This window comes from Salvia splendens, chromosome 21, assembly GCF_004379255.2.
Source record: "Salvia splendens isolate huo1 chromosome 21, SspV2, whole genome shotgun sequence".
Classification (NCBI taxonomy): domain Eukaryota; kingdom Viridiplantae; phylum Streptophyta; class Magnoliopsida; order Lamiales; family Lamiaceae; genus Salvia; species Salvia splendens.
Window position 1 is genome coordinate 21146261 of NC_056052.1, and position 72089 is coordinate 21218349.

At 34.4% G+C, this 72089-nt stretch overlaps 3 protein-coding genes across 6 annotated transcripts in view; 1 reads left to right on the forward strand and 2 right to left on the reverse strand.

Moving 5' to 3' along the window:
• Nucleotides 1–30428: 30428 nt before the first annotated feature.
• LOC121783429 (potassium channel SKOR-like) lies at nucleotides 30429–37085 on the reverse strand. 3 transcript variants are annotated; one of them, XM_042181499.1, is made up of 11 exons: nucleotides 36923–37085; nucleotides 33974–34195; nucleotides 33809–33872; nucleotides 33339–33678; nucleotides 32964–33259; nucleotides 32759–32839; nucleotides 32433–32504; nucleotides 31963–32172; nucleotides 31669–31845; nucleotides 31098–31176; nucleotides 30429–31020 (listed from the first exon to the last, which is right to left on the reverse strand). In XM_042181499.1, exons 1-11 carry the CDS (start codon nucleotides 36997–36999, stop codon nucleotides 30656–30658), a joined length of 1983 nt encoding a protein of 660 aa, XP_042037433.1. In that variant the 5' UTR covers nucleotides 37000–37085; the 3' UTR covers nucleotides 30429–30655. The 3 variants fall into 3 exon arrangements, with proteins under 3 accessions (XP_042037433.1, XP_042037432.1, XP_042037434.1); XM_042181498.1 differs by having other exon boundaries at nucleotides 32406–32504; XM_042181500.1 differs by having other exon boundaries at nucleotides 32406–32504; nucleotides 33974–34112; nucleotides 36921–37085.
• Nucleotides 37086–56216: 19131 nt separating this feature from the next.
• On the reverse strand, nucleotides 56217–57735 carry LOC121784031 (U-box domain-containing protein 21-like). Its single transcript, XM_042182215.1, has one exon. It carries the CDS (start codon nucleotides 57665–57667, stop codon nucleotides 56378–56380), a length of 1290 nt encoding a protein of 429 aa, XP_042038149.1. The 5' UTR covers nucleotides 57668–57735; the 3' UTR covers nucleotides 56217–56377.
• Nucleotides 57736–69251: 11516 nt separating this feature from the next.
• The window catches only part of LOC121783402 (ethylene-responsive transcription factor 1B-like), a 3312-nt gene continuing 474 nt past the window's right edge, over nucleotides 69252–72089 (forward strand). Inside the window, exons 1-2 of one of the 2 annotated variants that reach the window (XM_042181457.1) lie at nucleotides 69252–69492; nucleotides 70860–72089. The exon at nucleotides 70860–72089 is cut by the window's right edge and continues 474 nt beyond it. In XM_042181457.1, coding sequence (XP_042037391.1) covers nucleotides 70895–71305 — 411 coding nt within the window. In that variant the 5' untranslated portion in view covers nucleotides 69252–69492; nucleotides 70860–70894 and the 3' untranslated portion in view covers nucleotides 71306–72089. The other variant, XM_042181455.1, reaches the window with a different exon arrangement.

The following is a 72089-nucleotide window of genomic DNA, read 5'->3' on the forward strand; positions in this document are numbered from 1 at the left end:
TCCCTACTGGCTAGAATGCTTAACCTGCACACTTTAAACAACTGTTTTGCAAATATAATCAATTAAGCACATCATACTGACCCGTAACCAAGGCCTAGAATACGACTTATCAATCGTCACGAAGACAGGTATGTTTCACGCCTTGAGAAAGCTATGAAGATGAGTGTGAATCCTGGTCGTAAATGTGCCAATTGTGGCAAGGTTGGTAGTCATGATTCAAGGAATTGTGACAAGATAAAGGAGAAGCAGAAAAAAAGTAATTCAAGATCAGTTATGCCATTACGTCTCGATGTGATTTCCCCGTTGTTGAACTGATTTATTTTTTTACGTAGTTGAATTTAATTGTAATTGTGATGAACGATTTTAGATACAGAATGAAGTATTTATGCAATCCAGTATGGCTGTTTTATTAAAATTTCATTCTCTGGATTGACATTGAAAGAGGAATTTTATAAAAATTGTTGTACTTCATTTTTTTGTATTTGTTTGATGTGTACTGTATCGGCATTATATTATGAATTTTTTTTCAATATGTGATGAAGTTTCTGCATGTTCTTGGTGAACCTAATATTTTAAATAATGAACTAAAAGGTGTCACTCAATATAGTTATCATAAAAATAAATTTGAATGGCTATGAATGTGTTTATTGTTGCAGTTGTACTTAATGATAAAATATGTCCTTTTTTATTTTTATACAATTTTTAGTCCTTTAAAAATTACTATAATATATGAAACAAACTCGTGCTCCAATGATGTAAATCTGTGTCCTTGATGAAGTATTTCAAATATGTATTGACAATGTGATTGAATGTGACTCAAATAAATTTTGCTAGAGCAATACTTAACAAAACCAATCTTTAACTGGGTAAAATATCTGTACACAAATTATGAACATAAGTAAAATCCGCGGCAATGTAGCGTCACTCTCAAGAGTACGGTCGTATCTCAAATCCAAAACATTAACGAAGTATTACATTACTTCTTCTTTAGGGAATCCGCTATCATCTTTTCAACCTCAAGATCATTGTATTTGTTTGCCGGTTCGTAGTATCTTGTTGTGATGCGCTTGTTGTTGAGGCATTCATGACTGTTTTCTGAATCAACAATGAAAAATCCAATATACATAACTTCATCCAACGAAATAAATTATTCATCTTCCTCCGAAATCACTTCAATTTATTCAGCAATCAAAATACATTTCATACTTAAGATGAAAAAAATTTATACACCCAGATAAAAACAGTACTGACGACAAATACAAAATGTCCAGATAAAACATACCAAATTACATCATCTATGTATAACTTTGTTCATCATAGCACTTAATAAGTTCTTTGCAATAAGAAAAGATTTTATGTTCAATTGAATCTACTTTGTCAAAACCAATATACATAACTTCATCCAACGTAATGATTCATTCATCTTGTCCTGAAATCACTACAACTTGTACATCAATGTAATCACATTAGAAATTATGATGAAGCAAATTTACACACTCAAAGTTTAAAAAAAAATTGCTAAACACACAAAAATACAAATTTTATAAATGTAGCTGTAAAAATTTGAACCAACACCCACTTCATGACATCATAAAAACTTACTTCATTACATAATATACACAGTTCATACTATGATGATTTAGGTTCAACTGAATCTACAATGAAAAATCCAATATACATAATAACTCAGCCAATGAAAAACTTTATTCATTTTGTCCCGAAATCACTTCAATTTATTCAGCAATCAAAATGCATTTCAAACTTAGGATGAAACAAATTTATACACCCAAATAAAATCAGTACTCACGACAAATACAAAATGTCCAGATAGAGCATACCAAATTACATAATCTAATATATAACTTTAATCATCATAACACTTAACAAGTTCATTGCAATAAGGAAAGATTTTATATTCAACTGAATTTGCTTTGACCAAACCAATATACATAACTTCATCCAAAGTAAATTCATTTATCTTGTCCTGAAATCACTACAGTTTTACAGCAATGTAATCACATTAGAAACTTATGATGTTTACCAGACTTTATCTTATAGTTATATAAATTCAGTTACATCAGTCCAAAATAATTCTTCCAATAAATTCAACCAATATTGTACTTTCTTGAACTCATAAAATTTCATCTTCTTACGAAACCACTTCGAATCATACATAATTTAGAACAACATACAGTCCAAGTTTGAATAAAAAACAAAACAAAAATCATCTCAATTAAATGAAAAATAGTGAACAAAAAATAAATGCCAGGATTGTGGTCAGCTCACCCGAAAGGTCTGGTTCGATCGGCTTCGGGGTAGACCTCGTTCTGGTTTTAGGAGGACGTCCCAGTATAGTTTTTCCAATTGAATGATGGGGAACCAAGTTGAAGAAAAACGTGAATGAAAATGCATAGAAGCTGAACTAAATTAACATATGCAGTGGACTAATTGGAAAAAACGTGCTTTCTAAAACAATTTCGATGGTTTAAATTAACATATGCACTGAACTCACCAGCACAGATGCAGTTCAAGAAAGCAACATCCCGCTTATCTACAACTAAAATTTAAAAGATTAATATCGTTAAACTCGTAGATTGTTAAAGTCAGAGAACACAACAAATCCTGTTCAACTTGGCCCGCCTTGTGCCCACCATGGTGAGAATAGACAGATAGCTAGGGTTGAGAAGGAAGACGGAAGAATCGATTCTTGAAGATGATTGGAGTACAGTGCAGCATTGTGGGAGAAGAAAGTGGGGGTTTTTTGTTTTACCCTAATTCATACTCCCATGAATTACGCATAATAACTTTTACAAGGTTTGACTCATATACATAATGACCATATTGTCCCTTGGCTGAACTAATTAATTGACTGGATGAATAACGTATTTAAGATGTAGTAGCTTTAATCTTAGCCATCAAAATTTAAATCTAATGATTAAAATTTAGTCTCTAGTTCTACACTAAGGGGGTGTTGTGCATATAAGTTCTACACTAAGGGGGAGTAGTGATCTATGGCAAATGCCCCTTAACCAAATAACTAGAGAACAAATCATAGCCACAAGATCAAGAAAATCAAGAGCTAGTATTAATTTTTGAATTTAAGGAGAAATTAGTTCCCTCAATCATAAATTTACTCCATAATAACAAGGCGGGGGTATAATGGTCATTGCATAGCCAAAAATAGGTTACGTCAGCAAATTGAATTCATCTCCTCTTTTCCATCTTCATTGCCGCCTTGTACCCGCCGTCGTCGCAGCGGCGGCAGGAGATTCAACCTCGTCGCGCGATTCAACCTTCTCTTCTCTCTTCTGCAAAATTTGTGCGATTCAACCTTCTCGTCGATGTTGGCGTCGCCATCGCTGTCACGTTCTGCAGGAATCGGACGCTGAATTGGAGGAAAAAGGCGTCGCTGATGGTGGAATTGAATGCTAGAGATGAGCGAATCCAGGTTTTGGAAAGGATTGTGGAGAAATTAGAATCGGAAGATTTGGCGGAGGAGGAAATGCAGAGGTGCTTTGATGAGAAGGAGATGGTGATTAGGGAGATCGGCGGTGATTAGGGAGTATATGTTGATAAATCCTTAGACTCTTCGATAGCGGCAACAATGTATTCATATTTTGGTGGAAGACTTCGAAGGACTTTCTGAACAATTTTCTTTTCTTCAATTATTTCTCCAAGACTTCTAATTTGATTCATGATCTCTGCAACTCGAGTAAGATAGATTTGCATGGTTTCACCATCTTTCTTTGATAAATTATCAAACTCTCTCCAAAGAGATTGTAGTTTGATAGAAGTTACTTTGTCATTGCCGTGAAATCCTTCCTTCAATATATACCAAGCCTCTTTGGATCGTTTGACACCATGGATCCTTGGATATATAGATTTGCTTAGCCCTTGTTGAATGAATCTCAAGACACTTGCATCTTTCTTCACATTTTTCTTAAAGTCATTTTGTTGATTTTGACTCCATGCTTCTGTATCAGTTTGTTGCTGTGGTGGTTCTGAAAATCCATCTTCCACAACATCCCATAGATCTTGAGATAAAAATATAGTCTCCATTTGATTACTCCAGTAGTTGAAGTGCTCTCCTTCGAATATCGGAACTTGATTTGGGGTATAAGAAAACATGGAAATGCTTGATGCCATGTTTAATAATAAGGCTCTAGATACCACTTTGTTGGATATGTGAATAAATAATAGTGGTGCGACACTTTTATATTTGGACATAATATGAATATAGATATATTTCACTAAATAGTGAATATGATATTTTTATTGGATGATTTAAAATGGTAGAGATTACAATGATATTTATAGATACATATATGACTCTTCATGAAGGTACATGACTCTTCATCAAGGTATATGATTCTTCATGAAGGTATATGACTCTTCATCAAGATTCATAACTGCAAATTACTTTTTCAACAGGAGTTGAATATAGTTTCCAAAAATGCCCTTGTTAATTACTTTTTATTTAAAACATGTAAAAATAGCTAAGCCATAGGATTAATTTGGAGTATTAAGATGTGTGGCTGAGATTTGTTCTCTAGTTATACACTTAATATTAGTTATACTTTGATCATCTCCCCATATATATATATATAGGGGTGCATTATAATGATAACCCCAATTTCCGTAATAACCCTATAACTAAATCTGGACCACACATTTTTAAAATCACGCGGTCTAGATTCAAACTTAGATTTACTTCATAAAAAAAAGCGCGGGGGTAAATATGTCATTCGCTCATGATAAAATTTACGTATCCAAATTTTGCTCATTTAATTTCTGAATTTCGCTCATTTTATCATTTTATCAGTCAGTCAAAAATATCATTTTATCAACTCAGAGTATCATTCTATCCGGCAAAACTATCATTCTACGCAATAAACCTAACATATATCATTTTACCATTTTATCATTTTATCAGTCAGTCAAAAGTATCATTTTATCAACTCAGAGTATCATTCTATCCGGCAAAACTATCATTCTATGAATTAAACCTATCATTTTATCACAAAGCAGTAAACGTATCATTTAATCAACTCAGAGTATCATTTTTATAAGGTTACTGTCATTTTATCCGCTTAGATTATCATTTTATAAGGTAAAAGTATCATTTTATTAAACAAAAATGTCATTTTATACCCCAAAAATACCTATCATTCTATCGGCTGAAAGTATCATTCTACCCGGCAAAACTATCATTCTATCGGCTGAAAGTATCATTCTATCCGGCAAAACTATCATTTTATCAGTTTTATGTCATTTTGTCACGTTAAAGTATCATTTTATCAGCTTATATAAATTTTCTTCGGCTAAAATATCATTTTTATAAGCTAACTGTCATTTTATCCGCTTAGATTATCATTTTATCAGGTAAAAGTATCATTTTATTAAACAAAAATGTCATTTTATACACAAAAAATACCTATCATTCTATCGGCTGAAAGTATCATTCTACCTGGCAAAAGTATCATTCTATCGGCTGAAAGTATCATTCTATCCGGCAAAAATATCATTTTATCAGTTTTATGTCATTTTGTCACGTTAAAGTATCATTTTATCAGCTTATATGCAATTTCTTCAGCTAAACTATCATTTTTATAAGGTTACTGTCATTGTATCCGCTTAGATTATCATTTTATCAGGTAAAAGTATCATTTTATTAAACAAAAATGTCATTTTATACAACAAAAATTCCTATCATTCTATCGGCTGAAAGTATCATTCTACCCGGCAAAAATATCATTCCATCGGCTGAAAGTATCATTCTATCCGGCAAAACTATCATTTTATCAGTTTTATGTCATTTTGTCACGTTAAAGTATCATTTTATCAGCTTATATGATATTTCTTCAGCTAAACTATCATTTTTATGAGCTTACTGTCATTTTATCCGCTTAGATTATCATTTTATCAGGCAAAAGTATCATTTTACTCTGCATACTTTCTGTGACACTCTGCATACCTTCCTCTCTGATTCATCACCTTCATCGTTCTCTTCATGTTGTTGCTTTTTATATCGGTCATACTTATGACCGAGACCAAACTCTGAAGCACCCATTACTGCTCTTTGCCTTTCTTTCAGCAGTTCGGCAGTCCAACCCTTAACTGTTGGATAGCATCTCGGCACCATTTTTTACTGTCGACGTAACAGGCCTGCATTAACAAAAACTAAATATTAGTTTTTATGTAAATAGATTCATAGACAATGGAAAAAAAATATATTCTTACCACTACAAAGATGACTGGTCCGGTAAATATCTTTCTTTTGTTATTTTTCCATCGCTTTTGTGTTTCAAGCAATTTGGATATGACATAGTCACACCAATTGTATTCTTTGATCTTCTTCACATCAGCTATGTAATCAAAAACTTGTGGGCTCAGATTTCCATCAGCAGGGGTGTTGATCAAGGCATACTCAACCAGAATCATAAAATTCAATTTGAACCAGTCACCACCTTCTTCGTCTTTCATCATCTGTCCTACAACATAATCTGGAACCATTTTTTTTCTCCACCTTTACAGAATCTAGCAATTTCACTTTTAATGTTGATATTTTTCTGAAATTTGTTCCTACTCATAAGTAAAGGTCCAATAGGGAACCCAAGAGTAATATGAACATCTTCATCATCTAAAAAAGCGCGGGGGTAAATATGTCATTTCGCTCATGATAAAATTTACGTATCCAAATTTTGCTCATTTAATTTCTGAATTTCGCTCATTTTATCATTTTATCAGTCAGTCAAAAGTATCATTTTATCAACTCAGAGTATCATTCTATCCGGCAAAACTATCATTCTATGCAATAAACCTAACATATATCATTTTACCATTTTATCATTTTATCAGTCAGTCAAAAGTATCATTTTATCAACTCAGAGTATCATTCCATCCGGCAAAACTATCATTCTACGAAATAAACCTAACATATATCATTTTACCATTTTATCATTTTATCAGTCAGTCAAAAGTATCATTTTATCAACTCAGAGTATCATTCTATCCGGCAAAACTATCATTCTATGAATTAAACCTATCATTTTATCACAAAGCAGTAAACGTATCATTTAATCAACTCAGAGTATCATTTTTATAAGGTTACTGTCATTTTATCCGCTTAGATTATCATTTTATAAGGTAAAAGTATCATTTTATTAAACAAAAATGTCATTTTATGCACCAAAAATACCTATCATTCTATCGGCTGAAAGTATCATTCTACCCGGCAAAACTATCATTCTATCGGCTGAAAGTATCATTCTATCCGGCAAAACTATCATTTTATCAGTTTTATGTCATTTTGTCACGTTAAAGTATCATTTTATCAGCTTATATAAATTTTCTTCAGCTAAAATATCATTTTTATAAGCTAACTGTCATTTTATCCGCTTAGATTATCATTTTATCAGGTAAAAGTATCATTTTGTTAAACAAAAATGTCATTTTATACACAAAAAATACCTATCATTCTATCGGCTGAAAGTATCATTCTACCCGGCAAAAGTATCATTCTATCGGCTGAAAGTATCATTCTATCCGGCAAAAATATCATTTTATCAGTTTTATGTCATTTTGTCACGTTAAAGTATCATTTTATCAGCTTATATGCAATTTCTTCAGCTAAACTATCATTTTTATAAGGTTACTGTCATTGTATCCGCTTAGATTATCATTTTATCAGGTAAAAGTATCATTTTATTAAACAAAAATGTCATTTTATACAACAAAAATTCCTATCATTCTATCGGCTGAAAGTATCATTCTACCCGGCAAAAATATCATTCCATCGGCTGAAAGTATCATTCTATCCGGCGAAACTATCATTTTATCAGTTTTATGTCATTTTGTCACGTTAAAGTATCATTTTATCAGCTTATATGATATTTCTTCAGCTAAACTATCATTTTTATGAGCTTACTGTCATTTTATCCGCTTAGATTATCATTTTATCAGGCAAAAGTATCATTTTACTCTGCATACTTTCTGTGACACTCTGCATACCTTCCTCTCTGATTCATCACCTTCATCGTTCTCTTCATGTTGTTGCTTTTTATATCGGTCATACTTATGACCGAGACCAAACTCTGAAGCACCCATTACTGCTCTTTGCCTTTCTTTCAGCAGTTCGGCAGTCCAACCCTTAACTGTTGGATAGCATCTCGGCACCATTTTTTACTGTCGACGTAACAGGCCTGCATTAACAAAAACTAAATATTAGTTTTTATGTAAATAGATTCATAGACAATGGAAAAAAAATATATTCTTACCACTACAAAGATGACTGGTCCGGTAAATATCTTTCTTTTGTTATTTTTCCATCGCTTTTGTGTTTCAAGCAATTTGGATATGACATAGTCACACCAATTGTATTCTTTGATCTTCTTCACATCAGCTATGTAATCAAAAACTTGTGGGCTCAGATTTCCATCAGCAGGGGTGTTGATCAAGGCATACTCAACCAGAATCATAAAATTCAATTTGAACCAGTCACCACCTTCTTCGTCTTTCATCATCTGTCCTACAACATAATCTGGAACCATTTTTTTTCTCCACCTTTACAGAATCTAGCAATTTCACTTTTAATGTTGATATTTTTCTGAAATTTGTTCCTACTCATAAGTAAAGGTCCAATAGGGAACCCAAGAGTAATATGAACATCTTCATCATCTAAAAAAGCGCGGGGGTAAATATGTCATTTCGCTCATGATAAAATTTACGTATCCAAATTTTGCTCATTTAATTTCTGAATTTCGCTCATTTTATCATTTTATCAGTCAGTCAAAAGTATCATTTTATCAACTCAGAGTATCATTCTATCCGGCAAAACTATCATTCTATGCAATAAACCTAACATATATCATTTTACCATTTTATCATTTTATCAGTCAGTCAAAAGTATCATTTTATCAACTCAGAGTATCATTCTATCCGGCAAAACTATCATTCTACGTAATAAACCTAACATATATCATTTTACCATTTTATCATTTTATCAGTCAGTCAAAAGTATCATTTTATCAACTCAGAGTATCATTCTATCCGGCAAAACTATCATTCTATGAATTAAACCTATCATTTTATCACAAAGCAGTAAACGTATCATTTAATCAACTCAGAGTATCATTTTTATAAGGTTACTGTCATTTTATCCGCTTAGATTATCATTTTATAAGGTAAAAGTATCATTTTATTAAACAAAAATGTCATTTTATGCACCAAAAATACCTATCATTCTATCGGCTGAAAGTATCACTCTACCCGGCAAAACTATCATTCTATCGGCTGAAAGTATCATTCTATCCGGCAAAACTATCATTTTATCAGTTTTATGTCATTTTGTCACGTTAAAGTATCATTTTATCAGCTTATATAAATTTTCTTCAGCTAAAATATCATTTTTATAAGCTAACTGTCATTTTATCCGCTTAGATTATCATTTTATCAGGTAAAAGTATCATTTTATTAAACAAAAATGTCATTTTATACACAAAAAATACCTATCATTCTATCGGCTGAAAGTATCATTCTACCCGGTAAAAGTATCATTCTATCGGCTGAAAGTATCATTCTATCCGGCAAAAATATCATTTTATCAGTTTTATGTCATTTTGTCACGTTAAAGTATCATTTTATCAGCTTATATGCAATTTCTTCAGCTAAACTATCATTTTTATAAGGTTACTGTCATTGTATCCGCTTAGATTATCATTTTATCAGGTAAAAGTATCATTTTATTAAACAAAAATGTCATTTTATACAACAAAAATTCCTATCATTCTATCGGCTGAAAGTATCATTCTACCCGGCAAAAATATCATTCTATCGGCTGAAAGTATCATTCTATCCGGCAAAACTATCATTTTATCAGTTTTATGTCATTTTGTCACGTTAAAGTATCATTTTATCAGCTTATATGATATTTCTTCAGCTAAACTATCATTTTTATGAGCTTACTGTCATTTTATCCGCTTAGATTATCATTTTATCAGGCAAAAGTATCATTTTACTCTGCATACTTTCTGTGACACTCTGCATACCTTCCTCTCTGATTCATCACCTTCATCGTTCTCTTCATGTTGTTGCTTTTTATATCGGTCATACTTATGACCGAGACCAAACTCTGAAGCACCCATTACTGCTCTTTGCCTTTCTTTCAGCAGTTCGGCAGTCCAACCCTTAACTGTTGGATAGCATCTCGGCACCATTTTTTACTGTCGACGTAACAGGCCTGCATTAACAAAAACTAAATATTAGTTTTTATGTAAATAGATTCATAGACAATGGAAAAAAAATATATTCTTACCACTACAAAGATGACTGGTCCGGTAAATATCTTTCTTTTGTTATTTTTCCATCGCTTTTGTGTTTCAAGCAATTTGGATATGACATAGTCACACCAATTGTATTCTTTGATCTTCTTCACATCAGCTATGTAATCAAAAACTTGTGGGCTCAGATTTCCATCAGCAGGGGTGTTGATCAAGGCATACTCAACCAGAATCATAAAATTCAATTTGAACCAGTCACCACCTTCTTCGTCTTTCATCATCTGTCCTACAACATAATCTGGAACCATTTTTTTTCTCCACCTTTACAGAATCTAGCAATTTCACTTTTAATGTTGATATTTTTCTGAAATTTGTTCCTACTCATAAGTAAAGGTCCAATAGGGAACCCAAGAGTAATATGAACATCTTCATCATCTAAAAAAGCGCGGGGGTAAATATGTCATTTCGCTCATGATAAAATTTACGTATCCAAATTTTGCTCATTTAATTTCTGAATTTCGCTCATTTTATCATTTTATCAGTCAGTCAAAAGTATCATTTTATCAACTCAGAGTATCATTCTATCCGGCAAAACTATCATTCTATGCAATAAACCTAACATATATCATTTTACCATTTTATCATTTTATCAGTCAGTCAAAAGTATCATTTTATCAACTCAGAGTATCATTCTATCCGGCAAAACTATCATTCTACGTAATAAACCTAACATATATCATTTTACCATTTTATCATTTTATCAGTCAGTCAAAAGTATCATTTTATCAACTCAGAGTATCATTCTATCCGGCAAAACTATCATTCTATGAATTAAACCTATCATTTTATCACAAAGCAGTAAACGTATCATTTAATCAACTCAGAGTATCATTTTTATAAGGTTACTGTCATTTTATCCGCTTAGATTATCATTTTATAAGGTAAAAGTATCATTTTATTAAACAAAAATGTCATTTTATGCACCAAAAATACCTATCATTCTATCGGCTGAAAGTATCACTCTACCCGGCAAAACTATCATTCTATCGGCTGAAAGTATCATTCTATCCGGCAAAACTATCATTTTATCAGTTTTATGTCATTTTGTCACGTTAAAGTATCATTTTATCAGCTTATATAAATTTTCTTCATCTAAAATATCATTTTTATAAGCTAACTGTCATTTTATCCGCTTAGATTATCATTTTATCAGGTAAAAGTATCATTTTATTAAACAAAAATGTCATTTTATACACAAAAAATACCTATCATTCTATCGGCTGAAAGTATCATTCTACCCGGTAAAAGTATCATTCTATCGGCTGAAAGTATCATTCTATCCGGCAAAAATATCATTTTATCAGTTTTATGTCATTTTGTCACGTTAAAGTATCATTTTATCAGCTTATATGCAATTTCTTCAGCTAAACTATCATTTTTATAAGGTTACTGTCATTGTATCCGCTTAGATTATCATTTTATCAGGTAAAAGTATCATTTTATTAAACAAAAATGTCATTTTATACAACAAAAATTCCTATCATTCTATCGGCTGAAAGTATCATTCTACCCGGCAAAAATATCATTCTATCGGCTGAAAGTATCATTCTATCCGGCAAAACTATCATTTTATCAGTTTTATGTCATTTTGTCACGTTAAAGTATCATTTTATCAGCTTATATGATATTTCTTCAGCTAAACTATCATTTTTATGAGCTTACTGTCATTTTATCCGCTTAGATTATCATTTTATCAGGCAAAAGTATCATTTTACTCTGCATACTTTCTGTGACACTCTGCATACCTTCCTCTCTGATTCATCACCTTCATCGTTCTCTTCATGTTGTTGCTTTTTATATCGGTCATACTTATGACCGAGACCAAACTCTGAAGCACCCATTACTGCTCTTTGCCTTTCTTTCAGCAGTTCGGCAGTCCAACCCTTAACTGTTGGATAGCATCTCGGCACCATTTTTTACTGTCGACGTAACAGGCCTGCATTAACAAAAACTAAATATTAGTTTTTATGTAAATAGATTCATAGACAATGGAAAAAAAATATATTCTTACCACTACAAAGATGACTGGTCCGGTAAATATCTTTCTTTTGTTATTTTTCCATCGCTTTTGTGTTTCAAGCAATTTGGATATGACATAGTCACACCAATTGTATTCTTTGATCTTCTTCACATCAGCTATGTAATCAAAAACTTGTGGGCTCAGATTTCCATCAGCAGGGGTGTTGATCAAGGCATACTCAACCAGAATCATAAAATTCAATTTGAACCAGTCACCACCTTCTTCGTCTTTCATCATCTGTCCTACAACATAATCTGGAACCATTTTTTTTCTCCACCTTTACAGAATCTAGCAATTTCACTTTTAATGTTGATATTTTTCTGAAATTTGTTCCTACTCATAAGTAAAGGTCCAATAGGGAACCCAAGAGTAATATGAACATCTTCATCATCTAAAAAAGCGCGGGGGTAAATATGTCATTTCGCTCATGATAAAATTTACGTATCCAAATTTTGCTCATTTAATTTCTGAATTTCGCTCATTTTATCATTTTATCAGTCAGTCAAAAGTATCATTTTATCAACTCAGAGTATCATTCTATCCGGCAAAACTATCATTCTATGCAATAAACCTAACATATATCATTTTACCATTTTATCATTTTATCAGTCAGTCAAAAGTATCATTTTATCAACTCAGAGTATCATTCTATCCGGCAAAACTATCATTCTACGAAATAAACCTAACATATATCATTTTACCATTTTATCATTTTATCAGTCAGTCAAAAGTATCATTTTATCAACTCAGAGTATCATTCTATCCGGCAAAACTATCATTCTATGAATTAAACCTATCATTTTATCACAAAGCAGTAAACGTATCATTTAATCAACTCAGAGTATCATTTTTATAAGGTTACTGTCATTTTATCCGCTTAGATTATCATTTTATAAGGTAAAAGTATCATTTTATTAAACAAAAATGTCATTTTATGCACCAAAAATACCTATCATTCTATCGGCTGAAAGTATCATTCTACCCGGCAAAACTATCATTCTATCGGCTGAAAGTATCATTCTATCCGGCAAAACTATCATTTTATCAGTTTTATGTCATTTTGTCACGTTAAAGTATCATTTTATCAGCTTATATAAATTTTCTTCAGCTAAAATATCATTTTTATAAGCTAACTGTCATTTTATCCGCTTAGATTATCATTTTATCAGGTAAAAGTATCATTTTGTTAAACAAAAATGTCATTTTATACACAAAAAATACCTATCATTATATCGGCTGAAAGTATCATTCTACCCGGCAAAAGTATCATTCTATCGGCTGAAAGTATCATTCTATCCGGCAAAAATATCATTTTATCAGTTTTATGTCATTTTGTCACGTTAAAGTATCATTTTATCAGCTTATATGCAATTTCTTCAGCTAAACTATCATTTTTATAAGGTTACTGTCATTGTATCCGCTTAGATTATCATTTTATCAGGTAAAAGTATCGTTTTATTAAACAAAAATGTCATTTTATACAACAAAAATTCCTATCATTCTATCGGCTGAAAGTATCATTCTACCCGGCAAAAATATCATTCCATCGGCTGAAAGTATCATTCTATCCGGCAAAACTATCATTTTATCAGTTTTATGTCATTTTGTCACGTTAAAGTATCATTTTATCAGCTTATATGATATTTCTTCAGCTAAACTATCATTTTTATGAGCTTACTGTCATTTTATCCGCTTAGATTATCATTTTATCAGGCAAAAGTATCATTTTACTCTGCATACTTTCTGTGACACTCTGCATACCTTCCTCTCTGATTCATCACCTTCATCGTTCTCTTCATGTTGTTGCTTTTTATATCGGTCATACTTATGACCGAGACCAAACTCTGAAGCACCCATTACTGCTCTTTGCCTTTCTTTCAGCAGTTCGGCAGTCCAACCCTTAACTGTTGGATAGCATCTCGGCACCATTTTTTACTGTCGACGTAACAGGCCTGCATTAACAAAAACTAAATATTAGTTTTTATGTAAATAGATTCATAGACAATGGAAAAAAAATATATTCTTACCACTACAAAGATGACTGGTCCGGTAAATATCTTTCTTTTGTTATTTTTCCATCGCTTTTGTGTTTCAAGCAATTTGGATATGACATAGTCACACCAATTGTATTCTTTGATCTTCTTCACATCAGCTATGTAATCAAAAACTTGTGGGCTCAGATTTCCATCAGCAGGGGTGTTGATCAAGGCATACTCAACCAGAATCATAAAATTCAATTTGAACCAGTCACCACCTTCTTCGTCTTTCATCATCTGTCCTACAACATAATCTGGAACCATTTTTTTTCTCCACCTTTACAGAATCTAGCAATTTCACTTTTAATGTTGATATTTTTCTGAAATTTGTTCCTACTCATAAGTAAAGGTCCAATAGGGAACCCAAGAGTAATATGAACATCTTCATCATCTAAAAAAGCGCGGGGGTAAATATGTCATTTCGCTCATGATAAAATTTACGTATCCAAATTTTGCTCATTTAATTTCTGAATTTCGCTCATTTTATCATTTTATCAGTCAGTCAAAAGTATCATTTTATCAACTCAGAGTATCATTCTATCCGGCAAAACTATCATTCTATGCAATAAACCTAACATATATCATTTTACCATTTTATCATTTTATCAGTCAGTCAAAAGTATCATTTTATCAACTCAGAGTATCATTCTATCCGGCAAAACTATCATTCTACGAAATAAACCTAACATATATCATTTTACCATTTTATCATTTTATCAGTCAGTCAAAAGTATCATTTTATCAACTCAGAGTATCATTCTATCCGGCAAAACTATCATTCTATGAATTAAACCTATCATTTTATCACAAAGCAGTAAACGTATCATTTAATCAACTCAGAGTATCATTTTTATAAGGTTACTGTCATTTTATCCGCTTAGATTATCATTTTATAAGGTAAAAGTATCATTTTATTAAACAAAAATGTCATTTTATGCACCAAAAATACCTATCATTCTATCGGCTGAAAGTATCATTCTACCCGGCAAAACTATCATTCTATCGGCTGAAAGTATCATTCTATCCGGCAAAACTATCATTTTATCAGTTTTATGTCATTTTGTCACGTTAAAGTATCATTTTATCAGCTTATATAAATTTTCTTCAGCTAAATATCATTTTTATAAGCTAACTGTCATTTTATCCGCTTAGATTATCATTTTATCAGGTAAAAGTATCATTTTGTTAAACAAAAATGTCATTTTATACACAAAAAATACCTATCATTATATCGGCTGAAAGTATCATTCTACCCGGCAAAAGTATCATTCTATCGGCTGAAAGTATCATTCTATCCGGCAAAAATATCATTTTATCAGTTTTATGTCATTTTGTCACGTTAAAGTATCATTTTATCAGCTTATATGCAATTTCTTCAGCTAAACTATCATTTTTATAAGGTTACTGTCATTGTATCCGCTTAGATTATCATTTTATCAGGTAAAAGTATCGTTTTATTAAACAAAAATGTCATTTTATACAACAAAAATTCCTATCATTCTATCGGCTGAAAGTATCATTCTACCCGGCAAAAATATCATTCCATCGGCTGAAAGTATCATTCTATCCGGCAAAACTATCATTTTATCAGTTTTATGTCATTTTGTCACGTTAAAGTATCATTTTATCAGCTTATATGATATTTCTTCAGCTAAACTATCATTTTTATGAGCTTACTGTCATTTTATCCGCTTAGATTATCATTTTATCAGGCAAAAGTATCATTTTACTCTGCATACTTTCTGTGACACTCTGCATACCTTCCTCTCTGATTCATCACCTTCATCGTTCTCTTCATGTTGTTGCTTTTTATATCGGTCATACTTATGACCGAGACCAAACTCTGAAGCACCCATTACTGCTCTTTGCCTTTCTTTCAGCAGTTCGGCAGTCCAACCCTTAACTGTTGGATAGCATCTCGGCACCATTTTTTACTGTCGACGTAACAGGCCTGCATTAACAAAAACTAAATATTAGTTTTTATGTAAATAGATTCATAGACAATGGAAAAAAAATATATTCTTACCACTACAAAGATGACTGGTCCGGTAAATATCTTTCTTTTGTTATTTTTCCATCGCTTTTGTGTTTCAAGCAATTTGGATATGACATAGTCACACCAATTGTATTCTTTGATCTTCTTCACATCAGCTATGTAATCAAAAACTTGTGGGCTCAGATTTCCATCAGCAGGGGTGTTGATCAAGGCATACTCAACCAGAATCATAAAATTCAATTTGAACCAGTCACCACCTTCTTCGTCTTTCATCATCTGTCCTACAACATAATCTGGAACCATTTTTTTTCTCCACCTTTACAGAATCTAGCAATTTCACTTTTAATGTTGATATTTTTCTGAAATTTGTTCCTACTCATAAGTAAAGGTCCAATAGGGAACCCAAGAGTAATATGAACATCTTCATCATCTAAAAAAGCGCGGGGGTAAATATGTCATTTCGCTCATGATAAAATTTACGTATCCAAATTTTGCTCATTTAATTTCTGAATTTCGCTTATTTTATCATTTTATCAGTCAGTCAAAAGTATCATTTTATCAACTCAGAGTATCATTCTATCCGGCAAAACTATCATTCTATGCAATAAACCTAACATATATCATTTTACCATTTTATCATTTTATCAGTCAGTCAAAAGTATCATTTTATCAACTCAGAGTATCATTCTATCCGGCAAAACTATCATTCTACGCAATAAACCTAACATATATCATTTTACCATTTTATCATTTTATCAGTCAGTCAAAAGTATCATTTTATCAACTCAGAGTATCATTCTATCCGGCAAAACTATCATTCTATGAATTAAACCTATCATTTTATCACAAAGCAGTAAACGTATCATTTAATCAACTCAGAGTATCATTTTTATAAGGTTACTGTCATTTTATCCGCTTAGATTATCATTTTATAAGGTAAAAGTATCATTTTATTAAACAAAAATGTCATTTTATGCACCAAAAATACCTATCATTCTATCGGCTGAAAGTATCATTCTACCCGGCAAAACTATCATTCTATCGGCTGAAAGTATCATTCTATCCGGCAAAACTATCATTTTATCAGTTTTATGTCATTTTGTCACGTTAAAGTATCATTTTATCAGCTTATATAAATTTTCTTCAGCTAAAATATCATTTTTATAAGCTAACTGTCATTTTATCCGCTTAGATTATCATTTTATCAGGTAAAAGTATCATTTTATTAAACAAAAATGTCATTTTATACACAAAAAATACCTATCATTCTATCGGCTGAAAGTATCATTCTACCCGGCAAAAGTATCATTCTATCGGCTGAAAGTATCATTCTATCCGGCAAAAATATCATTTTATCAGTTTTATATCATTTTGTCACGTTAAAGTATCATTTTATCAGCTTATATGCAATTTCTTCAGCTAAACTATCATTTTTATAAGGTTACTGTCATTGTATCCGCTTAGATTATCATTTTATCAGGTAAAAGTATCATTTTATTAAACAAAAATGTCATTTTATACAACAAAGTCTCCTATCATTCTATCGGCTGAAAGTATCATTCTACCCGGCAAAAATATCATTCTATCGGCTGAAAGTATCATTCTATCCGGCAAAACTATCATTTTATCAGTTTTATGTCATTTTGTCACGTTAAAGTATCATTTTATCAGCTTATATGATATTTCTTCAGCTAAACTATCATTTTTATGAGCTTACTGTCATTTTATCCGCTTAGATTATCATTTTATCAGGCAAAAGTATCATTTTACTCTGCATACTTTCTGTGACACTCTGCATACCTTCCTCTCTGATTCATCACCATCATCGTTCTCTTCATGTTGTTGCTTTTTATATCGGTCATACTTATGACCGAGACCAAACTCTGAAGCACCCATTACTGCTCTTTGCCTTTCTTTCAGCAGTTCGGCAGTCCAACCCTTAACTGTTGGATAGCATCTCGGCACCATTTTTTACTGTCGACGTAACAGGCTTGCATTAACAAAAACTAAATATTAGTTTTTATGTAAATAGATTCATAGACAATGGAAAAAAAATATATTCTTACCACTACAAAGATGACTGGTCCGGTAAATATCTTTCTTTTGTTATTTTTCCATCGCTTTTGTGTTTCAAGCAATTTGGATATGACATAGTCACACCAATTGTATTCTTTGATCTTCTTCACATCAGCTATGTAATCAAAAACTTGTGGGCTCAGATTTCCATCAGCAGGGGTATTGATCAAGGCATACTCAACCAGAATCATAAAATTCAATTTGAACCAGTCACCACCTTCTTCGTCTTTCATCATCCGTCCTACAACATAATCTGGAACCATTTTTTTTCTCCACCTTTACAGAATCTAGCAATTTCACTTTTAATGTTGATATTTTTCTGAAATTTGTTCCTACTCATAAGTAAAGGTCCAATAGGGAACCCAAGAGTAATATGAACATCTTCATCATCTAAAAAAGCGCGGGGGTAAATATGTCATTTCGCTCATGATAAAATTTACGTATCCAAATTTTGCTCATTTAATTTCTGAATTTCGCTCATTTTATCATTTTATCAGTCAGTCAAAAGTATCATTTTATCAACTCAGAGTATCATTCTATCCGGCAAAACTATCATTCTATGCAATAAACCTAACATATATCATTTTACCATTTTATCATTTTATCAGTCAGTCAAAAGTATCATTTTATCAACTCAGAGTATCATTCTCTCCGGCAAAACTATCATTCTATGAATTAAACCTATCATTTTATCACAAAGCAGTAAACGTATCATTTAATCAACTCAGAGTATCATTTTTATAAGGTTACTGTCATTTTATCTGCTTAGATTATCATTTTATAAGGTAAAAGTATCATTTTATTAAACAAAAATGTCATTTTATGCACCAAAAATACCTATCATTCTATCGGCTGAAAGTATCATTCTACCCGGCAAAACTATCATTCTATCGGCTGAAAGTATCATTCTATCCGGCAAAACTATCATTTTATCAGTTTTATGTCATTTTGTCACGTTAAAGTATCATTTTATCAGCTTATATACAATTTCTTCAGCTAAAATATCATTTTTATAAGCTAACTGCCATTTTATCTGCTTAGATTATCATTTTATCAGGTAAAAGTATCATTTTATTAAACAAAAATGTCATTTTATACACAAAAAATACCTATCATTCTATCGGCTGAAAGTATCATTCTACCCGGCAAAAGTATCATTCTATCGGCTGAAAGTATCATTCTATCCGGCAAAACTATCATTTTATCAGTTTTATGTCATTTTGTCACGTTAAAGTATCATTTTATCAGCTTATATGATATTTCTTCAGCTAAACTATCATTTTTATGAGCTTACTGTCATTTTATCCGCTTAGATTATCATTTTATCAGGCAAAAGTATCATTTTACTCTGCATACTTTCTGTGACACTCTGCATACCTTCCTCTCTGATTCATCACCTTCATCGTTCTCTTCATGTTGTTGCTTTTTATATCGGTCATACTTATGACCGAGACCAAACTCTGAAGCACCCATTACTGCTCTTTGCCTTTCTTTCAGCAGTTCGGCAGTCCAACCCTTAACTGTTGGATAGCATCTCGGCACCATTTTTTACTGTCGACGTAACAGGCCTGCATTAACAAAAACTAAATATTAGTTTTTATGTAAATAGATTCATAGACAATGGAAAAAAAATATATTCTTACCACTACAAAGATGACTGGTCCGGTAAATATCTTTCTTTTGTTATTTTTCCATCGCTTTTGTGTTTCAAGCAATTTGGATATGACATAGTCACACCAATTGTATTCTTTGATCTTCTTCACATCAGCTATGTAATCAAAAACTTGTGGGCTCAGATTTCCATCAGCAGGGGTGTTGATCAAGGCATACTCAACCAGAATCATAAAATTCAATTTGAACCAGTCACCACCTTCTTCGTCTTTCATCATCTGTCCTACAACATAATCTGGAACCATTTTTTTTCTCCACCTTTACAGAATCTAGCAATTTCACTTTTAATGTTGATATTTTTCTGAAATTTGTTCCTACTCATAAGTAAAGGTCCAATAGGGAACCCAAGAGTAATATGAACATCTTCATCATCTAAAAAAGCGCGGGGGTAAATATGTCATTTCGCTCATGATAAAATTTACGTATCCAAATTTTGCTCATTTAATTTCTGAATTTCGCTCATTTTATCATTTTATCAGTCAGTCAAAAGTATCATTTTATCAACTCAGAGTATCATTCTATCCGGCAAAACTATCATTCTATGCAATAAACCTAACATATATTATTTAACCATTTTATCATTTTATCAGTCAGTCAAAAGTATCATTTTATCAACTCAGAGTATCATTCTATCCGGCAAAACTATCATTCTACGCAATAAACCTAACATATATCATTTTACCATTTTATCATTTTATCAGTCAGTCAAAAGTATCATTTTATCAACTCAGAGTATCATTCTATCCGGCAAAACTATCATTCTATGAATTAAACCTATCATTTTATCACAAAGCAGTAAACGTATCATTTAATCAACTCAGAGTATCATTTTTATAAGGTTACTGTCATTTTATCCGCTTAGATTATCATTTTATAAGGTAAAAGTATCATTTTATTAAACAAAAATGTCATTTTATGCACCAAAAATACCTATCATTCTATCGGCTGAAAGTATCATTCTACCCGGCAAAACTATCATTCTATCGGCTGAAAGTATCATTCTATCCGGCAAAACTATCATTTTATCAGTTTTATGTCATTTTCTCACGTTAAAGTATCATTTTATCAGCTTATATAAATTTTCTTCAGCTAAAATATCATTTTTATAAGCTAACTGTCATTTTATCCGCTTAGATTATCATTTTATCAGGTAAAAGTATCATTTTATTAAACAAAAATGTCATTTTATACACAAAAAATACCTATCATTCTATCGGCTGAAAGTATCATTCTACCCGGTAAAAGTATCATTCTATCGGCTGAAAGTATCATTCTATCCGGCAAAAATATCATTTATCAGTTTTATGTCATTTTGTCACGTTAAAGTATCATTTTATCAGCTTATATGCAATTTCTTCAGCTAAACTATCATTTTTATAAGGTTACTGTCATTGTATCCGCTTAGATTATCATTTTATCAGGTAAAAGTATCATTTTATTAAACAAAAATGTCATTTTATACAACAAAAATTCCTATCATTCTATCGGCTGAAAGTATCATTCTACCCGGCAAAAATATCATTCTATCGGCTGAAAGTATCATTCTATCCGGCAAAACTATCATTTTATCAGTTTTATGTCATTTTGTCACGTTAAAGTATCATTTTATCAGCTTATATGATATTTCTTCAGCTAAACTATCATTTTTATGAGCTTACTGTCATTTTATCCGCTTAGATTATCATTTTATCAGGCAAAAGTATCATTTTACTCTGCATACTTTCTGTGACACTCTGCATACCTTCCTCTCTGATTCATCACCTTCATCGTTCTCTTCATGTTGTTGCTTTTTATATCGGTCATACTTATGACCGAGACCAAACTCTGAAGCACCCATTTCTGCTCTTTGCCTTTCTTTCAGCAGTTCGGCAGTCCAACCCTTAACTGTTGGATAGCATCTTGGCACCATTTTTTTTTAAAACACAATTCTGTCGATGTAACAGGCCTGCATTAACAAAAACTAAATATTAGTTTTTCTGTAAATAGATTCATAGACAATGGAAAAAAATATATTCTTACCACTACAAAGATGACTGGTCCGGTAAATATCTTTCTTTTGTTATTTTTCCATCGCTTTTGTGTTTCAAGCAATTTGGATATGACATAGTCACACCAATTGTATTCTTTGATCTTCTTCACATCAGCTATGTAATCAAAAACTTGTGGGCTCAGATTTCCATCAGCAGGGGTGTTGATCAAGGCATACTCAACCAGAATCATAAAATTCAATTTGAACCAGTCACCACCTTCTTCGTCTTTCATCATCTGTCCTACAACATAATCTGGAACCATATTTTTTTCTCCACCTTTACAGAATCTAGCAATTTCACTTTTAATGTTGATATTTTTCTGAAATTTGTTCCTACTCATAAGTAAAGGTCCAATAGGGAACCCAAGAGTAATATGAACATCTTCATCATCTAAAAATAGTGATTCCCCGTTGTTCTATTTAATTGAACAACTATTATGGTTAAAGTTGTAAATCAAATAATAAGCCAATGATCTTGGGAAACTTCTTATTTTGAAGTGTAGGAGTGCGCCAAACCCAATCTCTCTAACCGTTCTTCTTTGATTCTTGTTTAGAGAATCGAGCATGTTAACGAAGAAGTCAGTATTCCTTCTTCCTGCCAAGGTCGGTGAGTCAATGACTGCATCATCTTGAAGAACTATTTTCTTCCCCTTCTTTGCAACTGCCTTCTTCTTATTTGCATCATCATTCTTTCTTTTCTTGTTATTTTTTATACTTTCTATTTCATTAGCCAATATTCTATCATCAGCAGCAGCAGCATCAGCTAATACACAAAAGATTTCAGTGTGTTAAATGGTTTATGTCATTATATTAAGTCAAAGTATCATTTTATCCCCAGAAACTATAATTTTACCCCCTGAAACTATCATTTTATCAAGTGCAACTAGTAAGTTTATCATTTTACCTACTGAAACTATCATTTTATTCCAAGAAACTATCATTTTATCATTTTATGCAAAAGTATCATTTTATCACTGAACCTATCATTTTACACACTGAAACTGTCATTTTATCCCCTGAAACAATAATTTTATCCCCTGAAACTATCATTTTATCAAGTGCATATATCATTTTACCTTCTGAAACTACCATTTTCAATGTAGAGATTTATCATTAATAATCAAAAGATTTATCATTTTACCTTCTGAAACCATCACTACTTGTCTATCATCATGATCAGCACCAGCATCAGGAATGTTTGTTCCTAATACACAAAAGATTTCAGTGTGTTAAACGATTTATGTCATTATATAAAGTAAAAGTATCATTTTATCCACTGAAACTATCATTTTATCCCCTGAAACCATCATTTTATGAAGTGCAACTATAATTTTATCAATTGCAACTAGCAAGTTTATTATTTTACCAACTGAAACTATCATTTTATTCCCAGAAACTATCATTTTATCATTTGAAAAGTGTAATTTTATCACTGAACCTATCATTTTATCCCCTGAAACTATCATTTTATCCCCTGAAACCATCATTTTATCAAGTGCAACTATAATTTTATCCCCTGAAACTATCATTTTCAATTTAGAGATTTATCATTAATACACAAAAGATTTATCATTTTACCTTCTGAAATCATCATTAAGAGTGTAACATCATCATCAGCAACAGCATCAGGAATGTTGTTTCCTAATACACAAAAGATTTCAGCGTGTTAAACGATTTATGTCTTATATAAAGTCAAAGTATCATTTTAGTACCTGAAACTATGATTTTATCACATTAAACTATCATTTTATCACCTGAAAATATCATTTTATCACCTGAAAATATAATTTTATCTTCTGAAACTATCATTTTATCACCTAAATTTCAATGACTTCAAAACAAGAGAGAGAGCAAAACTTGTCACTTAAGATCAGGAGGTTAGAACAAAATACTACTCACAAAATCAATACTCATATAAACTTCTTCGAATCTGCATTACTGCTGCATACATTTTTTTAAACCAAAGCGTTTTAATAAGGTCATGAGGTTAGGATATGGCTGCAGATACTGATAAACTAAAGGATCTCAACTATTCGCTTTATCAATATGAGTTTTGCCGCTATAGTCACACATTTGCTATAGACACTGATAAACTTCTTCGAATAAACCGCTGAGTTAGGATATAGAACAAGGTACGAAGTAAATTCGAAGTAATTTCATCATGCTGTCATATGTAACTCTAAATCTACACTAAAAAACTATAGAATCTAAAAAAGGAGAATCACAGGCAAAATAATAAAATCGAGCAAAAACAAAAGTAAAATAAGAAAAAAACTTCATCCAACCTTTCTTCGTTGATGCTTGAGCGTTTTCCGACGTCATATTACAGAATTTGGATGGATTTACCTTCGAAACTGAAGAAACTACGGTTTGAATGCGATCAGAGAGTTTGGAAGCGATTCGGAGGGTTTGGAAGCGATTCAAAGGGTTTGAGTGTTAGAGAAATCAAATTTAGCGTCTAGTTCACGTTTCCTATCGACGCGCCAATTTGAAAACGAAATGACAATTTTGCCCTCATATATTTCTATCGGCTACAAGTATCATTTTATCATTTTATACGTTAGAAATAAGATTTTATCTTCTGCGAGTAACATTTATCATTTTATAAACTCAGAGTATCATTCTATCCTGCAAAACTATCATTTTGTCAACTCATAGTATCATTCTATCGGCAAAAGTATCATTTTATCAACTCAGAGTATCATTCTATCAGACAAAACTATCATTCTATGCAATAAACCTAACATATATCATTTTATCATTTTATCATTTTATCAGTCAGTCAAAAGTATCATTTTATCAACTCAGAGTATCATTCTATCCGGCAAAACTATCATTTTATCAGTTTTATGTCATTTTGTCACGTTAAAGTATCATTTTATCAGCTTATATGCAATTTCTTCAGCTAAACTATCATTTTTTCAAGCTTACTGTCATTTTATCCTCTTAGATTATCATTTTATCAGGTAAAAGTATCATTTTATACACCAAAAACTATCAACTCAGAATATCATTGTATCCGCTAAAACTATCATTTTATGATGCAAACCTAAAATTTATAAGTCAAAACTATCATCTTAACATAAAAACGACAATACATAATTTAATTAAATAAGAATTTCAGTACATCAGAAACATAAACCAATCGACAGCTAATATTCATCAAAAATCAAATTTAATACATGAATCAAAACATTCAATAAAATAAAATATGAACACAATCAATAAGCTAAATAATAGATAATGATTGTTACCTTCGTTATTTGCTACGTTCTCCATCGAAGCAAATTCTGACAGCTATTGAACAGATAATCAATGAAAATCTGGAGATTATTGAATAATGAACCAAATCGGAAGGAAATCTGGAGTCTATTGAAATAATCGGAAGGAAATCTCTATGGAAATAATCGGAAGGAAATCTGGAGTCTATGGAAATAATCGGAAGGAAATCTGGAGATTATGGAAATCTGGAGATTATGGAAATCTGAAGCCAAATCGCGGACAATAGGAAAGAATCGAACTGAGAAAGAGAGAAAGAATGGAGAGAAATTCAGAAATTTAAATGAGCGAAATGACATATTGACCCCCGCGCCTTTTTTTATGAAGTAAATCTAAGTTTGAATCTAGACCGCGTGATTTTAAAAACGTGTGGTCCAGATTTGGTTATAGGGTTGTTACGTGATTTAGGGGTTATCATATGATCATGTAGCCCGTGCGGTTGGCTTTTTCGAATATAGGATCCTCCGATTCGCCGCGGAGGTTGATGGCGACGCGGTGGGTCTCAGGGTCGCAGCTGACGCCGTACCAGCGGCGGCAGCAGTCGGTGCCGCGCCACGTGCGGAAGATGCCTAAGTGGCGCTCGATGAGGGTGGATTTGAAGGAGAGGAGGGCGGCGCGGTCGGCGGGGAGGCAGGCATTGGAGGGGAGTGTTAGAGAGAGGACAAGGATGGCGGAGAAGGAAAAGAAGGCGGCGGTGGCCATCGGCGGTGAGGTGAGTCTGAGTCTGAGAAGCTAATTATTGTTATACTGTATAATCCAACCTAAATTTAGTTTTATTGTTAACACATAAAGTAAATACAAAAAAAATAAATACTAATCTCATGCAAGATTTGCGATGCTATAAAAAGAGGGAAGCTATCACATTAAGTAAAATTACCAAAATGGCCGTTGCGATATTGTTCTAACCTCGAACAGCAATAGTTTTGAACCCTTTACTTCCTATTTGTCAAGTTGCATGATTTGCATCACACATCAGGGGAGCGGGAGCGGGAGCGGGAGTTTTAAAAATGTGTGGTGGAGATTTAGTTATAGGGTTATCACATAAATAAGAGTTATCATTATAACACACCCCTATATATATATATATATGATTTTGATCTATGCAAAACTAGATTTAAATACAGAAACGCAGAACAATATCATACGTAGGACACTTTTAGGTCATAGTTAGTTAATTTTTAGGTCATGCTAACAAAGCATGACCTAAAATGATCTTAGCATGACATTAAACCCAAATATTATAATATGACCTAAAATTGCTTAATTATGACCTTGCGTGTTTTTGGTTAATTATTGACCATTAGATCATCTAATCCTAGGGCCAAGATTTGGCTGCATTTATGGATTTAAATGCATTTTTATTTTGATCATCTCCCTATATATATATAGGGAAGCATTAATCTCCTATTACCCCCTTATATTTAAGTTCCTTCTTAATTAGGAGCGTTAAATTAGATGGATGGAGGGACTGGATGAAAACCTGATTTTTAATCCTGTGTTGCATTATTAGGGTTGTTCTGTGCATTATAGGGGTAAAGGAGTAAAACAACAAAATTGAAAACCGCTCAAAATGGAAGGAGCGGAAATTAAGCGAGATTTTGCTACAACCTTCCATCTACTCACTCTCTCTCTCTCACTCCAAACGTCTCACCCTCAATCCACGTCTCTGCAAATCGTCTCCCCAAATTCCACCCACTCTCCAAACCCTAGCCGCCTGAGGAGCAACCGGAAATCTTCTGAAATTGCTCGATTTTCGTCGGTTTCACCATCCAAATCTCACTCCCGTAGTGCGCGACCATATTGTTCAAGGCGACGCAAAGGTAGAGTTGAAAAAGATTAATTTTTTGGTAATAGCAACCGTTAAACCGCGATATTCACCGCCTACTCGTCGATTCATGAATTTTTCCTCACAAAAGTCATTGTTTTCAACCTCGCATTGGTCGCGATTTTCTGTAATCACAAATGCGTTTTCGTTTTGGTTAGGGTTTTGTATATTATGGAATGTGTAATTATTTCCTAGTTCACAATTGTGTATTGGGCGATTATTTAGATGAAATGTTATCCGGTTTTGATTTGTGGTTTGTCTCACAGATTTATCATGACTAAAAGAGGCCGACCTTCAAGATCTCAACCTACCTAGGCTGCAGGGAACCAATCTATTTCATTTGAATGTAGAATTCCTTGAGAAGTTATACATCAAGTAGTCTTCCTTTGTGGAGTCGTCGACAGTTCTTGTAAATGGGTAGATGGGTGAATGTAATATTCTTTTGTGCATTATTTGATTGCTTGGGTACATTAGTAATTAATGATTACACATTATTTATCATGTAGTATCTATTAATTGACTGGTTGTGTTCATGGGTGGTTGGGTGAATGCAATATTTGTGTGCCCATTATTTGATTGAATCTGTTCATTGTTTATCTAGTATTACCCATTATTTAGCATGTAGTATCCATTATTTGAATGCTTGTGTACATGGGTGATTGAGTGAATGCAATATTCTTGTGCGCATTATTTGATTGAATATGTACATTATTTATCTAGTACTATACATTATTTATCAATTATTAGGCATTATTTGACTGCTTGCTGAGGGACGTGGGTTAGATGGTGAATGCAATATTCCAATGTGCATTATTTGATTGAATCTGTACATTATGTAGCTAGTAGTTGACATTATTTATCAGGTATTAGGCATTATGAGACTGCTTGTGTACATAGGTGAAATGGTGAAAACCAGAACTCCAGAATATGCTTGTATTATATACATTTGTGCATTATTTGAATGAATCTATACATTATTTAACTAGTAGTATACATTATGTATCAAATATTATGCATTATTCCACTGCTTGTGTACATAGGTCAATTGGTGAAAGTTATATTCCTTTGTGCATTTTTTGATTGCATCTGCACACTATTTAGCAAGTATTATACATTATTTACCAAGTATTATGCATTAAATGAATTGTTGTGTATTGGTGAATGATGATGCATTATATAATGAAAATGTCACACAGTATTGAAAGCTTGTGTTATAATTATGTTCTGATGTTGTATGTTGGACAGCAGAGAAGCAGCTAAGACTGGACATCGACAAAGCGGTCGATGTTGTAATTCCGGTTGCACTTGCCCATAAATTCAGGGAAAGATTGGCCGAGGCCGGGACAAGTACAGCTCCAGAAGAGGGCGAGAAAAAGAAACCGAGGGGGAGAAAGGTTGACCATCTATATTGTCGACCAACCCCGTCGGACAATTGTATGCTTAACTGTACTATATTATTAATGTACACTCCATTAAGTGCGTGTCCATAATAATGTAAAACTTCAAGGCCAACAATGTACATTATCAGTTTCGTAATGCAATGTATAATGTACATAATGTGACTAATAATGAACTGCAATCGAACAATTGTACAGAGTAAGTGCAGTGCTAGTAACCAATAATGTACAACTTTAGTAATGATAATGAACGGCAAAAAAAATTAATAATGCAATAATATTATGTACACTCCATTAAGTGCATGTGAATAATAATGTAAAACTTCAAGGCCAACAATGTACATTATCAGTTTCATAATTCAATGTTTAATGTACATAATGTGTCTAATAATGAACTATAACCGAACAATTATATAGAGTAATTGAAGTGCTAGTATCCAATAATGTACAACTTCAGTAACGATAATGAACGAAACCAGATTAATAATGCATGTTCTAATTCTATTCCAATTCAATTCTATTCCAATTCCAATTAAAATTCCAATTTTGTGAACCAAACCGAGCCTAGAAGAATATAAATATTATTTATAACATGTAAAACACTAATAAAATACTCCCCTCGTCCCACAATAATTGTCACTGTTTTACATTTCGATCCGTCCCACAATAATTGTTACACTTTATTTTTAACATAAATGGTAAGTAGGTCTCACATTCCACTAACTCACTTTACTCATTTTTTATTATAAAACCAATAAAAAAGCGGGTCTCATATTCTACTAACTTTTTCAACCAACTTTTCTTTACATTTTTTAAAACTCGTGCCCACAATAAAAGTGACAATTATTATGGGACGGAGGGAGTATAAAATATTTTGTTCACTTACGTGTAACATATGTTGTTAGAATCAGCGATGAGGTTAGACAAAGTTTGTCATAAAAAAGTGTTATCTTTTTTCTTAAATATTATTAAAACAAGAAAACTTTTTAAAGTTAATGTCTCAAAGAGAGGATTGCATGGAGTGCTGTGTGAGGCTTTTCGAAGCCTATCACGCTTGATCAAGAAGTGTTATATTCACTTATGCAGAGCTGCATTTTGTTGTTAAAAAAAGTCCATCTATCTGTTAATTAACAACAAATTTTTGTTATCGTATTTTATCAGTTGCAATGTACAAAAAAAAAAAACACAGTAGAATTTAGAAAATACAGTCAAAGTATGGCCCTTGTATCACACCGGTTCTAAATTTTAATTTGTTTCAAAACAAGTACTGAACTTTATAATTTATATTATTCGAGGTTTTATTTATTTAATTTTATCCGGTGTAACAACCAATATTAATCCTACTCCTAAGTTATTTACCAGTTGCCACATCATACAATATAGGGGTTAGCATGGCTGCAAGAATTGAGTGCAATCAATATTTCAAACATTCACAAAATGAAGAGCTGAATGAATATAGGAATACACATTCATGGCTGCAAGAAATGAGTGCAATCAATTTCTGATGCGGTCGGATCGTTTCGCTTGGCCTCGTAGGAGTCGATGAGGTGGCAGACATGGGCGGAATCCTCTGGCCAGATTGAGGAGGAGTTGGTGGCGAGGCCGTGGATGATCATACCAGATGGCATGATTTACCTGAGAAATTGATGCAGCAGCAAGAGGGCAACCCTCTACACCACCCTCTCTTGCATCATGTTTAGGCAAACACAGTAGGTAGCCAAGAACAAGAACTTAGAGAACATGGAAGAAATAGCCTCAACAATCAGCAGGAATTTGTGTAGCATGGTTAGCCAAACAAAGATGAAATCCAGTTGCTAAAGCAATACAACAAGCTCTTTTTCCCCAAGATCACAACTTCAACAAACTCCAATCTCCAACAACACTTAGTTACTGAACCAAGAATTCAAAAGCAATAACAACGAGACCATGGGAAAAAGGGGAAAAGAGACTTAGTAATTAGTTAAATGGTTGGGCCAAGCATTACCATGATCATAATGAGCGGAGATAAAGCCTATCACCATCTCTGATCATATCTACTTCAGGAACCACACAACCATATTCATTTAATACGACGAATTGTGCATCAGGCATATTCAGCTTGGCGGTCGCATTTGAAATTAGGTCATCCATACTGGTAGGAACCCTGATCCTATATCCGCGTCCACATTCTTTGCGGTCAGCAAAAGGATTACATGCAAACACTCGGCACATCTTTGTGGCCAGCACCGGCTGTACCTGCGGCTGCTGTATCAGACCATCATCAATAGCTAAAGCCCCACGTGAAACAAGTAATGCAGCAATCTCGCGGTGTCCGTTCTTGTTGGCTTCCGACAAGGGGGTGTTGCCAAGCTTATCTGTTTAGAAAACACAAATTTAAAAGAATGAAACCTGAACTGAATGTGGACCTAGGATAGTCTTTTCTGGAGCATACCTGCAGCATTGATATCCATTGCATGAACTTCCAACAGGAACTCAGTGATATCCTTGTGTCCTCCCGATGCAGCAAGATGCTGAGGAGAGAAATCACCAAGTACACATGAAAGACCAAGTTATTTAAGGACAATATAAAGCATAAAGTGAATGCCTAATTGTTATAGAGTGTGGCTGATCATAGCAAGAGACAGTGAGGATGTATGCAAACACTACGTGAGGATGCATGCACTAGATCAAGATAGCTTTTGAAAATTGCTTAGGAAAATAGCCGTTGGAGGCAGTTTCCTTTTCTGTTGTAACTGATGAATGAACCTCTCATTCATTGAGTGTAGAGTAGTATAAGAGTGATTCTTTGTAGCTCATTGAGATATAGATAGATTTCTGAAACTCCATTCAATCATCAATAAACTCTCTCTTTTACTCTCGGTACATTTAGTGTTCTCTCTCAAATATTCGAAGTGTTAGATTTAGTTCTTGATCGACATTCTTGATTCAATCTTGTGTTAGATTTAGTTCTTGATCGACATTCTTGATTCAATCTTCAACACTAATAGGTAGTTTAAACATACCAGGGCGGTCCTTCCTTTTTGATCCTTTCTTGAGACATCCCCTCCATACGTGATTATCGTTTTAAGTAGATACACATCCCCTTGAAGAACTGCGGCTTTCAAGCTCTCAGCGATATCAACCTGTAGTCTATTAATTTGGTAAGTCAAATGCTCCGCCAGACCATTAGATGTATTTCCCTATTATGGTTAGAAGAAATGCAAAGATTAGATTCTTTTTCCTTGAAGAGACTTCATTTATGCTAAGAGAGAAAGCATAATGGGAGACAACAGTACATAATTCTACAGTTTAGTTACCTCCAACAACTTAGTCAAGACCTTCAACCGATCAGGGACATTAGTCTCAAGAATACTGCAGAACGACTGTTTGTCAATACGCATGAGCCTGCATTCTTCACGTACGGATACAGTAGAGGGTTGGGGAATGTTGCAAAGAACAGAAATCTCTCCAAACGAGCTGTTAGGATTTAGAGCAAGTGTGGGCCCATCAACTTCTATTGCAGAGTCCTGCAAGATATGGACCTATCAATCAACTCATGTCAACCAGGGAATAAAGATACAAAAATCAACATAACAACCATAACTATATATGTTGCATCAATTGCTATATCTAGAACATATAGGTTCCATTCTACTTAACATAGGTTCTGTTTATCCTAATATAGGTTAATACATCCTTAATACAAACGATATTTGCTAACATATATCCATACGCATGTATAAGGGTTAGAATGTCATACCAAGACACCTTGATAAACAAAATAGACCTGATCCATAAAATTCTCCCGTTCTATAATGACTTCTCCAGGATAAAAAAGTTCCTCATGAACCCGAGTTACCTACAGAGAGAGAGAGAGAGAGAGAGAGAGAGATGTTTAGAACAACTATCAACATGACTTAAAAGTAAATGATTAACAGTTAACATGTTTATAATTTGAAGGCAAGATAGAAGGACTTGCTAAATAAATTTACTTAATGGTGTGTTACAAACTCAGTATTTTATCTCCAAACTCACTCTTCACAATTATATTTTGGTATCAGAACATTTTTGTTTTAAAAAAAACTGAATTGATTGACATGTAAGACAACTCACTATTTGATTCTTGAAATCCTCAGAGCAATCGTTAAAAATAGAATTATTATCCAAACATGGCCGGTACAATCTTCGACATATCTGTATGAAAAAAATTATTATTATTGAAAAGGCAATTTCCATCTAATAAACGAAAAAATTATCAATGAAGATATATCTAAAATAAACAAAAAAGGTGATATCAACGGAGTTTCCAGATTCTTACCTCTGCACGAACCGAGACTGGGATATCCTTTAGAAGATCCGTGTTACTATACCCTCTTTCATATTCCAAGCGTAAGTGTTGTTTTATTCTTAAATACGGCTGTCTTCCAAGGCGGTATATTTTTGTAAACTTGTGAAGATCATCCATACTTGTCATGTAAATGAGTTTCTTAGATGTTTTCACTACTAATGCAGAAATGCAACCGGTAAAATATACACCAAAAATCACGTTAAAAGTGATATATATGCTAGTGAGCGTAATCTCTCTTCGATTGACCGGGTGTATATCTCCAAAACCTGTACAAGAGAGAGACAAACAAGATAAAATGTAACATTTCTATTCGCAAAAAGTCACAATAAAGTAAAAAAGGCTCACCTACAGTTGACGAGGTGACAACGCAAAAATACACCGAAGTAACGTATTGTGTCCACAAATGCATCTCTCTGAAGTGCAAGAATTTCTTGTTATTGGTTGCCAAGTTATCAATCCACGTCTCATCCCCTCGGATCACATTAGCAAGGTAATAAAATATACAACCTGCTATATGCGTCGAGTATAGCTGACAGAGTATTAGTTTGACTATCCTGGAGATAATATAATGCTTGACAATCTTGTTCTCCATCCTCTGGGAAAATTCAAACAGCCTGTGAACCCGTATCAGCCTTGTCCAGATAAGACACCTCACCACTTCTGCCCCTTTTCTTCTTCTAAAAGCCTAATGGATATATATATATATATATATATATATATAAACACACGCACACACACACTATATGATGTTATGTGCCTAAGGAAGTAAGAATGTAATGAGACGCATAAATTTAAAAGGATAGATAGAGTAAAACCTTGTAGATAATTCCCCAGGGCACGCACGATACAAGGTCTAGAAGAAAATATGACTTGATATACCTGCATGTAGAAACCAAACGGAAGTTAAAACATAATGCAAGAAAGCACCTTTAATTGTAGATGGTGCAACATAAGCTACAATAAGAAAAGATAAGAAGAACCTCAGCGCAATTAATCTATGATCATAAACCATTTGGTCAAAGTAATCGGGGTAAGGCACAATAAACTTTATCATGATGTCCACGAAGGTTAATCCATGGACAATGATGTCCAACACCAAGAGGATCCCATGTAGACCCCTAAAAAACCCAAACTCTAAGGGTGTGACCAGTAATGAGTATACTGCAGAAGCTAGTACAACGAACTCGAATATCACGTACCACCTGCATAAAGAGAATCAACATATTATTGTGAAATGCCTAATCAATTGGGGTATTCATGCATATCAGCATAAAAAGAAAATCAACATTGTGATGATTGCCTGATCAATCGGGGTATTAATACATGTCTTGTTCTTACAGGGGGGAGTTAAAAAGTTAGCTGACTAAGAGAGTAGAACAAAGAAAATATAAATAATGAGTTATAACAGCTTTTATATTTTCATGAAATGAAGTAATGCAATTTACAGCTCTATCCCCTTCTCTCTCTCTTTCCTCTATGTCGTTCACAGTAGGTGCTCTCTTGGTTACCGTTCAACTACCCGGTGACCCTGGAAATGTACCAAGTTGTATCACGAGTTCTGATCCTGCTGCTGTGATGGCTATTGAAACACGCTCTGGTGATCTCCACAGTTAGGAGGAGGCTTTTTGCACGGCAATGGCTGATTTGTTGGCCAAAATCTCTGATGCTGATCATCGCTGAGATCAAACTGATCGGCTTTGTGAACAAGGTTTGAAATTTCTGCGGGAGGATTTCATAGTTGTATGAGGATCATGATGGCCCTTCGTCTGCTGCGCAGGGATCTAACGCGTCAACCTAAAGTTGGTTTTACATCATTTTCCGGTGACGATCTACACGGTTGGGTATTCCGATGCAACCATTTCTTCACGGTCGATCAAACTCCGGATGCAGAGAAGGTGAAGCTTGCTGTGATTCACCTTGAGGGGCTCGCTTTACAATGGCATCAGAATTGGTCTAGCTTCAAGGAACATGCTATGGATTCATCCTGGGAGGATTATGTCAAGGCTTTGGAGGAACATTTTGCGACAAATTACTGGGTGACCTGATGTCTAAGCTGTTAGCTTTGAAACAGAGCGCCACAGTTGCTGATAACCAAGATTAATTCAGATTTAGGAGCCTTATGCGGTTAGTTTTTTCATCAATGGTCTCAAATTTTATATCCAGAAATCTGTGCGCATGTTCATGCCAAAAACTTTAGCTCATGCCTAAGCTTTAGCTAGACTCCAGGAGGCCCCTAGTGTGGGGAGAAATAACCAAATTCAGAATGTCAGGAAGACTAATTCTTATGATAACAAACTTATTATGCATGATACATTAAAACATTGCTACCTACTCCATCATCAACTGAGAAAAATAAGAGAATTCTGACTAGTGAGGAGATGGATGAGAAGAGGGCGAAAGGGTTATGTTTTTGGTTTGATGACAAGTATGAAAGGGGTCACAATTTACTAGGGAAGCAACTGTTTTCAATTGAGATTGATGAGAATGAGGAAGAAATGGACCCTCATTTAGATGAGGAGAATGATGAAAATCCTTTAATTTCCATACATGCTATAAATAGTTCTTCTTCTAGGAGATATCGAACTATTAGGGTCACAGGAAGGTATGGGAGGAAGGCCCTCCACATTTTGATTGATTCTGCTTTTACCATTGGGAGTCATACAGTGGGATTTCAAAAATTTAACCATTGAATTCACATTCAGAGGCAGGAGACATGTGTTGAGGGGAAGTTCTGGGGGGCAGCTCGGTGCAAGCTGTTTCAAATAGAAGTTTGGATAAAATCATTCCTCACTGTAGTGATGTTCAACTATGCTGCATTAATATTCAACAAACAGGATCAGCCATGGTTCACACATTAGGAAGCTCAGATGATAATTCAGAGACTCTCACATGCGCGCTGGAAATTTTGGAATCACAAAAGGCTATATTTGAAGATCCCACTACCTTACCACCCTTAAGGAATCACAACCATCTAAGGCACACTTGCAGCATCTGAGGTTAGTTTTTGAGAAGCTAAAGGAGTTTTCTGTGTTTGCTAAGGAAGTTAAGTGTGAGTTTGCTCAAGAGTACCTTGGTCATATATTACCAAAGAAGGTGTAGATACAGATCCTAAGAAACTCAAGACTGTGCAAGATTGGCCAGTTCCAGCTGATGTGACTAGATTGAGGGGATTCTAGATTTAACCGGCCATTATAGAAGGTTATCAAGAATTATGGTGTGATATGTAAGCCCTTGACTGATTTATTGAAGAAGGATGGGTTCAAGTGGACAGCTCAAGCTGAGGAAGCATTCCTGCTGCTAAAGAAGGTCATGCCTCATCCTCCTGCGTTGGCCCTCCCTAATTTCAGTTTGCAATTTGTTATAGAAACTGATGCTTCCAGTTTTGGGATAGGAGCTGTACCAATGCAGTTAGGCCATCCTATAGCTTTTATTAGCAAGGCTGTCTCCAAAGATGAAGTTGATGTCTGTGTATGACAAGGAGGTGACTCATTGGAGCTGTTGGGACAAGGTTTAATTGGAGGGGGGTGATTTGGTACGTGAACTACACTCGTGCCTGACTATGCTACGAAGATCACAAGACGTAGTTAGATGGTTAAAAAGTTAGCTGACTAAGAGAGTAGAATAAACAATCTATAAATAATGAGTTGTAACAGCTTTTATATCTTCATGAAATGAATTCATGCAATTTACAACTCTATCCCCTTCTCTCTCTCTCTCTTTCCCCTAAATCGGTGCTCTCTCTGTTACCGTTCCACTACCCAGTGACGCTGGAAACGTAACAAAATCTAACTTATTATCATCCATTACAAAAAAAAATGGCGTTATCTTCATCGGCATAAATATATAAAAGTCAAACCAGTAAATAATGCCTACCAAATCCCACCGAAACCTTCCATCTCCTTAAAAAACGCAAACAATACACTGGTTACCTGTTATGGGGGTCGACCAACCACGGGTGTTCCAGCTCATTCTGCTGATTTTCCGATGCATTATCCCCTTGGTCCATTTTCCAGTCTATATCTCGAACTTCATTGTAGAAGAAAGTGGATTGACGAGTGTTTCAGTGAAGGAGAGAGGGTTTAAGGATTTTTAATTGAGTTCAAAGATTCACACACTGGGGTATTTTTAGTTTAATCTTTCATAAAAAAAATGAGAGTAGATAAAAATGCCATCAAATTTTTAATATATTATTCCTTTCCTAAATTGCCATTTTTATATTTATAAAGATACTACTCAATAGTTTTCCATTTATATAATCTTTAAATTATAAAATTCCTAAAACTTTAGGCAAATTCAAATTCCATTGTCCTTTTTATATTCGAAAGATATAAAATTTTGTCAAACTCTAACAAATCAATATAACGCATTAGATCCGATAAAGTTCCTAATAAAATTTCAAACGTTTTTAACTTATTTCTTATGACTAATTCATATTAAAAACTTTTAAACTTTCAAACTTATTTTTATTATGTATTCAATCATTTAGGATTTGAGTACATTCAAGATTAACATTATTGAAACCGACTTAATAATTATCAATTAGTTGGATAATAGTACCAAAAGTTTATATATATATATATAGGGATGTATTCATTTCCTTTTCCTATAGGGTAATTAATGTCTACGTACTATACCCTAGCCCCTAAGCTTATTAAACCCTTAGGGGAAACAAGAAACGTGTGTCAAACATCATAACATGGTACATCTTATTCGTATGCATTGCAGTTCACATATTGTGCATTATATAGTTAATAACATCCATTACTCGTGACAATTTGGTGAATTATTCGTATCGTTTTATAATTTGTTATTAATGCGTACGTACTATACCCTAGCCCCTAAGCTTATTAAACCCTTAGGGGAAACAAGAAACGTGTGTCAAACATCATAACACAGCACATCTTGTTCGTATGCATTGCAGTTCACAAATTGTGCATTATATAGTCAATTATATTCATTACTCGTTACCATGTGAAGATTACATACGTGTCTACGTACTATACCCTAGCCCCTAAGCTTATTAAACCCTTAGGGGAAACAAGAAACGTGTGTCCAAACATCATAACATGGTACATCTTATTCGTATGCATTGCAGTTCACATATTGTGCATTATATAGTCAATTATATGCATTACTCGTGACCATGTGGTGCATTATTCGCAGATACCAAAATGTGGCAGTTACTTTTCCGTCAAATGTCAATAATAACCCTGTAATGCATACAACCACCTTCTATAATGCAACACGGAACCAGTTTTATAGAATTAATCTGATCCGTTGATGCCTTAGATCTAACGAGTAATATTAAGAAGGAAAAAGGATCTAAGATGTGAAAAGGAGAATAACGCTCTCCTATATATATATATATATAGGGTAGTGTTAATCTCCTTTTCTTCCCTTAGATTTAAGTTCCTTCTTAATGTGGGTCGTTGGATTTGGTGGATGGAAGGACAGGATGAAATCCCATTTTTTAATCCCGTGTTGCATTATATGGTGGATTTTGTGCATTATATGGTGGATTGTGTGCATTATAAGGATAAACTAGTAAAACAACCAAATTGAAAACCGCCCAAAACGGAAGGAGCGAATTTTCAGCGATATTTTGATACAACCTTCCATCTACTCACTCTCTCTCTCACTCCAAACGTCTATCCCTCTCTCTACGTCTCTGCAATTCGTCTTCCCATTTTCCACCACTCTTCAAACCCTAGCCGCCACTGTTTTTCGTCGGGTATCTCCAGAAAGTGATCGTTTTCGTCGGTTTCACTCTCCAACTCTCACTCCAGTAGCGCGCGAACAAATTGTTGAAGGCGTCGACAAGGTAGGGTTGCAAAAGGTTTCTATGGTGTTCGATGTTAATTTGAAGAAAATGGGGTGTGATGAATTGTTGATGGTAAATTGATGTGATTTCCTTTTGAAATTATGTATAGGAATCCCACCGGATCAAAAGCAATTGATTTTCGCCGAAAAGCAGCTTGAAGATGGCCTAACAATTGCTGATTACAACATACAGAAAGGTAATTCTCTCTCTCCATTTCTAGATTTAGTTATGCTGTTACGCTCTGTATTCTGATTAGCGGAGTGATGAATAATTCTGTAGAGCCGACTCTGCATTTGGTATTGAGGCTTAGGGGAGGTATCATTGAGCCTTCGCTTATGGCACTGGCTAGGATCTACATCAAGTAGTCTTCGTTGGCGCATTCGTCGACAAATTTTGTAAATGGGTGGAAGGGTGAATGTAAAATTCTTGTGTGCATTATTTGATTGTTTGGGTACATTATTAATTAATGATTACACATTATTTATCATGTATTATCCATTATTTGACTGCTTGTGTATATGAGTGATTGGGTGAATGCAATATTCATATGCGCATTATTTGATTGAATATGTGCATTATTTATCTAGTAGTATACATTATTCATCATGTATTAGGCATTATTTGACTGCTTGTGTACATGGGTGCTTGGATGAATGCAATATTCCTGTGCGCATTATTGGATTGAATCTGTCCATTGTTTATGTAGTAGTATACATTATTTATCAATTATTAGGCATTATTTGACTGCTTGCTGAGGGACGTGGGTGAATGGGTGAATGCAATATTCCTATGTGCATTATTTGATTGAAGCTGTACATTATATAGCTAGTACGTTACATTATTTATCAAGTAATAGGCATTATGTGACTGCTTGTGTACATACGTGCATGAGTGAAAACCAGAATTCCCAAATCTGCTTGTATAATATTCCTTTGTGCATATCTGATTGAATTTGTACATTATTTAACTAATAGTATAAATTATGTATCAAATATTATGCATTATTTGACTGCTTGTGTACATATGTGAATGGGTGAAAGTCATTTTCCTTTGTGCATTATTTGATTGCTTCTGGACACTATTTATCAAGTATTATACATTATTTACCAAGTATTATGCATTAATTGACTGCTTGTGTACATGTGTGAATGGTGCATTATATGTACATTATGCGTATAGGTAAAAACTACTCCCTAGCCGAGATGATATCTGAACCCTAGATGAATACGTGAAACTCGTGCATTCAATTGGTCATCCTCGTTCGACTTCTTCTTGCCTTCCCTATTGCATACAACATAATACGAGGTTGTAACGTCGTCCATCTCTAGGGATTGAAATTTCTGACCGTTGTACATTATTTAGCTATTTCTATGCATTATTTATCTTGATTTATGCATCATTAGACTGTTGTTGTACATGATTATAAGAATGAATGCAATATTTGTATGTCCATTACTTGAGTGATTCTGTACATTATTTGACTATTTGAATGCATTATTTATCAGGTTTTATGCATCACGTGGTTGATGTCATACATACTAGACCCTAGCCCCTAGGCTTGTTAAATCCTTAGGGAAAACAAGAAATGTGCGCCAAACATCGAAACACGACACAACTTAAATTAAACGGGTCAGAATAAATATTCATTTCATATTACAAATAATGCATGACAGAAACTAAACTACGCATTATACTACACTAAAATGTTCTTTATGTATGTCTGTTTTAAAAAATACCTACGCGCTATGCATGTGCAACCCGAGATGAATTACTGCAGCTCATGTATTTGGACAACGTTTTTAAGACTTAAAACATACTACACCCTAGCCCCTGAGCTTGTTAAACCCTTAGGGAAAACAAGAAAGGTGCGCCAAACATCGAAACACGGCACAACTTAAATGAAACGGGGCAGGATTTACCTTTTTGTAAATTATTTACCTTTTTTTATGCATTATTTATCATGTGTTAGGCATTATAAACCTGCTGTTTTACATGGGTCAATGGGTCAATGCAATAATTGCATGTTCATTATTAGATTGAATCTGTACATAATGTTGATATTTCGATGCATTGTTTATCATGGTTTAGCCATTATGTGACTGATGTTCTACATGGTGCAAAGAGTGAATGCATTAATTGTATGTTCATTACTTGATTGAATCTGTACATTATTTGGCTTTTTCTATGCATTATTTATTAGTACATCATGTATTAGATTTTAGACATTATGTTGTATCGCTATTACATACAACATAATACCATGTTGTAACATTGTCCACCTTCCGCATCATTTGTTTGCTTATATAAAAAACAACAGCGACGCCATATAATCAAAACCAGACAAAACGGCTAAGAAGATCAATACATGGCAGTTAACATATCATGCATTATATATTCAATACCATGCATTATCTATAAACAGTTGGTGCATTATGTGTTGCTTACAATATGTAAACCCTTAAGGACGGACTAATACTCGCGGTCTTTCGTAGAGGTTGTGTTGCTTACAATATACTACACCCTAGCCCCCGAAATTGGGCAACCCTAGGGGAATGAATGAACCCTAAACCCCAAATAATCAAAACCAGACTAAACGACTAAAAGATCAATACATTGCAGTTAACATATCATGCATTATATATTCAATAACATGCATTATCTATAAATAATTGGTGCATTATGTGTGTCGTCTTAAACTACTACCCTAGCCACGCCAAAATCTAAACCCTTAAGGACGGACTAATGCTCCCGGCCTTTCGTAGAGGTTGTGTTGCTTACACTATACTACACCCTAGCCCCCGGAATTGGGCAACCCTAGGGGAGTGAATGAACCCTAAACCCTTAACGACTGACCTATTCATGAAATTCTATACCATATACAAACAAACCCGCTCATAAAACCTATACATTGCCGTTCGCATATCATGCATTATATAATCAATACCATCCATTATCTAATAACATTTGACGCATTACTTGTAGCGGTTTAAACTACTAACCTAGCCATACCGAAAATTAAATCGTAAAGGAATGCCTCATACTCGCGGTCCTTCGTAGAGGTCGTGTTTCTCACAGTATACTACACACCTAGCCCCCATAATTGGGCAACCCTAGGGGAATGAATGAACCATAAACCCCACATTCAAAAACTGGCAATCATGTTTCAATATAAAGCTACGCGCTATGAATGTGCAACCCCAGATGAATTACTGCAGCTCGTGTATTTGGACAACGTTAATTAGACTTAGAACATACTACACCCTAGCCCCTAGGCTTGTTAAACCCCTAGAGAAAACAAGACACGTGCGCCAAACATCAAAACACGGCATAAGTTAAATTAAACGGGTCAAGATAAATGTTCATTGCATATCACATATAATGCATTACAGAAACTACACTCTGCATTATACCATACAATATTTAGATTATGTATATCACATATAATGCATCGTCGTCTTTGTCTTGTTTGCGCGTGTCAAACCCAACGGCTCTAGCATACACATCATAAAACGCGAGTGCAAACTCTAATGATTCGAACCTCTGACCAACTACAGGCTTTAATTGCTCAGAACATGCAGGTACAACCCGTACTATTTACAAACACGAAACAATAGACATGGTAAGCTACAGAAGCATTATATGCAAAATACTATACATTACAGAACATACAAGCGTGCATTATATAAGCATAATTCTACATTACATGTATAATTTCGTCCAACTACTCATTCAATATTAAACCAAGCACTATACGGATGGCTCCAATTCGGGGACATACGTACATGTTTTGAAACTGATATTATACAACACTCCTGGGCCCAGAAATCGGCAACCCTAGGGGAATGATTGAAAGCATATGTCACAAGAAATAACAAAACCTATAAGCGTGAATGAACCGTAGCAACAACAAAGCCATTAAACGTCAAAAATGTTTCAGTAAACCATTTCAGAAACACACCAACTTGAAACACGAATTTGCCGATCTAAGAAGATTGGGTTATTCGACTAAATTACAAAAAAAAATTGACAGCAATCAAATCATTACACATAGGCGACAATTGGAGTATTACCTTCTTCCATTGATAATCGAAATACCGGGGATGAACCGTATGTGTAAGATTTAGATACAATAAAGCTGTTAAACACCAATTAATCGTCGATTTGCAGTATGCTGATAAAACGCGGGATTAAGGAGAAAGAATTAAACTAAATCATGAACAAATTTGCTTAGAAACTGCAATAATCCTCGACTGAGGAAATCACGCCTCATTCCATAACTAACTACATTAGATAATCTCTATTTTAGCCTTCTCACGTTAAAAAGGCATGCAATCTGATAATTATAATAAATTATTTAGGCCATTGGATCAGCTTAAATACACGGTGGAGATTAAGAAGGAGAATGGATTAAATAGGTGAAAAGGATTTGAATACAATCCTATATATATATATATATATATATATATATATATATATATATATATATATATATATATATAGTGGTGTATTCATTTCCTTTTTGTATCTTTTGTTCTTTGTTCCTTTTAATCTCAGCCCCACGATTTTGTCATCCGACAGTTAGATTGGTGCCACGTGTCATTTAATAATGCAGATTTTCAGTTGAATAATGCACACCGACTAATAATGCACCATTATAGTGTAATAATGCAGATCATCTGGACCGTTGATGAATGAGATCTAACGGCCCATATTAAGAAGAATAAAGGATCTAAGGGATGAATAGGAGAATATATATATAGGGTTTTGATCTATGAAAACTAAATTTAAATACAGAAACCCAGAACAATATCATACGTAGGGCATTTTGAGGTCATAGTTAGTTTATTTTTAGGTCATGCTAACAAAGCATGACCTAAATTGATCTTAACATGACATTAAACCCAAATCTTATAATATGACCTAAAACTGCTTAATTATGACCTTCCGTGTTTTTGGTTAGTTATTGGCCATTAGATCAACTAATCCTAGGGCCAAGATTTGGGCTGCATTTCTGGATTTAAATCCATTCTTGTTTTGATCATCTTCCTCTCCCTCTCTCTATATATATATATATAGGGATGTATTCATTTCATTTTTTGCATATTTTCTCCTTTTTCCTTCTCAATCTCAGCCCCACGATTTTGTCATCCGACGGTTAGATTAGTGCCACGTGTCATTTAATAATGCAGATTTTCCGTTGAATAATGCACACCGACTAATAATGCACCATTATAGTGTAATAATGCAGATTTTGAGTTGAATAATGCACACCGACTAATAATGCACCATTATAGTATAATAATGCAGATCATCTGGACCGTTGATGAATGAGATCTAACGGCTCATATTAAGAAGAATAAAGGATCTAAGGGATGAATAGGAGAATAACACTCCCCTATATATATATATATATATATATATATATATATATATGATTTTGATCAAAACAAGAATGAGTTTAAATAAAGAATAGAGGCCAAATGTGGTCCTTAGGATTACTCGAGATCAGCTTAAGATTAGAATATCTAATGGTTATATTAATTTTTGAAATATTATTATTTTAATCATTATTAATCCTATAAGGTTACTTATGTCATAATCATGTCATCGTCTGTAATGGAAAATCCGATAATGTTGTCTCTCACTAACAAATCATCTGCGTGAGTGATGAATTAACATTCCATAACTTCAACTCCTTCATATCTTCCATATTCATCAGCCGATCTTCCATTATACTTATTTCCATGGAGATTTATTATTCTTGAGCAATTAGTTTCCAGATTTCGTCGTTGCATCAATCTGTTCCATTTGCATTTCATTTTCAATCCTATACCATCGTTCATCATATACTTTTGTATCAATCTGTTCCATCGTCGTCGTTGCCAGTCCATCCCATATATATAGTTTGATATGAACATTTCGATCAGATTTGTATGACGCATTCTGGTACTCCGTAGTTTTATATAATGACTCGATTATTTGATTATTATGACTCAATTTACCCAGAAGATGACATGACCCAAATATTCATTTAGTATGACCCAAAAGACTGGAAGATGTTTGGGTTATCATTTATTTTACTTCCGTTTGTTTGATACGAATATTTCGATAAGATTTGTATGACGCATTCTGGTACTCCATAGTGTTATATAATGACTCGAATATTGGATTATTATGACACAAATTACTCATACTCTGACATGACCCAAATATTCATTTATTATGACCCAATGTATGAAGTAATTATCATCATATGGTATTTCAACTACAAGAAACAACAGGATTGCAGTACCCTTAACCGATTCTATTTTTACTCAAACGACTAATGTATTATTCAATATGGCAACTTCAGGTCATTGTAAGTGCAGTTTTTAATCATATTAATATTGTTGGATGGAAAAAAATAGGTGTTGTTTGGGTCATTTTTATTGTATTTTTCAGTCATATTAATATGACCTAATTTTTAAATTTGTCAATACCAATAGAATAATTTGACAGACGAAGAGCTTTGATTGCTCTGTATTTTTACTAATTGGTAAATTACAATGGATTACTAGTACATAGAGACTCTAAAATAAATACAGATGAAATAATATATATAGTGAAGTAACAATAACATCCAGCTGACATTTATAAAACATGGTTCAAAAATCGAGAATTACAAGGTCTAAACATCGTTTACTTAAAATAGTGGTAAACTATAAAGAAATGAACAAAAGTTTCAGTAGTGTTAGGTATGACATAACCATTGATTATGATCTGTAGTTTGCTATCATCTTTTCTACGTTGATCTTTGTTTTCTTGCTCTCCTTTGCATAATGTTTGGATGTCGCCGCTTTATTCAATAAAGTGCTATTATTATTTCTTGTAACCATCAACACACGATTGTATTTAGCTCTTAAATACTCAAAATCCCCTATCAATGCATTTGTGCATAAGAACGAGGTTAATACAGAGACATAAGCGTCATAAAACAACAATTGTGTAATAGAGATAGTATCACAATCATATAAAGTTATGATTTTTGTTTAATGTAAGGACCTTTTCTAGAAATGGGAACAATAGAGATAATATCACAATCATATAAATTTATGATTTTTGTTTAATGTAAGGACCTTTCCCTCTTTCACCTTCTGCACAAATATATTTATGTGGTGTTGTATCTAAAAGATCATTAAATTAGTGTATAACATTAACACAAACAAAGCATAAAAAATATGAGATCTTTCCCTAGCATGTTTCCCATATGTCTCCTATTATAAAATCATATCCCATCTCAATTCATGAGTACTTCAAAAGCAGAGGTTCAGAAGGTAAATACATATAACTTTAACCTTGTTTTGGGCCATTGATACCATGTCTCAGTTCAGTTGAGTTTTGAGTGGAACTTTGACCTATTGCTGATGAAAACAACCACAATTAAATACCAGAGTGCCCAAAAAGAACCAAAACTACAATCCTTCAAATAATAACCTAGAAAATATAGTCGATATACCTTTCTGTACTTTGGGTTTTGGCGGTACCTTCTTCTTCACAGTCATTCTTTGATAGACTAGGTTACATCCAACCAATTGAAGTGAAAATTAGGTCAGATTTGAGTTAAGTTTCAGATAATCGGTATACAAAATCTTACTAACCTTTTCCGTCCTGCGTCGCGGTTCCAGAAGATCGTGTGTCGACCATTGCTGAAGAAGGCGCTAGGTTTATCGTTCTTGTTGATTTCAGAATCGTCAACTGTGATTTGTTCTTTGTTGATTTGATAGATTAGGGTTTTTGTCACAACCGATTTTGAGATTTTTTGATGAAAATGGGATGAGTTTTTGGTGAAATAGAGTTAAATTGAACGACCGACGCCAGAACCCAAGCACCAACTTAGCGTGTGGAGTAATGACTCCCATTTAATCCACTCTTAAAAAATGGAACAACGGTTCATGAATTTTTCTATTCCTAATTTACCCTTCACATGACATAAATCGTTCTTATTATGCCCCAAAAGATTCAGTTTGCAATCCAAATCGTGGCCATTCATCTACATATCTAACGGCCCATATATGGTCTGTATTTCTATACTTAGGGACTTCTTTTGATAGATTAAAACCATATATATATATAATATATATATATATATATATATATCTATATATATATAGGGGAGCCTTATTCTCCTATTCATCCCTTAGATTCAATATTCTTCTAAATCTGGATCGTTAGATCTGATTCATCAAGGGTCCGGATGGACTCTTGTTTTTTAAACCCGTGTTGCATTATAAGGAGGATTCTGTGCATTATAAGGGTAAATTAGTAAAGACACCAAAAATGAAACCACCAGAATGAAGGTCCGAAATTTAAGCAAGTTATTGATCAACCCTTCCATCGACTAATTCTCTCTCATTCCAGACGCTCTAACTTCCTCTCCACTCTTCCGCCTTTCCCTCTCCCCATCTTCCAATAAACATCAAATCCTAGCCGCCACTACCATCAACAGTTGTCGTTTTCTCCGTCCGAAGCTGACGCAAAATTTGCCATCACTCTTCTAGATCCCGTCACCCACCCTCCACAAAACATCGAACCCTAACCGCCACCACCGGTGCCGTCGTGTTCACCGAGTCAACAAGGTATGTCTGAAAAAGCCCGACTAGAAGTCGATTTCATCAATTTTTAGACACGAAAATCAATGATTTGAACAGCGACTTGGTTTCGACTTTCGAAATAAAAAAAATGGTAGTTGTTTTGGTCAGGGTTTTCTCTGAATCCGAAAACAGACATTTTTTTAGGTTTAAAATGATGGATTCGGGTATCTTATTTCTTGTTGTTATGACAGATTTACAATGACTAAACGAGGTCGTCTGTCGCTCTCTCAACCTATACAACCTGCAGGTAACCACACAAGTTGAGTGAGTGTATAATTGCGTCAGTAGTTCGACATCAACTAGGCTTGCATTGTGTATTAATCCACATATCTGGTTAATGGATGGATGGGTAATTGCATGACTGGTTTGTGCGCATTAGTTAATCTAAAATTTGCATTATGGATGTGCTGGGATGCATTATTTGTCAAGTATTTTGCATTATGTACCTGGTTACTTGCTGGTGTAGGAAAATGAGTGAATGGAAGATACATATGTGCATTATTTGATTGAGGTTGTGCATTATGTATCAAGTAATTGTCATTATTTGCAGTATATTATGCATTATGAGATGTATTGTGTATATGGGTGAATTAACTCAGTGAAGATTCAAAGTGCGCATTTGTTGATTAAAAAATTACATTATTGAAGTTTCGGGATGCATTATTTGCCAAGTATTTTGCATTATGTATCTGCTTACTGGGGGTTGTGGGAAAAGTGGTGAATGGAATATACCTATGTGAATTATTTGCCCGATGCTGTGCATTATATAACAAATAAGTGTCATTATTTGCAATATATTATGCATTATGAGAATTGTTGTCTATTAGTTTATCAAAAAATTTACATTATTTATGTTTTGTGCTGCATTATTTGCAGGTATTGTGCATTATTTGCCTGCGTGCTTGGCGGTGTGGGAAAATTATTGAATGGAATATAAATATGTGCATTATTCGATTTATGTTGTGCATTATGTATCAAGTTGTTGTCATTATTTGCAGTATAGTATGTTTTATGAAGAGTATTGTGTATATGGGTGAATTAACTCAGTGAAGCTTCAAAGTGCGCATTATTTTAATGAATAAGTGCATGTTGTCATTAGTATTATGCATTATAAAGCTCATATCATGCTTTATTTTATTTTTAATAATAAATTTCTGATATTTTATGTTGGTGGTTCCATATCAGAGAAGCAAGTACGACTCGACATCAACGAAGCAGTCGATGATGTCATTATACTGATTTCTTACACACTTTTACTATTTGTTGTAGAAAAAATTCATGGCTGATGCACTTACCAAGTGCAAAGAACCCAAAATGGCAGGGCTGGTACGAAAATGCAGTACCCATGTGGTGACAATGCCATGGGGAACAGGCTGTACCCGACCCGTTTAAAATATATTCATCACGTTGGCACATAGGTTACGTGTTATAATTCTAAAACTCATCCCCAAATACTTGCCACCTAAATCTATATTTTAATGCATAAAGAGGTTGCATGAAAGAGTATGAAATATTTTGTAAACACAGAACAAAATCTTGTTTCAGTTTTAATAATTTCCAATGCGGTTTCTTAGGAATTGGGGCAGCAATCTGGAAGTTATTGACTTGAGCCCTTACCTTATTCGCGGTAGGGGTCGGCGGCTGATGTGGGTGGTGGCGGCGCGGGTGTGAAGAGCAGACAATTTAGGGTAATGGACAAAAGACTTCAGAGTTAATCCTAAAACTTGTATTAATTAAAATTACGGTAATGGACAAAAGACTTAAACGGATATTAATTAAAAAATTTAATACAATATTTATATTTAAACGGGTATATAAGCGGGTATCGGGTATACCCGATACCCGCAAAAACCTGAAACTCAATACCCGTACCCGAACCCGTTCCCGCTTATGTCGGGTAGCGGGTACCCGAAACCCGACGGGTAACGGGTCGGGTGTGCGGGTACCCAATACCCACTACCCGTTTCGACACCCCTAGGAACAGCGTGGTAACAATGGAGACGGGGGTGTACGTAATGCGCCATATGGAGACGTACTTCGGGGAGAAGGAGAAGGATTGGGAGTGCGGGATGAGCGCAAAAGAGACAAAAAGCTTAGAGATGTTTAGAATCAAGTTTGTAAAGACGCTCCTTACTTGTGCGCACAACACCAGAGGAGGCACAAACCAGTCTAAAGCCACGAGGTATTGGAGAGAAAGACCGGCCAAGTTCAACTTCGAACAGTGGGTTGAGAATTATGGGCTGGAGTGAGTGAGAGTTTCGGCTTGGTGATGGAGGTTGATGGGTTAATTGATAACTGGTGTGATTATTTAAACTGTACATTTTTTAGTAGACATATGATGGATAGTGGGCGCAACCACCTTGTGGCGTGGTATATTTTTAACAACTTGTTATGTGCGTTTTGCTATAAGAAACTGATTTTGGGACTATGCATTATGAATCAAGTATTTGCCATTATTCTGCAATATAGTATGTGCATTATTTGTTTGAGGCTGTGCATTATGTATAAAGCAGTTGTCATTATTTGCAATATAGTATGCATTATGATAATTATTGTGTATATGGGTGAATTGTTGCTTTTGTCATTATCATGCGTGTGGTTTTACATTTTTAAGTGTTTTTTTACATGGGAGATTAACTCGGTGGAGTATGAATGTGCGCATTAGTTGATTGAGGCTGTGTATTATGTATCAAGTAGTTGTCATTATTTGCAATGTATTAGGCATTATTAGAATTATTGTGTGTATGGGTGAGTTGTTGTTTTTGTCATTATTAGTCGTGTGGTTTTAGTTTTTTAAGTTCTTTTTTACATTGGAGATTAACTCAGTTAATTATCAATGTGCGCATCGGTCAATTAAAAAATTACATTATTTATATTCTCGGATGCATTGTTTGTCAAGTATTTTGCATTATGTGTCTGTCTACTGGCAGGTGTGGGAAAAGTGGTGAATGGAATATACATATGTGCATTATTTGATTGATGTTGTGCATTATGTATCAAGTAGTTGTCTTTATTTTGAATGCTGTAGGCATTATGAAGTATCAATGGGCACATTGGTACCTCACTGAGTTAATCTCCTAGGTATATAGAGTAATTGAAGATATAGAATCCAATAATGAATGAAAATAGTGTACTAATGCAATAACAAGATGTGCAAACTGTTGACACTTGGAATACTATGACACCATTCGAATAACATGACAACTAGGACAAAAAAAATCAGTGATGTTGTGTTTATCGAAACTAAGTCAAGCTGGTCTCTTGCCCTTCCGCGTCTCTTTCTCCATCGCCATCTCTTTAAGCATTGGACAGTTCCTGGAAACGTGCGCCAAACATTGAAACACGACACAACTTAAATTAAATGGGTCAGGATAAATGTTCATTACATATCACAAATAATGCATTACAGAAACTAAACTACGCATTATACTATACAATATGTACATTATGTATATCAGTTAAAAAAAATACCTACGCACTATGCATTTGCAACCCCAGATGAATTACTACAGCTCGTGTATTTGGACAACGTTTTTTAGACTTAGAACATACTACACCCTAGCCCCTAGGCTTGTTAAACCCTTAGGGAAAACTAGAAACATGCGCCAAACATCGGAACACGGCACAACTTAAATTAAACGGGTCAGGATAAATGTTCATTACATATCACAAATAATGCATTACAGAAACTAAACTACGCATTATACTATACAATATGTACATTATGTATATCAGTTAAAAAAAATACCTACGCGCTATGAATGTGCAACCCCAGACGAATTACTGCAACTCGTGTCTTTGGACAACGCTTTTTACACTTAGAACATACTACACCCTAGCCCCTATGCTTGTTAATCCCTTAGGGAAAACAAGAAACGTGCGCCAAACAACGACACATGACACAACTTAAATTAAACGGGTCATGATAAATGTTCATTACATACCACAAATAATGCATTACAGAAACTAAACTACCCATTATACTGTACAATATGTACATTGAGTATATCAGTTAAAAAAATATACCTACGCGCCATGCATGTGCAACCCCAGATGAATTACTGCAGCCTGTGTATTTGGACAATGTTTTTTAGACTTAAAACATACTACACCCTAGCCCCTAAGCTTGTTAAACCCTTAGGGAAAATAAGAAACGGGCACCAGACATCGAAACACGGATTCGCTTAAATTAAACGGGTCAGTGAAAACATACATGATACATCACAAATTATGCATTACATAACTCTATACAAACATTACATACTAGACTATATACATTACGTTTATCAATTAAGCCAAAGTAACTAGGGTTTAGGCTCCCTAAACCTTCGACCAATGAATGAAAGTCGTGAACTTTTGTTAACAACACCAAAAAAACAAATACGATTGAGCAGTGAACCTACATAATTATTATAGTATGCGTGACTTTTGTTAACAAAACCAGAAATCACATACGATTGACTAATCCAGCAATTCTGCAATCTGCGAAGAAGTAGCAGTGCAAAGTGTTGGAACAGAAACAATATGTACCTTCTCCCATTGTTCAATTAATAACAAACACCAACGAGGCACACCCAGAAATCGGCGACGAACGGTTGCAATAGACTGCACAACTACTGTTGCAATATATAAACGAACAGTTTTCTTCAATAACCAAAACCGGCGACGAACTTCAGACGCAATGATATTTGTGGAGTGCAGACGCATAAATTTTTGGAAGATAACACAGATTGAACGTGATCTCAATAGAGAATAACCGCTGAGATTTTGGAAGAGAAAATCATGAGATTTTCCATAACAACCACCAATGCATGTACCTAAAATAGCCTTCTCGCCTTTTTAAATGATTTAATTTAACATCAGTTGGCATTAATTGGGGTCGTTAGATCTTCAGAATGAATGGCCGAGATTGAAAAGAACAATAGAACAAAATATGGAAAAAGGAAATGAATACATCCCTATATATATATATATATATATATATATATATATATATATATATATATATATATATAGGGAGATTATCAAAATAAGTATGTGTTTAAATCCAGAAATGCAGACCAAATCTCAGCCCTAGGATTAGATGATCTAATGGTCAATAATTAACCAAAAACACGGAAGGTCATAATTAAGCAATTTTAGGTCATATTATAATATTTGGATTTAATGTCATACTAAGATCGTTTTAGGTCATGCTTTGTTAGCATGACCTACAAATTACCTAATTATGACCTAAAAGTGCCCTAATTATGATATTGTTCTGCGTTTCTGTATTTAAATCCAGTTTTGCATAGATCAAAACCCTATATATATATATATAAATATATATATATAGTAGTGATCTAGGACAAGGGCCTATTAAGTACATAACTAGAGAACCTATCACAGCCACAAGATCAAGAAAATCAAGGGCTAGTATTAATACATGTGATTTTTAATCAGCGTTAGATTAGATGGATGGAGGGACTAGATGAAAACCTGATTTTTAATCCTGTGTTGCATTATTAAGGCTGTTTTGTGCATTATAGGGGTAAAGGAGTAAAACAACAAAATTGAAAACCTCTCAAAACGGAAGGGGCGGAAATTAACCTCCTGCGCGATTCAACCTTCTCATCATTCATAAATCTACTCGAATCTTATTTTCAATTTTCTCTGCATATGGTGTTTTAAGTTTTAAAATTCTTGATTCGGTAGTGCGATACGGTGTTATAATTCAATTCAACACATGCTCGTCGCTGATTTCAATTTAAATCCGTAATTAAGGAAAACGCCCTAGAACGAGCCGCAATCAATCCAAGTTGAGGCTGAGGTAGACTATGATGTAGAGGAAGGTGAGCTCTCGGATTCTCTGAAGAAGCTTTCAATGTTAAAAAATTAACAAATTGCACTAGCGGCTTGAATGATGAGGGATCCTTACAAGTACTAGATTTCTTTATATAATTTGGCGTGGGCGCAGGCTGTAAACAATAAGCCACTGGGTGACGTTTTTGTCACGATGGAGGATGGTGGTAATGGTCATACAAACTCTGACACTGATCCTAGTAAGGATGTGACTGATGTGAAGGTTGATGATGGTGAGCTGGAAGAGGGAGAGATTGATTTGCATTCTGAGTTGCAAGAGATTAACAAGGAAGATAGGAGCAAAATTATAACAGAAATATCACTCTAACCATTAAATAATCACTCTTAGCATGTTTTTACTTCATTGATGTGAACAAAACATATTAGTTTAAGAAAATATCACAGACACATCACTCTAAGCATGTACTTACTTCACTGATGTTAACAAAATAGATCACTATAAGAAAACATCACAGAAAAATCACTCTAACCGTGGAACACATCACTCTTAGCATGTTTTTACTTCACTGATGTGAATAAAACAGATCACTATAAGAAAATATCACAGAAACATCACTCTAACCTTGTAATACATCACTCTAAGTATGTTTTTACTTCACTGATGTGAACAAAACAGATTACTATAAGCAAATATCACAGAAACATCACTCTAACCATGAAATACATCACTCTAAGCATGTTTTTACTTCACTGATGTGAACAAAATAGATCACTATAAGAAAATATCACAAACACATCACTCTAACCGTGGAAGACATCACTCTTAGCATGTTTTTACTTCACTGATGTTAACAAAATAGATCACTATAACAAATTATCAAAGAAACATCACTCTAATCGGGGAACACGTCACTCTAACCATGTTATTACATCACTGATGTTAACAAAATAGATCACTATAACAAAATATCAAAGAAACATCACTCTAACCGTGGAACACATCACTCTAACCATGTTTTTACTTCATTGATGTTAACAAAATAGATCACGATAACAAAATATCACAGAAACATCACTCTAACCGTGGAATACATAATTCTAACCATGTTTTTACTTCACTGATGTTAACAAAATAGATCACGATAACAAAATATCACAGAAACATCACTCTAACCGTGGAACACATCACTCTAAGCATGTTTTTACTTCACTGATATGAACAAAATAGATCACAATACGAAAATATCACAGAAACATCGCTCTAACCATGGAATACATCACTCTTAGCATGTTTTTACTTTAGTGATGTGAACAAAATAGATCATTGTAATGGTGTCACAATCACGCAATGCCTTCTTCACGCCTGGTTAGTGGACGTGGAGGGCCAAATCCTCTGCTATAAAAATCATGTTTTAAATGTTTTATTACGACTTAATTGATACAGTTGTCGATCTCATAATCATAATCATAATTATAGTATACTGTAATTTTTGGTTCTTACCGGATTGTATTTTTTAAATAACTCGTCAATATTTTTAACATATTATTTATAATTGGTGTGAATATGCAGAGGACATCAAATATTTATCGGTAAACACTAAATATAATAATTGCATTATTATTTTCGACAATGGAGGAGTATAATGTAATGAACTACATATATTTTAATGGGCTCTCCATAATTCATATAGAAAAAGGCCCAACTTCAGAATGGTGTTTCACGAATGTGATTTCGGCAGTTACACGCTAACAACAGTCATGACGTGATTTCGCCGCCGGAAACGCCACTCTCGCAGTCAGAGGGGCAAGAATTGCCGTTGAATACATCACTATTCGAATTTATAGTGTTTGAATCCAGAAGAAGATCTTCAAAAAGCGTCAATTTTTTGCCCTTCTTTTCAGCTGAAACGTGATTCGATCCAGAAACCAAATTGCCGTCGTTTTTTTCGCAGTACATCGCGACAAGAGTTTGTTTGCTTGATCGACCTTCAAAGAAAATTCGAAGAAGGTAGGAAAACTAGAATTTGCTAATCGATTTGAAAAGATCCAATCTTCAAAAAAAGTCAGCAAACTAATAAATTAAAACTAGCTGGAATACGGCCATAGCACAACTCTGAAAACGACACCTAAAAAATCGTTACGAAGAAGAAACGAAACAAACAATCGACGAGGAGATGAGGTGCAAGCTGCTCCGCCACCTCTTTCGTGGGAGAAGGAGAGAGTGTGTGTGTTTGTGTGTGAGCGTTAATGGTGTGTATGTGAAAATATGAGAACAATGTTGATTTCCTAAAATACCCCTATGCAATTTTTATTAACTAAAAATGTTTACTTATTTTAGTCATTGGATTAATATAATGAGTGGCTGAGATTTGTTCTCTAGTTATACTTTGATCATCTCCCTATATATACATACATATTATATAAATACCGATGAAGACTATAAATATAAAGACTATACAACTGCTTTAACAAAAAATAAAAATAAAACGAATAGAAAGGAGCTTTTATGGCTTCATCGTTTGTAAGTCAAATAGACTTGGACACCCATCCAAAAAATGTGCATATTTAAACTTTAATTTACGGTTTCTATTTATTATACAATATGTTCCATGTGAAAGATCGTATAATAAAAACAAACAACAAATGGCAATATTTACTCTATGCTCAAACTAAACAAAAATCTTCGATGTTTTTTTAATAACACATTTCTGTATTCATATCTAACATACTTATCTGTACATGTTATATGAAATGTTGAGATGATGATATTTTTATGAGTTAAAAAGAGAAAAAGTTGAGATGATGTTATTTTTGTTGTGATAACTCAAAAAGAAAAATGTCAATGTTTAATGAGGCAAAAGGAGTAGTATATTAATAACTCTAACTTAATATAGATATACTCCCTACGTTCATCAATAAACGTCTCATTTTTTTTGTCATTTTCGTCCATCCACCAATAAGTGTCTCATTTGTTTCTCACTCTCCCTATCCACTATTTAAAGAGCCCTTTTGCTATATTTGGTTGTGCATGATTTATAGAACCATCGGTACCAGTATTATTGGTTGATGTACATATTCCAACCAAAGTAAGAAAGGAAAAGCAAAACAAAGGGACGATGTTGTTGATCAAATTAGTTAGGCCAGTTGACATAGTTGAATCCGAAAGATGAGTCAAAACACTCAATCTTTTTCCTATACACATTCATAGACTTCAACAAGTGAGTTGCCTTCTCCTTTGTTTTGTCAGCACACCCAAGTTGCAGCAGCAGCAATAGCTTCTGAAACCCCCCAACTCCCACCGCCTCCACCAACCCACCTTCCCCGTCCCCTCCCAAACACACCTTCCACAGACTCGCAACACAAAGCTCGGTCGCCACATCCGACACGCGCAGAATCTTCTTCACCAGTATAGGAACCGTCAGCGCGTTTCTGCGCGCTCTCTCCTTCCCTTCCCCGGTCCTGCACATCTCATCCAAGACGGCCAGCGCCTTCTCGCAGGCGCTCTTACTTCCATCCACGAGTATTTCAAGCACCAAATCGACCAGCCCTAATCTCACAAACCGCACTGTCACCTTTTCCTGTGACAGCATCATTATGTGGCGAACAACGACTAGACACGCCTGTGTCGCTCCAGCGCAAATCGGTACTTTCATCGCTTGGAACAGCGTCTCCTCGATGCCTTGGATCTCCACTAGCCCATGAACGTCTTCTCTGGAACTAATCACGAGCTCTCTCATCACGAAAATGGCGTCTCTCCTGGAGGAGAGATCGTCTCCCTTTAAGAACCTCGCCATGCAACGTAGAGAGGCAGAGGATTTCAGGTCCGAAACGCCTCCTTCTCCGAGAGGGAAGCTCCATGTCAATGCTGACATGATCTCCCTCTGCAGATTTAAATTCTCTTGTTTTGAAAAATGAGCGAACGACTCAGCCAGAGCTGCCCCGATCCCGTTCTTCACCAGGCATCTCCTGTTTCGGTCGCTTTCCTTGGCTAAGTTATTTATTTTTGTTAACAATTCTTGGCACTTGATATCGTGGCGGCCCCTGGAGGCCGCCACGATTCTCGAGCAAATGTCGGAGACCTCGTAGGAGGTGATGGGAATCCTAGGAGTTGGGATCCTCTCCACTCCGTGGGATTTGTTGTCAACGCACCAATCCTGGATCATTTTTCTCAATGCGTGATTTGGGATTTGATCCGAGTTTCTCAAGACTTGGTTTGTCACGGGGCACGTGGTGTTCCCCGTATCGAGCCACCTGTCGATGGACTCCCGGTCATACGTTACTCCCGTGGCCAAAGACACCGGGTCTTTCATCAACTCTAGCGAAATGGGGCATCGGAAATGAGTCGGAATGGCAAGATTACTACCTGAGTTTATCTCTTCCGGTTTGCCGCCTTTTCGCCTCCGCCTCCACAACGAGCTCATGACCACAAACTATACAAATTTTCTAGTGAAATTAACCAATTTGATAAATATGTTTTTTTATTTGGGGAGAGTTTGATATCATCTAAACTTCTCGTTATAAGAATAAAAGTAATGCGTGTGTATGTATATATATATATGTTGTGGGAAAGGGTCTAGTAGGGGTCAAAGGTAATGTAAAAATGTTTGAATTAGGGGAAAAGAGAGTTAGGAATTAGGGGAGATTTCAAAGTTCGTGGGATTGGCGGAATGTTTAGGGTTGTAGTATTTGAATTGAATGTTTGACTGTTGAATATAAGAAAATGCATGTAAGTCGTTTTTGTTTCATAATCATAATAAAAAAAATTTAGGGGAAAAAGAGGGAAAACGTTTAAGAGTTGGCTAAGATTTGAATTGTTGACTAGGTCAGGGTTGTGGACCACACTTTCTAAAGAGGACTTGAAAAGTTAAATTTATTTAGCTTGACATTTTCATCTATTAAAACGAAAATGTGAATAATTAAAAAACATGACGAATACATATTTTAATTATAATTATTTCTCCCTGAGAAGGACACAAGCCATATAATTGTAATATGAGTACATTTTAAATATAATTAAGTAATTCTAACAACTTAATTATTGTTACAATCGGACTATTATGCCCGCTAAATTGTAGCAAAGTAGCAAACCATTTCGCTGGTAAAAGTGGTAAGCATCCTTGCGTATTTGACCGTTGACCACTAAAGTTGCGTTTATGTTAAAATACTTCATCCTTTTCTATAATACATACTCCCTCTATTCCATGTTAATAGAATCATTTTTCTACTTTAGAAATTTCCAACTTAATTGAGTCATTTCTATTTTTGGCAAAAAGTAATTCTCTCTTTATCTTTCTTACTTTTTTCATCATCCATTTAACACACTATTCTTAAACTTTGTGCCGAAAAGAAATACCTCTATTAACAAGGACGGGAGGGAGTAGCATACTTGAGAAATGACACGAGATTTTAGGAGATGTTGTTTTGTATGTTAGGTGGATAGAGAAAATAGTATATTTATATTAATGTGAAAGGAAGCTTTTTTCGAAAAATGAAATATGACATCTTTTATTGGACAGTCTAAAAAAAGAAGATGTGTGACATCTATTATGGGATGGATGAAGTATATGTAAAAGTGTCTCTAGTAAATATTCTTTATATTACTCCCTCCGTCCCAAGGTAGTTGAGGCATTTCTTTTGGGCACGGGATTTAAGAAATTGATTTGTTAAAGGTTAAAGTGGAGAGAGGAAAGTAAGAGAAGGAATAAAAATTTTACCAAAAAAGGAAATGACTCAACTACCTTGGGACAAACTAAAAAGGAATACGACTCAACTACCTTGGGACGGAGGGAGTATTATTCTTTGCATGAGATCACACATTTAAACGGTTTGCATGTATAATTCATCTCCAATTACTTAAGTTCATTCATTATTGATTAATCTTAATTCAGAATTATAAACCTCATTCCGTCCGTACATAAGTCATATCTTTTTAATTTTCAAAGAAAAAATAGTGACTTTTCATTTTTATATTTATCTCTCTAGTTAGCCACAACGAATTGCTACTCCATTTTTTTTTTCTATTTTGATTCATTTATAAAAGCTAGTCTCCTATTTTGGGTAAGTTTTTTCTCTCTAATAAGTATAGTCTATTACCCATTAACAATAATTCAATAACTTTTTCTTTCTACTTTCTCTGTCTACTAAAAATAGTATTGGTAGTGGACGACACAAGTTTTTAACGCAAATTTAGTATAGTACTAAGATGGAGAAATAGAGAAAAAATAGTTGAAGTATTATTGGTGAAAAATGAGACCCATCTCATTAGAAAGAAAAATTTACTAATATAAATAGAGACTAATTTTGTAGGATGTTCCAAAATGGAAAAAAAAAACTATTAATTCATGGACAGAGTGTAATATCTTTTTTCCTACTTTACCAAATTTGTATTAACACTCGTGCAGTCTAGTATAAGACTATTGGTTTGGACTAGATGAGTATTGGAGTGTGTGACTACAAGAAACTTAACTTATAAGAACACAAAATTAGAAATGCAATTACTTATTGTTCGAAAATTTTGAAAATGCCAAAAATTGAGGGCACAAAGAAAAATCTCCCTTACTATTGTTCAATGCGCCTTAACTAGTAGCGGATCCAGGATTTGTAGACGGAGGGGGCGGAATACATATTACTAGCTTGATTTAGGGTGGAAATGACTATTTCTTTCGATTCGGGGTGACGTTGGGGCAAACAGAGGGGGCGGGCATGGCAATTTTACGTCCGGATAAGAGGAAATTAGTCGCAGGAGGGGGCGGTCGCCCCCTCCTGCCTCCCTACTGTTGGGAATTCTTGTATTCATCTAATGAGCGCAGCGGAAATTGCAGACAAGAATAACAGATCTAGATTCATAATCATATTGCAAGTTGAGCACGTAACACACAACGGAACTAAATCTTACTTGTTGTGTTGTTCTTCTTCGATTGAATCCTGCAAGTTGAATCCACTACTATCGAGGTCCACGTGCAATCCAATCCGATGCAGGAACTATCCCGGTACAATTGCTCCGTAGAAGAAAGCTAGGAATTCTCTCTACAGAGCTTTACGTATTTTCTCTTTAATGTTACGCTATTTCTCATCACCCACAATGGAGAATAAATAACCATATATATAGACAAAGAGTCATTAGGGTTTCATGATTGTTTGGCTTATGGACTAATTATAATTGTAGCCCAACTATAATTATTTAATCCATATTAATCTAATCTAGTCCATATCCTTTCAATCTCCCACTTGGACTAGCATTAGATATAATACACAGTTCCAACTTTGTACCCTTGAGCGGATCAAAATACACTTATAGTGTGACCCTTTAGGCCCTCATTATCGACGACGATCTAATCGAAGTCTGCACAAAACTCCTAGACTGCATTGGCAGCGTAGCTCGATATATGAAGAACGTTTACGTGAATTCGGTAAACAAGCCTTTACACAAAGTTTATAGTAACATCCTTTCATTCACGAACCACCCGATTGAGCCTAAGATTTGTCATGTGTCATCCAAATAGCTCAATCACTTTATCTCATCTTTATTAAATGACCCATTCGATCATATTCAATTACTTTAATTGAATATATCTTTGCATTGGCCAATGACTTAATGGTCAAGTAATATAGAGAATTTGAGTGTTCTCTCGAAATTCTAATCGAGGAATGAATCTCATTCTTGGCTCAACTACCATTTCCATTTATCTTATGATGTACCCAACACAAGCCCGTGTCTCAATCCTCCTTTGGGAGGCAAAGCGTTGGACAAGATCAAAGCACACCACTCAACAAACAAAATGTGTAATGACCTCAGATCCAAGGACTATTACATACTTCATGTACTAATAAACTATAGACACTTAACAAAACAGTTTAATAGTAGGGTATACCAATACTCTCCAAAGTATACCATGTGTCCATCACGAGTATCTAATATCTCATAGTTGTGAGAACAACTACATTCTCGAAGAATGTGATGCAAACCCCATGCTAACCTATAACATATCATCAATATCCCATCCTTGATGATCATTGGTTAGGGCTATTTTAGAATTATACTATATCATTAATGTCTCACACCATTAACGACAGTCATAATTCAAGGGAACAAATATTTAGAATAAAATCAAACATTTAAAACAATTATTCCAATAAGTGCGCAAAACCCATAGAAAATGAAATTTTCATATAATGTGATCAAGTAATATTGTCTCAACACAAAATGTTTCTAAGACATATAAAACTGTAACTCCCACTGATTCAAAGCCATCTACCAAGATGCTTAACACCTAAGCTCTCAAAGTGCTTGTTGTGTTTTGCTATACATAACGGTTTGGTGAAAGGATCAGCCAAATTATCATCAGTGGGTACTCTTTCTAATTTTATGTCGCCTCTTTCAATTATTTCTCTGATCAGATGATATCTTCTGGGAACATGCTTGTTCCTGTTCGTAGCTCTGGGTTCTTTTGCTTGCGCAACAGCACCAGTGTTGTCACAATACAAAGGTATTGCACTATTGGCACTCGGAATGACACCCAGTTCTTTAACGAACTCTAACAAAGCAACAGCTTCTTTGGCAGCTTCAGATGCAGCAATATACTCGGCTTCGGTGGAGGAATCGGCAGTTGTACCTTGTTTGGAACTATTCCAACTCACTGCTCCACCATTGAGGACAAAAACATATCCAGACTGAGACTTATAGTCGTCATGGTCTGTTTGGAAACTAGCATCAGTGTACCCAGTAACTGATAACTCTGGTTGTCCACCATAGACTAAGAAATATTCTTTAGTCCTTCTAAGGTACTTAAGAATAGTCTTAACAGTTTTCCAATGTTCCTCACCGGGATTTTGCTGAAATCTGTCTGTCATGCTAAGCGCATAGGCCACATCTGGCCTAGTAGAAATCATGGCATACATAATAGATCCTATAGCCGAAGCATACGGGATCCTTTTCATGTTGTCTCTTTCTTTATCATTAGAAGGACAATCCTTCTTTGACAATACAATGCCATGTCCCATAGGAAGAAAACCTTTCTTAGAATTCTCCATTGAGAAGCGTCTTAGCAACTTGTCTATGTAAGTGGATTGTGATAATCCTAACATCCTATTTGGTCTATCTTGATAGATCTTAATTCCAAGGATGTAGGAAGCATCACCCAGATCCTTCATCATAAAGGAACTAGACAACCATTCTTTCACGGATTGCATCATGGAACGATCGCTTCCCATAATCAAGATGTCATCAACATATATGATGAGGAAGACAACGTTTCCATTCTCGCGTTTACTATAAACACATGGGTCCTCTTTGCTTCTGACAAAACCAAACGATTTGATTGTTCTGTCAAAACAAATATTCCAACTCCTCGAAGCTTGCTTAAGTCCATAGATGGACTTCTTTAGCTTGCACACTGCATTTGGCCTTTCTTTCGATACAAAACCTTCTGGCTGTGTCATATAGACATCGCCTTCTAATTCTCCATTGAGAAATGCGGTTTTGACATCCATTTGCCAAATGTCGAAATTGTAGTATGCAGCAATTGCAAGTAATATCCTAATGGACTTGATCTTAGCAACTGGCGAAAAGGTTTCATCATAGTCAATGCCTTCACGCTGACTATAACCCTTTGCCACTAACCTAGCCTTGTAGGTTTGTACTTTGCCATCTGCATCTCTCTTCTTTTTGAAGATCCATTTGCAACCTATGGGGTAAACCCCATCTGGCAAGTCAACTAGTTCCCAGACTAAGTTGAAGTACATCGAGTCCATTTCAGATATCAAGGCTTCAAGCCACTTCTCTCGATCGGTGTCTGACACCGCCTCGGTATAGGTCTTAGGCTCATCATCATCTAAATCAACTTCATCATCTTGGTTCTCAACCATTAGATTCAGTCTCTCAGGTGCACGACGAATCCTTCTAGGCCTATTGAGTTGGTTTTGCTCTGGTTCAGGCTGTTCATTCTGTATGTGAGAAGGTTCAGGAATATCACTATGTTCTTCTTGAGGTAGAGGTGATGCAACTATTGTATCATCTTGTCTTTGATGCATCTCATTGTTTTGAGGTGGTCCTTCGAGAGTCTCTCTAAGGTCCTCTCTAAGAGTAATTTCCCCTCCCAATAGATCATCAAAAACTCCCACTAAGTTATTGTCCAATCCAGTGGATAATACTTCATCCTCATTGTTAACTTGTGGTTCTTGAATTTCTTCAAGATCTACTGTATTTTGACCTTGTTCCTTGCAGACATAATTGTCTTCAAGGAACGTCACATTCCTTGATGTTATCACCTTGTGATTTTCAGGACAGTAGAAATCGTACCCTTTAGTTTCTTTAGGATATCCCACAAAATAACATTTCTCACTTTTGGTTTCCAATTTATCAGTCATCATTTTCTTAACAAAAGCTGGACAACCCCAGGTCCGGATATGGTTAAGACTTGCTTTCTTGCCACACCATAACTCATATGGTGTTTTCTCGACTGATTTAGAAGGAACCCTATTTAGAATGTAAATAGCCGTTAGTAAGGCATGACCCCACAGGAATAAAGGAAGACTAGCTAAACTCATCATGGATCGAACCATATCTAATAATGTTCGGTTTCTCCTTTCAGATACTCCATTCATTTGTGGTGTACCAGGAGGTGTCCAGTCTGACTGAATTCCATGTGATTTCAAGTAATCAAGAAATTCCCGGCTCAAGTATTCCCCTCCTCGATCTGATCGGAGAGTCTTGATACTTTTCCCAAGTTGTTTCTCAACTTCACACTTAAACTCTTTAAATTTCTCAAAGGCCTCAGATTTGTGTTTCATAAGATACACATATCCATACCTTGTCAAATCATCAGTGAAAGTAATGAAGTACGAATAACCACCTTTTGCTTGAGTTGGAAACGGTCCACACACATCTGTGTGGATCAACTCCAGCACACCATTAGCACGCACCCCTTTCCCAGAAAGTGGCTTATTAGTCATCTTTCCTTTGAGACAGAATTCACAAGCACCATATGATTCAAAATCAAATGAAGTGAGATAGTCTAACTTTCTCAATCTTGCTATTCTTTTCTCATTAATATGACCAAGTCTGCAATGCCAAAGATAGGTTGCATTATTCGTATTACTTAGTTTAAGTCTTTTATTTTGCACATTGAGAATATCTCGTTTGCATTCAAGCATATACAATCCATTCTCTAAAGAGGCATTTCCATAAAACAATCCATTATTAGAAAACGAGCATCTGCTGTTTGCAAAATGGAAGGAAAAACCTTCGATGTCAAACATCGGAATGGAAATAATATTCTTTGAAATAACTGGAACAAAATAATAATTATGTAAATCTAGTCTATGTCCTGAGGGAAGATCTAATCTATAAGTTCCTACGCGTTCGGCAGCAACCCTTGCTCCATTTCCAACACGTAGGTCTACTTCCCCAGGCCTCACTTTCCTGCTGTCAATTAAACCTTGCACATTATTACAAATGTGTGAACCACAAGCGGGTATCCAATACCCAGGATTGTGAGTTATTCATAGACATATTTATCTCAATGACAAACATAGCTGAACTCCCACTCATTGTACCTTGTGCCTTGAGTTTTGGGCAGTCTCTCTGCCACTCCGTGAAATTTGACCTAGTCAATTTGTTTGTTTCCATCATACACTCATAAGATAAGTTTGACATATTATCTGAACAGAAAATAAAACGAAAAACAAATTAGAAAAGCATACAAAGATCACAATCGCATCACTAATCAAACAAGGGTTTAATGTATTGATTAGCTCCCACTAATTTTAACATATATTATGTCCCCCAAACATAAAATACGAATTTATATCTAATATAAATTTTAGTGGTCCAAGATCCAAGTCTATATTATTGCAGCCTCTGCGAGGGCTGATGACTACAATAATATCACCAGGTAGGCCTCCAAGCCAATTGTAACAACAATTTTACAATTCTTGGTTTATTAATCTAATTAATATACGTCCATAAATTATTCTGGTTGCGAGGGCTACTCAAAATAATTTAAGCAAGTCAACCCCATCACACGATGTCAACCATGCATCTATGAATGAGCCTAAACCTTGTAGATTTAGAGTAAACGCGAGGGCGTAAAACTCGTGGTCGAAAAGGCTAAGAGCATCAAACAATTGTGATGGACGACGCGTTTGTTTCAAAACGAGACTTATATTTTGTGGGGAATAATTTTGTGATACTAATTGTCAATTTAATATCTAATATTAAAATCTTAAACAATTACTGGGCGCCGCTTACCCAGACATAGTATAACACGGACTACAAATACTGGGCGCCGCCTACCCAGACATAGTATAACACAGACTACACATACTGGGCGCCGCCTACCCAGACAATAAAACGGTCTCTAACTACTATAGTTAAAATAAATAAGCATAAAATCAAATAGCATGCTTATCACATAAGATATCAAATAATGCTCAACGAATAAAATCAAATTTTATTCTCTAATTAAATGTGGATTTAATTATATTAATTCTAAATTAATATAATTATACATATTTAATATTAATTCCAAATTAATATTGTGTTGTGGAGTATATATCATTTCCAGATGATAACTATGTCCCAATTTGTTAATCTAATTAACGAAACTAATCCAATCTATATTAATTCTAAATTAATAAATTTATAAATCAAGTAATAATTCCAAATCATCATCAAGCACATATATTATTTATTATTTTAAAAATAATAATATTAACAAATTCTAGCTCATTAATCCAATTAATTAATTCATCATCTAATTTATATCAATTCCAAACTAATATAAACAAATATTTAATATTAATTCTAAAACAATATTAAAATTAATTTACTATTATTATTCAAAATAATGATAGTAAATAATTTATTGGCTTGATTAATATTATTAATTCTAAATTAATAATGTGATTTACAGTGAACAAAACCACAATTCGGATCCGACCCGGATCTTCAAAACCCGCTAGGGTTCTCGAAAAAGAACAGACGCCCCTCTGTGGTGCTGCCTTCACGCCGTATTTATTCCACCAACTCTGCAGCCCATCGCCACTCACCGCCGCCATGGGCGCAAAGCCGAGGATCCCCGCGACAACCGCTGCCGCCATGGGCTCAAAGCCGAGGACCACGGCACAATCGCTCTCCCCCAGCTTCAGCAGCTACTGCAAAGTCGCCGAAATCGCAGCTCGAACAGTCGATGAATAGTCACAGCAACAACATTGTTGTGGAATATCATTATTTAAAAGTAACGATGTTGCAGTAGATTACTTGATACTCATAATAATAAATATATTATTATTATTAATTTGGATTATGGGTTTATCCAATTCTCTTATTCATTCACGAGATATAATGCGCATCTAATCTTCACCTTACTTTTAGAATCACAATCTATTAATCTAATTAATATATTATATCGTCAGTTCGAAACTAACTAGATACATATTCATTCAAAATTGAATAATTTTCACAGATCAATTAAATGAATCAAATCAGAGTTTTGATTTCCAAATTCATCCACAAATTAATTAGGAAATAAAATTAATTATGAATCAAGCACCGGGCTCTGATACCACTGTTAGGAATTCTTGTATTTATCTAATGAGCGCAGCGGAAATTGCAGACAAGAATAACAGATCTAGATTCATAATCATATTGCAAGTTGAGCACGTAACACACAACGGAACTAAATCTTACTTGTTGTGTTGTTCTTCTTCGATTGAATCCTGCAAGTTGAATCCACTACTATCGAGGTCCACGTGCAATCCAATCCGATGCAGGAACTATCCCGGTACAATTGCTCCGTAGAAGAAAGCTAGGAATTCTCTCTACAGAGCTTTACGTATTTTCTCTCTAATGTTACGCTATTTCTCATCACCCACAATGGAAAATAAATAACCATATATATAGACAAAGAGTCATTAGGGTTTCATGATTGTTTGGCTTATGGACTAATTATAATTGTAGCCCAACTATAATTATTTAATCCATATTAATCTAATCTAGCCCATATCCTTTCACCTACATCCGCCAGTGTCCTTAACCTCTTGTCTTTCTTGCGTCTTTTAATTTAAGGTAGAACATCAAGAATGAAGACTTTTTTTCAAATATAGGTGATGGATTCAGAACAAAACTTATCTATCTTTTATTGACTTAAAATATCTTAAGACATTAAACGAGTTTATTCTATATTTTACTAGGATGCAATAAACAACATACGTACGTGACTATATATATACACTTCCACTACGAAAATAAACAATCTCATTTTGTTTAGGAATCGAGCTGAACAAATATATATCTAGGAATATTGTATAAATTTTTATTTATATCATATTTTGATTTAAAAATTTTTATTTAAACATTAATTGATCTTGAAAATAATTCAAACTTGATCCGAAAATTAAAGGGATGATTCCCACACTCGTGTCCAAAGCTATATTCAGTCACATATTCCATTAAGTAACTTATAGTAGGGCTGGCAATTTTCGACACGACACGATAATCCGACACGAATCCGCACGAAATTATTGGGTTGGGGTCAAGTCTTATTAGATCCGTGTCCTTATCGGGTTGACCCATTAAGAACCCGATAATTTTGGGTTGGGTTCGGTTCGGATGCGGGTCGGATACGGGTAACCCATTAAGAAATAATATTATTATTTTTATTATTATTTAAAAAAATCTATATTACTTTAATTTTTTAATTTCTTATAAATTAGGTTTAAATAGTATAAAATGAATTTTAATTGTGTAAATTAGGTTAAAAATCAAGATTTAATCGTATAATATTAGGTTTTAATCGTGTAATATCAGGTCCGGGTTGTTATCGTGTCGTGTCAATCCATATTATATCGTGTCGATAACGGGTTCGTGTCGGGTGCGGGTCGTGTTCGGATTTGAAGGTAGCAGGTCGGGTTCGTGTTTGGATTTACAGTTTCCTTAACAGGTCGGGTTCAGGTTAGACCTTATTGGGTTGGGTCATTATCAGGTTGACCCGATAACGACCCAATCCGCACGATTTGCCAGCCCTAACTTATAGTTAATCGCTGATTCAATTTCTCTCTCTTCATTTGTGCTTGTGTAAATTTTGGTTTACTAAACACATGATTCTGAGTACATGACAGCCAAGAAATGAAGATATTGGGTCAATTTAAACCGTAAGAAATCTATAATACTCCCTCCGTCTATAGTAGATGTCACACTTTTCTTTTTAATTTGTCCCACAAAAGATGCCACATTTCCTTTTTTGAAAAAAGTTCTCTCTCACATTAATATAAATATACTATTTACTCTCTCCATTTAACACACAAAACAACATCTCCTAAAATCCCGTGTCATTCTTCAACTATGCCATCTACTATGGGACGGAGTGAGTACTTTATATCAAAGAAAAGTATAGATTTGTGCATCAATTTATACATGTTGAACACCATAATTAAATTAAATGTGGTGGCCATGGTATGTGTCCAAACGACAGAGAGATTAATTTCTGTTACGTTAAATTTCGTTTGTATTTAATTTTATAATCTCGGGTATTGATATGTGTTGCTCGATTAAATACAATGGTTGTGGCTCTATCTGGATGGAGCCTATATCAAGTTATCAACACCTACATAAAACAAAACTATTTATGTACTTATGGCTAAATATAACTCTCTTGGATGATTCAAGAAATTATATCCTTGACTACCTATAGGATCTTCGATAAGTTGCTGAAATGATTTCTCATAAAAGTCTTGCCTAATTCATTCTGCATATGTCCGTACGTGTTGTGTATATGTTATAAAGAAATATTTGTGTATGGTAATCGAAGAGAACACGAAAATGGTATACTATTAAATAACAAAAAGGGAGAATCCCAGAAAATGCAACCCTGATTTTCTTTATGGAAATGTGATCCGCCGACGGAAGAGGACAAAATCCACAGTGAAAGTACTGAAATTCAAAATTATTATATATAGGTCAGGATTTGCAATTAACAATAGTATTATATATACGTTGATAACCTGAAATGTTGTTATCATCTCTCATACAAAATGCAATCATACACTCTCTTCTGTCTGTTGGATTTTTGAGCTCAAATTTTGGACATTTCTTTCCTTAGTTTCCTCGAAAACATTTCAAATTCATTCAGATGTCAAGATTAATCTCATGTGCTACAAATGATGAAGAAGCCCCAAGAGAAACAAGGACCATATATATACACACTACAAATGATGGGATAGAAACTTTTCAAGATTGTTTCTCATGAATGTAAGTACACCTTAATCATACTTCTTTATTGGCTAAGGCCTCTTTGATTTAAGAACCATTTTTATACGCAGGAAAAGTACTTGTTTATAAGTATTAGTTGAACGGATATCCTATGTTTCAATTTCTGTTTTCCCTCTGTTAAATGATTTTCTTCATTCATTTTATATTCGCTTCTTTTTTGTAATTGAATTTGTGAAATTGTGGTGGAACACTAGAACTCTTAACATACATATATGAGTGATCCAAATGAGGAAAGGAGTGTTATTTTACATATCATCTTAAATTATCCAATCTCTATGTCGAACAAATTGGATCTTATTTAAAGTGACTAATTAAACTCGTCTTCTTTAAACCAACATATATTGGAGACCAAAACCTTGCATTATTAAACATATAGTGAAAAAGACAATTAAACCTTTAATTTGTCGTTGCCGTATAATTTGAACACAAACCTTAACCAGCAAACTTAAACCTTTAATAGTACTATATTTTTTTAATTATTCAAAGAATTATGTTTGTTTAATGGTGATAAATGATAAATAAGAAAACGACTGCTCACTCAATCAGATTGTATCGGCGGGCAGAAGAAGACAGGGAGTGAGCATCACCACAAAGCGTCAACAGTTATATATAAAAGCAACTCTATGCGGAAAATTAATACCTCCATTATAATTCAGTGAATGGTATTGAAAAAGGAAGAAATATTGTGACCACAAAATATTCAATTCCGTATAAATTTTACTACCACTCATAAAGTTTCATCATTAATCATAATTTTCAAAAAAGCTAAAATTACGAATCTCTTTCACACAATTAATGAATAATTTGATACTTGTGGGACCATTCTACACACTCACGAATAATGTCCATGGTTTATTCAATTTGGAAATGGAAAGTTTAATTATTTTAAAAAATCATCAAAGTACTACTATACTTTATATTGTTAAATTAGCTGCTAAATTTGATTTAAAAAGTTTAAACTTTCCGAAATCACAAAGCATCATAAAAAAACGGTTAACTGGTAAATCTCTACACATTATTCTGATTTTTAGGGTTAGCTCACTTGTTCCTATTTTACCGTTTTGAAAAACCCTCACTTTTTTTTAACTACTATAACATGACAGAAAAGACAGAGGAAGTAATTGTCAAAGTTTTAGGATAATGCCAGAAGGGTATAAGCTGTCCTAGAATCTAGCTTCCCAATCTCTAAAAAATTAATCTCATAAATTCAAGGCTTCAAACCCCTCTTTTTTCTTCACCCACCATTGTTATTAGTCTGTGCTACTATTCATATATTCCCCACCCAAAACTTAAAGAAGAAGAAGAAGGAGAAGATCAAGGTCTCATGTCATTTGACTTCTCTACAGCATCTGCCAACCACGAAAAGGGAGATGGCTCAAAAATGGAGAAGAGATACATTGGAGTAAGAAAGAGGCCGTGGGGGAAATACGCCGCGGAAATTAGGGATTCGACAAGGCATGGCGAGAGAGTTTGGTTGGGAACATTCAATACTGCAGAAGAGGCTGCTCTAGCTTATGATCAAGCTGCATTTGCGACGAGAGGCGCCTCGGTTCCACTCAACTTTTCCGTAGAGAGAGTGACAGAATCTCTTGAGAAGATCAAGTATCGCTGCGAGGAGGGCTCGTCTCCTGCAAAAGCCCTGAAGGAGTCTCACAAGCTGATGAACGCAGCAACGGCGAAACAAACTAGTTCGAGTAAGAAGCGTGTTGGAGAAGAGGATGTTGTGATTCTTCATGACTTGGGATCTGATTTATTGGATCAGCTCTTGTCTGAGAATTCAACTACTGATTGAACATAAACACTATTTAGGTCTTGTAAGTAAATCTTGATCCTTTTACCTCTATCTGTTTTTTTTTTGGGGAATATTTTCTGTGCTGCTGCCCTTGTGTTGTTCTTGATTTTGGGTTCTATTAAACCCTTGATCTCTATTGAATAATCTCCTAGTTTATCAATTCAAATATGAGTTGGAGTTGAATGAAAGTTCAATTCGAATTTGATACAAGTTTCATTTAGCCTCAAATTTATTTAATTGCATTTGCTTGTCCCTTTTTAATTTTGCTTTTGGGAGAAAAACCTTATTTAGGTAGGAGATTAAGCATATATGGCTTGAATAATATATAACCACTAAAGGAAATCATGTGAAATGCTACTGTGGCTGTAGGAGCTCAGAAACTCAATTTGGTGTTGAAGATTTTGAAGATCTATTCTCAATCAATATATAAAGTTTTGCTGATGTTGACTATACATATTCCACATATAAACTCAGTCGATTGATCAGAATTAATCTCGTCTCATAAATACTGCTTAGTAGTATATTAGATGGAATAGTATTATCTTTGTTATTTAAGTTCAATTCTGTTTGGATTTGGCTAAATATGATTTTCCTAACAGTTCTTATTATATAGACGTTAGAAAAGGAGACGCACCTTGTTAGTATGAATAACATCTATGAAATATGTTAAGTTCTAACTGGATATACGTCTCATTATCCACCATAGCCTTGACGACTAGCTAGTCTTGTTAAGAGAGAATAATGTACTGTAATGTTAAGTTCTAACTGGATATACGTCTCATGC

What these genes read in the sequence shown, in the direction of transcription:
- LOC121784031 (XM_042182215.1), bottom strand. Translation starts at nt 57,667, where the DNA reads ATGAGCTCGTTGTGGAGGCGGAGGCGAAAAGGCGGCAAACCGGAAGAG.
- LOC121783429 (XM_042181498.1), bottom strand. Translation starts at nt 36,999, where the DNA reads ATGGACCAAGGGGATAATGCATCGGAAAATCAGCAGAATGAGCTGGAA. An exon ending in CCTGGGGAATTATCTACAAG is followed by an intron (nt 33,679 to 33,808) that starts GTTTTACTCTAT and finishes TATATCCATTAG; the next exon opens with GCTTTTAGAAGAAGAAAAGG. An exon ending in TTGTTTATCAAGGTGTCTTG is followed by an intron (nt 32,173 to 32,405) that starts GTATGACATTCT and finishes CATATCTTGCAG; the next exon opens with GACTCTGCAATAGAAGTTGA.